Below are 71,430 nucleotides of genomic sequence, written 5' to 3' on the forward strand. Positions count from 1 at the left end.
TCCTTAATCACACTTGGTGGCCTAGATGTGGCCTAGATGTTGGGCTTGAAAAGTGGACCTAACCAATGGACCTTGTGGCATTGACCCAGGCACACTACTTAGTCCTGCAACATTGGTTGGTGTGGCTGGGATCTGAGATTTAGACCCAGCATCATGCCTGACAACCCTAGGTTGAGCAGGGGGTGGTGGTGCAGCTGCAATATTTTATGTGGAAGTGGGAGGTGTTGTTGAGCTTGGTCTTGTTCCTCTTCGAGTGGTCCTGCCCCTGCTTCTTGTTGGTGGTATTGGTGGTGTTGGTGCTATTGGCCTTTCTGCTACTGGAGGTGCTGGTTCTGAGCTGGTTGCTGGTGTAGTGGCTGCATTAGGGGGTGCAGCAGTTGTTGTAGTAGACACATCAAGCTTAGTGTTCTGTATCAGTAGGGTCATTAGTTTAAAAAAAAGGACTTTCTCAGCTCCAGGTGCAACATTTTGGAAAGAATAAGGTTTGATAAAATACAATTGTTTACCTCATTAGGCTGACTTTCTGGTGGTTTTGAATGAGGTTTTCCTCATCTGCAACATGTGCAGCATGTGCAGCCTCCATGGTCTCCTCCCAGTTAGCTTCTTGCTCTCTAGCTTCATCCTCATCAATTCCTTCTTCTTGAGCTGCTGCTCCAGTTGATCTCTCAGGACAAGTTCTACTATTATGTCCAACCTTGCAGACAGGCAATAAATAACTTAAATCAGCATTCATTAAGTTTATATATGATTGAATGATATATGTAAGTAGATAATAGAGAATAAATTTGTTTGACTTACTCTCTTGCAGGTTTGACATGTTATATGGCCATATCTTCTCTTGGCATTGTATTGGCTCCCAGAGTTTTGCTCGCTGCTGTCCTTCTTCCTTTTCTTTGAAGGTCTGCTAATAGGCCTCTTGTATGGAGGAGGCAGACAAGGCAACCCTTCATAGTGCTCCCAATACTCTTGACTTGATATGCTGTTAATGTGAAACTGGTAAGTCCTGTTGTATGTCTCAATGGTGATCCATTTATTGATCCGTTTCACATTAGCCATTGCATCCTTGAACTCTTAATCAGTAGTTGCTTTTGCACATTGCCAGAATTCTCCCTTAAGTTCCTTATCCTTCTATCGCTTGTTCAGATTTCTCCATATATGCATACAACAAAATCTGTGTTTCACACCTAGCATCACATCCTGTAATGCTGATATCAATCCCTGAATTCATAGGTATATTCAGCAGTTAACATTAATACATTTAAGTTACTCAAGTAAGAATATAAGAGCACCAATGATTCGAAAAACAAATATGTTCAAAAACTTGCTTAATGTCCTGAAATTTTTATGTCATTTCCCGTAGCCATTTGCATTTTTTTTGTTGGCTTTCAAGATCTCTTAGACTGTTCGGTGGTTTTCCTTTAACTCAACATACATCTTTTGTCCAAGATTTTCCAACTTACAAGTATGCCAAATGCAATAAGTGATTTGATGCGTAGACGAGAGACAGAGAGAATGCATTTTGTGAGGCAATCCGTGCTCTGGATGCTACAGGTTAGCTGATTTAGTTGATTATATATCAAGCTTGCATCTCCAAACATTTCTCAATGTATTTATGCTGTTTTAATGAATTCTTAATAGTCCAGTATTGAAGTTGCACATAATGACTAGCTAACCAATACTTGTTCTCTAATCTGTTATAGGCTTTGGAGTGTTTAATCTGTTGCATTACCATTTTTTACATTTCCATAAGTTAGGCAGAATGAGATGTGCTTGGAATGACCATGGTTTTTAGCAAAAGAATCCTTAACTCTTGTTGAACAGTGGCTAGGTTTTATGAAGAAGTGTGCTATTCAACTGTTGATAGTAAGACATTTGTTTGGTTAATTGTAGAAAATAGACAATATATCCCAAAAAAAATACAAAATAGAATCATGATGTTTATCTAGTCTCTCATTCTTTACATATCCTCACCAAAATTGTCCTAATCTTAATAATAATAATAGGAAAAAAAAAAGAGAATCTTTTCACACTACCAGTATTTAGCAATCTGAACTGCAACAATCTTATTGTGAACATTTCTAGTTTACAAGTTCTGATCTCTCAGACTTTATTTTGATGATGCTGAACATTTATTTCTTAATAGATTTCCCTGCAAATAGCATCCGGGACTACCTTTTGCCTGCTATACAGAACCTCTTGAAAGACGTGGAGGCACTGAATCCAGCCCACAAAGAAGCTCTTGAAATTATTATGAAGGAAAGATCAGGGGGAACCTTTTATTCCATCAATAAGGTGATGGCCGGCGCTCATCTTGCATTTCCGGCATCAGTCAACAACATCTTCGGTGAGGGTGGGTTGCTTGGAAAGAAAGATACCACTACTGATCGGTCATCAGAGGCTGCTTCGTCGCCAAATACGGGTGCACCTTCACCAGCAGAGGACACTAGATTCAGGCGCATCATGCTTGGAAACTCCGGTGACATGCTTCATGGCAAGGGAAAAAAGCCCAAGAGGATGGTCAAAAACAATAAGATGCATGTACTTCATCGTGATTCTCATACATCAGGTGAAGGTTGCTTTTGTTTAATTTATTAAGTATACAACCACCAAGACAAGCCCACTTGTTGGGTTCTAAAGTTTCTCATACAAATTAGACAGTTCTTTTAACTAAAATATTCATGTAGTTTTATCTATTAGTTTAAGATTTTGTATGATTTATATATCTTATCTTCTGTAGAGGAGACGGTAAGGGTTGTATTGTAACAATACAATCTAGATGATTATATTAAGTTTATTTAAAGAACATTTGTTTTTCATCATGATCATACATATGAAATTTAGAGGTTAATTAAATTTTCTCATTTCACCGTACAAATTAACCACTCTATCTTCTACTACTCCACCTAATCTTTTCTAAAATTTAGTATTAAATTTCAATTAACCTAATTCGCCAAGCTGGATTTCATAATACAAGCAACTCTTTAAGGTTATTTTATTATTATTATTATTATCATCATCACAAGACTATCACAAGAAAAAGATACAGACAGATGGCCAGGTAGATATGAGAAATTGAGAATGTGCAGAAAACAATGTATGTATGTAGGTATTATTATGTTTATTATTTCTTCATTGATTCATGGATCCTTGCTGAGTAATAATGTTTATTATTTCTTCATTGATGTCTTGTCAATTTCGATTCGATTCCAAAATATATAGAATTTGAAGTGTGTTTATGACTTTATGTACGTGTTTGCTAGCTTGCATGCTCCTTCAGCAACTCGAAAATAATGACACTTTTTTTTTTCAATATTCATTATGAATGATGCTAAATGACCAATAAAATTTATCTAAATTGGTACAAGTTTTTAAGACACTTTGCTTGAACCCTTTAAGTCTCTAAATAGTGTGTGGAAAGAAAGGTCAATTTATCATTTTTTTTCATATTTTTCACAGTGACTACACTTATAAAATATGGTGAAAATTCATATGCATTTGTTTTAACATAAAGTTAAAATTGAGAACTACTAAATAATAATTCAATTCAACTAGATATTTTTTAAAAATCGTATAATATTTAGTCTTTTATTACAATAATTAAAAAAATAAATACATCTAAAAATTGTGAACAGATTTAATATTCTTTTAAAATTAAATACATATTTAAAATACAAACTAAATTTTAAATTTTTGTTTCAAATTTAATATATTTAATTATTAATATATTATAATTTAAATACACATCTAAAAATCAAATTATTCAAAATTCAAAATTTTAATTTTAAAATTCTAAAATAAATCTTAAACCATATAATTATTAACTAAGCCCATTCAAAATCCTGTATAAGTAGAGAAGTCACATTTATCCCAAGTTCAAAATTCAGAGACTTACATCCAAAACTCAAAGGCACACTTTGAAAATCCAGAGGAGTCATCCTCCGTCGTGCCACCTTCCTCCTCCACGCCGTTTCTCAGTCGGGCCGCCTTCCTCCTCCACGCCGGAAACACTCATTGGGTATTTAGATGTGGCTGTGTTGATAGTTTTGTTTATTATTCTGCATATAATTTGTAGTGCTTTCTCTTCCCTATTTTGTTCTTTTTTTCTGTTAATAATTTCTGTTGACTTTTTGTTCTCGATTAATGAAAGACATCATAATTTTGGATGTGTTTATATTGTTTTTGTTTTTTTCTGATTAATTAAAGTATAATTTTGGATATGTTTATATTTTTTTTAATCTGGTATAATTTTAAATGTGTTTTACGTGTTTTAGATGTTTTTATATTATTGTTATTTTTTTTTAATTCTAGTTACTAAAAAGTTGCATAATTTTAAATGTGTTTAATTGGAGCCAGCTGAGCTTGAAGTAATCAAACTGTTTTGGATGTGTAGATAATTTTTATTCACTATTCTGCATTATTTGTAGTGATTTGTCTTTTTTTTTTCCTAATTAATGAAAGACAACATAATTTTAGATGTGTTTATATTATTTTTTATTTTTCTCTCGATTAATAAAAGGTAACATAATTTTGGATGTGTTTATGTTGTTCTTATTTTTTTTTCTGAATAATCAAAGGCAACACAATTTTGAATGTGTTTGTGTTTAATTGGACCGACCGAGTTTATAGTGATATTCTAATTTCGGATGTATAGATAAAATACTTACATGAATTTTTTTTATTTGAAGTAAAGAATTTTGCTATACGAGAGAATAAGATGGTTTCTACAAAAGAGAGATAAAGAGTGTGAAGGAGAAATTGGTGATGATGCTGTTAGAAGAGAGAGAGAAAATAAAAGAAATACTTTATTATAGTAATAAGAAGTTAGAGATTTTTTAGTTGATAAAGTTTAAAATAAGAGTGATTCCTTAAAAATAAGAAATATAATTAATTAAAAAATTAAAATAATAAAATATTAAATTTTAAAAATTGACCAAAAACTAATTTGTGTTGTATAAATAATATTTTTTATAATAATTTAGTCAAATCTCTTAAATATTTAACAATTTTTAATTATTAATTTTGTATGAAAATAGCTGCATGTGAATTTTTTTTAGAATAATCTAACTGACAAAATTCAACATTTATAGTCAAACTTTAAATCATTTAAATTGGAAAGGTGATCAATTCAGTCAAACTTTGGTAGTTAAACACTTAAATTTTGTAACTGGCCAATTAAGGATTAATCATTTAAAATTTAACAATACTACTAGTGCTGATTAAGCTTCTTTCCTTTAGCTGTTAATGCCACGTATACTCCTCTACAATCTCGAACATCCACAACTTGGAAACCTTTTCAATGTTGGAAGTTATGGCATAATAGTAATAGATAAGTGGCATAGAGCTTGACACATAATGCACAAAAAGGTAAAGGTTTTTGTCCATCCAAAACCAACCAATAAAAGCACCGGGAAGCACTATGGTTTTTGTCCTCTTATGTGTCCTTTTGTTAAAGTATATCCATTGGCCCATACTTCCAAGACACACACATTGGATGAGCTGCAAAGTACAAAAACTATACGCTATATGTGGTGCACATTAATCCTTATTCCACCATTTATACACTTTTTTCCATCAAACTGTTCCCATTGTTCTTTACCCTTTATTTTGAAGGATCTCAGTTAACATGGAAGCTAGTTTGCTCGCCAACAATTCCTTCACCAAATCCACAGAACAACTGATTCCCACAATCAGGGCCGGATCTTTAGCATTCTCCAAGCAATCTTCTCAACAACTCCGGTGCAGAAAAGTTAGAGTTCCTTATCATATATCATGTAAGTTCTTCACTTTCTACTAAAATCTACACTATGAAATATGTTTTTATATCTACCTTCTCGTACATGATTTTTTGTTAAAAAATTATTCAATGAATTAATATATGAAAGTACTTCAATCTTTGATGTGAAAATTTCTTTACTGTTTACACGCATATATTAGTTATTGTTAAAAAAACATATCTAGCACAAATGAGTTTAGAATTTAAGCATAGAGTATTCAGATTATACAATGTCATATATCATATATATGCTTAGCTTATTTTTAATAACTATTAGCAGATATTAAAAAATAAGTTTATAATAAAAATTTAACTAATATTAACTAGTTATAAATTAATTTTTAAATTTATATATAACTAGTGTTAAACCCGTGCGATGCACGGGATTATATTTTAATTTGATATGATAAATCGAAAATAATATTTTATAATTATAAATTTCTCAAGTTTAGTATAATACTATCATCGTCATTATATAATAAACGTATTTAATATGTTGTTTTATCTTTATTTAAGTAAAATGCAAATGAAACAGTTTGAAGTCTATAATATTTTTGAGCTGTAAAAAAAAAGACATGAAAAAATAAGAACATATATATAACTGTAATAGTAGAATGTCAATTTTACACAACTTTATATTATAAGGCTAATGAAAATTTATCGACAACCAAGTATTTTACTAACCTCATTAGAAAAATAATTGGTATATGATGTTATGCTCCATGTTACACATTTTATTTCAAATCTGAAAGTATAGTTAATAAATTAGTTATATCTACGATAAATATTTATACAAAAGTATAAATCATAATATGTTACTAAAATGAAAATACTATTTTTTTATTTAAATATTATTAAAAACTTCGTTAAATACGACATTTGTTGTTGATAAGTTTGGATTGTTGTCAGGGACGGACCCATTAGTTAAGAAGAGGGGGCACTTGCCCCCACAGTGTTTTTAATTTTTTTTTTAAAAAATATAGTTATATATAATATGCATCCACTTTAAATTTTAAATGACCCCACTATAAATAAATTAAACTCAATTAGCTAAAGTTCCAAATTCATTTTTTTTATTTCTCTATCATTTTGATTATTATTTAACCTAATCAAATTTAATTCTTGTGTCGTCACTCCTTTATTCCCTTAAACCTCTTTGTATTTTTATATTTTTTACCTTTTTTTCTATTCCTTATCTAGTGGTCATCTTCTCTTTATCAAAAAATAAATTTTAAATTTTTTATGTTTTTTATATAGTTTTCCATGACCCTATGTATCTTTTAATTCCATTATTTCTCTTTTTGATATTTTCAATTGCAAATTTTAATTCAAACAATTGTAGTTTAGGTATTAATCTAATATTTTATTTTCTTCGTGACTTTATATATTTTATTTTATTTTCGATTTATTCATTTTTATTACTTATTTTTTATCTTTTGTTCTATTATATGTACCTATGTTGCGTATAAAATTTTAAAATAAATTGATTAATTTACTAATTTAGAATATATTTTTTATTTTTAGAAATAGTAATAAAAAAATATTTTAATTACAATATATAATTAAACAGATATATAAAATCTTTCATCTAACATTATATCAAAATTAAATTAAAAAATATATAACAAATTTAATTATTTTAAAAAGAAAGAAAGAAAAAATAGTGAATTATGTTTCTATTATTTTATATAAACATACTTTTCGTATATAGATTTAATTTTTTAGTATTTATATATAATTCTAGTTTCAAATTATAAATATTAGTGTATCATTAGGTGCTAATATACCAATTAATTCAGTCTTTTATTATTAAATGTGTATACAAAATTAGTTAGGATAATAAGGTATTTATAATTTAATTAAAATATTTTAAGTTAAATTTTTAGAAATAAAAATTATTTTTTTATAAATTATATATAATGAATAGTATTTTAAGAATGAAAGTGTTCACTAACTCTTTAATTTTTATATCTCTATATAATTAATAATATTTAACAAAATTTATTTTAGTATATATATTTTTACCCTACTTTTAAAATTTTCTGGGTCCATCACTGATTGTTGTCTTCATCTAGAAGTAGAATATTTAGACTATTGCGACTCTTAACTCTTAACAAAGCAACATGAAGTTGCCCATTGGTAAACACTGATTTTAGCAAGTAAAGTCCTATATGCGATAATAATTTACCATATAGTGAAATACCTTGGTTTTCAATGTTTTTCTCCTCATATATAGTATCCCGTCAGCCAATAATATCTAAGTTGTATTCCAAATACGATATGGTTTGTTAACACTATTAGATATCAATAGCATCACAAACAATTTTCTCAATTGATGACCAAACCTTATTAATAGCTGCAATGAATTTTCTATCGTCAAGCAATAGTCCCATAAAATAGAAAATATCTTGGAAGCTAGGATATGTAATCCCATTAACTACATAATAGGCTCATATGTTGTGCAACGTTTTTGAATAATTACAAAATTCTCATATAGTATATATCACATGTACCCGATGGAATATAGTTTAATCTCCTAATAAAATATTCTCTCTTGCATGGATATCATTTCCTTTCTTCTATATTATAAACAAATTGATTTGAAAACTCAGCATACGTTAAAGTTTGACCTACTTCAAATTCTTTGTTGGTCTTCATCCATGCTAAGAACATTTTATCTTTCCCTTTATCTTAATCCATGATTTTCTCAAGATTGTCATCGTATTTAAAGATGATATTTTATTTTTCGGATAAATAAAAGACAAATAATTTGTTTGCCAAAGTTTTCCACGCAGCCTCCCGTGTAGACAAATACCCACAATCCTAAAATCATTTAATCTCATAATACATTTTTTTTAAGTATGCTTTATCTTTTATATTTTTAATACTAATATATTAATAATAATATTTTAAACAAAAATATAGAAAAATATTTATTCACCAAAAATAATTTTTTTCTCAATAAATTAAAATTCTTCAAGCACAAAAAATATAATATAACAAAAATATTTATAATAAAATAAAATTAAAATAATAATATAAATAGAAAATACTAAAATAAATAAATTTAAATTTATAGAATAAAATATTGAAACAAATCTAAATAAATAAATTTACATTGAAGTCAATATTAAAATTTTTAGATTTCATTTTACTCATCTAATATGTATAAGTGTTTATATTAAAAAAAACTAATTATAACTTAAAAAATAACAACAACAAAAATTGTACCAAATTATATACATATATGTTTTATATTTTAAAATTTAAAAATTAAAAAATTCATAAAATTTTAAACACACTTTATAAATTATTTTTTATTAAAGAAATAGTTACAATTTAAAAATTAATAATTAATTATTTATTTTATTTTATAAAGATAAAACCAAGTATTTTTTAAAAAATAACAACATCTTGATGATTGTCTCATGCAAGCTTTTGTCTCTCTCTCATTCTCAACTCCTTTCTTTCTTTCTTAAATCCTATTCGGTGAAATAAATGAATGAAGTCCAAAGAAGTGTTATATATATACGATAACTATAAGCTACGTTTGGCTTTTTTTTTTCACATTGATCTGTTTTAATTAATAATAATTTTTATTTTTTTATTTTTTTTAAATATCTCATTATAATAAAAATAGTTTAAAAATCTTAATGAATTTTAAACTTAAAGTATCATAAAATTTAATTTTAATTACTTTTAAAAAGATAATTTTTTTAATTAAAATTCTCAACAAATATAATAAATTTTGAATAACGCATTATTCAATTTTCAAAAACTCAAGTTGTTATAATATTCAATAACATCTAAAATGGATTAAAATAACAAAATATTGTTATCAATAAGTTTGTTAAGTAAAAAATACAACCGAAATTATCAATAAAATAAATAATTTTATCCATGAATTATACTTTTTCTAAAACAATAAACTTACCAACCAAATACGTATAATCGAACTCAAGAGTATTGAGAGTGTCAAAACTCACAAAATTAAATCCATCTCGTGGGATACTTGATAATTCTGAAAGTATGTGCACATCGGTATATTGGTTTAAATTAACCACATACTCATAATGTGTAATCATAAAGTTACCCACATTGAGTTCAAAGATAAAGATTTTTATATGAGCACCACGTTAGCATATAAGATTTTTATTTGTATTACTATAAAGATAAAGGTTCTCTATATTTGATTGGCTTTAATTTAAATTTGAATTAAATTTGTAGATAAAATAAATATTCAAAGTTTTAAATATATCGTTCAAATAAAAAAATCAACAGATTTTAAAAAATGTGTTTTCTTAACTATAACTAATACGTATTAAACATGGTAGAGATCTTATACGACAAAAGTTGTTATTTAATTTATAAATAAAATTTATCTTAGAAAAATTTAAATAATTAAATACTATCTTTATTTAATTTAATAAATTTAAATTAATTTTTTCAAAAATTTTAATTTATGAGCAAATAATTTAAAATTAAAAAGTAACAACTTAAGTAAATAATAATTTATGATTTAAAAGAGTAATATGTATATAACTTAAAATTTAAAAAATAAAAATCTAAATAAATAACTTAAAATTTAAAAAATAACTACCTAAGCAAAACAACCTAAAATTTTAAAAATAACAACCTAAGTAAAACAATCTAAGCAAATAATTTAAAATTTTTAAATAGAGTTTCTTAATTAGCTAGTACAAATTTTAAATTTTTAAATAAAATTTTATAAATTAATTCAATTTTATCAAAACTATATTAAAAACAGAATTAAATATAGAAGAATGTAAAATTAATTTTTTTTAAATAATATAAATAACCTCACATTTTAATAAAACTGATAATTCTATTTACTTTAATATAATCTTTTGTAATTAGTATAATAGCTTATAAATTATATAAAATTTTAAAAAATATTTTCAAACTCAATTGCTTACTTAAAATTAAAAAAAAAAGTTTATTTGAATTCAAATTTAAAATTTTAAACATAATACTTTAATTAAAAATTATAATTAGATTTTTTTAAATAAATACACATTAAAAATCAATAACTAACTTAATTGTATCAATAATAATTCATATGAGAAATTTATAACTTTATGACATTAAATACTAAATTAGAAATTAACAGAATATCAACAGTGTGAATAGAATTAAAAATAAAACCACAAGCAATAACCAAATAACTTCAATTTATATTTAAAAAAATTCTAAATTTCAAACGTATAATTTGAAAAAAACCAAAAGAAAAATAACAACTTAAGAAAAAATAATGTTTCTACCAAAACAAACATATACTTGAAATTATTCTATTAGATAGACTCTAGAAGGGATTCTAAAATACGTGCATCCAAATTCTCAAGTTTCATTCCCAATCTTGATCTTCTTGCAGATTGAGATATCTCCTTGCACCTTCGAATCTTCCGACTCCGAGGATAGTCGCTTGGCTGGTGTAATAGCATTTTTCAATACTTCGGATTCATCATTGTCCGCAACTTCATTGGAGAATTCAAGTAACAAATTCTGTACAAAATACTACGTTAAATTAAAGACTTCATTCTCACCTTTAATTTTATCTCAATAATATTTTTTTGAATAAAATAAAGATCTAACTTTGAGAAAATAAATAAAAAAAAGATTCATTTTTTGAACAAATACCTTAGCACCTTCTACTTTTTTTCCTTCAATGATTGAGGATGTATTTGAAATTGGAAGCAAACCATCGATGTAGTCAACATCCTAAAATTATAATTAGTTATTAATTATTATTTAAAAATTAGATACTACTAATGACCAAAGAAGAGAAAAATAAACTGATTTTTAATAGAAAGTGAAAAATATGGATTATCAGTCATCTTCTTAATTTTATAAGAAGGTGAAAAATATGGATAATCAGATATTTGAACTTCAACGATGAAGAGAAAGGTCTTGTCAATTAGGTTGAAAAAAAGTGTAGGTGTATCCCATAGATCTTCTTTCTGCAGGGTATTACATAATATATTAATAATAAATAATATAAAAATTACCATTAAAAATATCTTCACTAATATTTTTAGAAATAAATATTGGTTAGAACTTACCAATAGGAGTGGATCAAGTATCTCTACACAACTCTTTTCTAGAACTTGTTTTGCCTCCTTGTCAAAGACTACAGAACATGCAAAATAAAATAAAATAGAATTGATGAACAAAAATCAAAGAATGTTTAGATGAGAATAAACAAATAAATTTAAAATATAAATAATATAAATTTAAAATAAAATAGAAAAATATTAGTAGAAAACTCACTTTTTCATCAAGTCAAACCATCTCAATTGAGTATGGCAATGGAGAATTTTCGTAACTTGGTATTGTCCATAACCGTATCACTCGTATACGTACACACAAATTGTCGATGGTAGAATTGATGTCTGCAATTTTATGAATACCAGCCATTGGAATAAGTAGAGAGATTTTGAATATATGTAAAAAAATGGATTGATGTACTTTAAATTGTGGTGCTTTACATCTCTCATAACTTATACTTTTATAGTTGACTCATAACTAAAATTTTTTAAATTTGATTGACTTTAATTTAAATCAAATTTGAAATTTAAAAAATAACAACTTAAGTAAAACAATCCAAACAAATAAAATAATTTAAAATTTAAAAAATAACCACCTAAGTAAAACAACCCAAACTTAAAATTTGAAAATAACAACCTAAACAAATAATAATTTATAATTTATAAATATAAATTTAAAAATTTCTAGTGATGACACCTAAGCAAATAAACTCTCAGACTCAACGTATGACCGCCACGTCAGCAAATGAGCTCCCCATTTGTATTACTATAAAGATTATGATGTATCAAATTTTGAAATGAAATGGTTTTTGTAGGCTGCCAGTCATCATCATCACCATTAGATGATGACAAGCCTACACTGAGTGGTGACTGGAGGGCCTTCAGGGCAAAGCTTGTGGCTGGAGGAGTGCAATTGCTAAGGGCTGATGAAGCCTCTTCAATGGCTGATCCAGACACTGTTGTGGATCAGCCTCCACTAATAACCATTGGTGATAAATGGGCCCACAAAATCCATGAGCCTGAAAAAGGTTGCTTACTCATTGCCACTGAAAAGCTTGATGGGGTCCACATATTTGAACGGACGGTGATCCTTCTTTTGTCAACTGGGCCATTAGGCCCATCAGGGATCATACTCAACAGACCATCATTGATGTCCATCAAGGAGACAAGATCAACAGCTCTGGATGTAGAGGGCACATTTTCTAATAGTCCATTGTTTTTTGGAGGGCCCTTGGAGGAGGGGTTGTTTTTGGTGAGTCCAAAAGAGGGTAATAGTGATGAAAGTGATGATGGGGTGGGAAAGAGTGGGGTGTTTGAGGAAGTGATGAAGGGGTTGTATTATGGTGGAAAAGAGAGTGTGGGTTGTGCTGCTGAAATGGTGAAGAGGAATGTTGTTGGGCTTGGAGATTTTAGGTTCTTTGATGGGTATTGTGGTTGGGATAAAGAGCAATTGAAGGATGAGATTAGGGCTGGGTATTGGACTGTAGCTGCATGCAGCCCAAGTGTGGTTGGGTTGGCGAGTGTTGGAAGTATTGGGCTTTGGAATGAGGTCCTTGGACTTATGGGTAAAAGGAAGGTCAAATGAGTAACACGTGTCCCACGTGCCAAACAGATGGAAAAACTTTCAAGCAAGCGGTGTGTGATTCAACGACATTCATACAAAATGAAAAAGGCTTGTAAATTGAAATGTTGCTCCTTACTTTTGTACTTAGTTGGTTTACGAATTGAGAAATGATTTCAATCCAATGTTTAACTTCATTATTATATTAGGATTCTTTTGAAAATACAATGAATAATCATTTAAATATTTTTCCATTTAAAATTGTAACACTTTGTTGAGGCTTCAGAGTTGAGATAAGTAAAAATCGCAGCACAACACATCAACTTGTCTTCCTTCCTTCCATAACCCTGAGCCATGGAAGCAATGAATAAACCTCGATACGACGCCGTAATCCTAGGCGCCTCAGGATTTACAGGCAAATACGTAGTCCGTGAAGCCCTTAAGTTCCTCAACGTCCCATCCTCCCCACTCAAATCCATCGCACTTGCCGGACGAAACCCATCTAAACTCTCCCAGGCCCTCCAATGGGCCATCGGGCCCAACAAAGGTCCACCTCCCGATATCCCCATCCTAACCGCCGACACCTCCGACCCCTCCTCCCTCGCCGCAATCTGCTCCCAAACCTCCATCCTCCTCAACTGCGTTGGCCCCTTCCGCCTCCACGGCGACCCCGTCGTCGCTGCCTGCGCCGCCGCTGGATGTGACTATTTGGACATCTCCGGCGAGCCGGAGTTCATGGAGCGGATGGAGGCGAAGTACCACGACAGGGCTGCAGAATCGGGGGCGCTGGTGGTGTCGGCGTGCGGGTTCGATTCGGTGCCGGCGGAGCTAGGGTTGATGTTCAATTCGAGACAGTGGGTGGCGCCGGCGGTGGTGAACAGCGTGGAGGCGTACGTGAGCTTGGAATCGGAGAAGAGGATCGTCGGGAACTTCGCCACGTACGAGTCGGCGGTTCTCGGTGTTGCGAACGCGAAGCAGTTGCAGCAGCTGAGGAGGTCAAGGCCAAGAAGAGCTAGGCCTGAGGTAAGTCCAAGCTTGCATTTCAATTCTCTTGAGCTTTTCTTGCTCTGTATTTTTTTATTGTCATTATAAAAATAAATATATGAAGAAAGTTACTATTGTAATAGTAGATAGGGTTGAAGTGAGTCAAATACTCAAATTAGCTCATGTGCTGGTTCAGACATGGTTGATTATAAGGTTGATAACTTGAGCTTGACCCAAGGATTCTAAGCTTCTAGCTCTCTGAGTTTTGTTATATTCAATTCATTAGTTTCATTAGCTGATTGATATTTCATATCTTATCCAGAAAAACAAGGTACACTAATATTAGAGAAGATAACTGTAATTTCTTATAGAAGATAACTGTAATTTCTTATAGTGGATCAAGCTAGAAATAGGTTCGTTAGGTATGCCAGATTGTCTCCTCATGATAGTGAGAAAATTGCTCATATGAGTTTTGTGTTTGCTTTTACAAATAAACAAGTGTTGTGTGCAATCCTTCTCTGCCACTTTTGCATAGGTTTTGTTAGTGTCTTTTTTTTTTGTGTGTCAAGCTGCATTTTCATGCTTGTAGATTGCTGGCCCTCCTCCTTCCAAAGGATCAACTATAGAACACCAGAAGAAAGTTGGCCTTTGGGCAGTAAAGCTACCTTCGGCAGATGCAATAGTTGTCCGAAGAACTCTGTCCACTCTAACAGAAAACCCCGGTGGTCTCCAGGGCATGAACGAGAGCGCCGATGCGGTCGCAAAAAGGGAAGCCTTCTGGTCATGCGTGAAGCCAGCTCACTTTGGTGTGAAGATAGGCTCAAAATCTCTATTGGGCATACTCCGGATCATCATGGTGGGCATATTCATTGGCCTCTTAGGTAACACTGGTTTCGGAAGGTGGCTTCTCTTGACGTTTCCCTCGGTCTTCTCTCTCGGTTGGTTCCGCAAGAAGGGTCCCTCAGAAGAGGAGGTGGAAAGTGCATCATTCAAGATGTGGTTTGTTGGAAAAGGTTTCAGCAATGAGAGTAATGCTTCACAGGGAAACACAAAACCAGACATGGAGGTAATAACAAGAGTATCTGGACCTGAGATTGGGTACGTAACCACACCAATAATTCTTGTTCAGTGTGCTCTCATAGTTCTCAGCCAAAGGAACAACCTACCAAAAGGAGGAGTCTATCCTCCAGGGATTGTGTTTGGTCCAACTGATCTTCAAGAAAAACTTGAGAAAAATGGAATGTCTTTTGATGTCATCTCAAAAAGCAGCATGTCTTCCTGACTTTTTTAGTTTCATAGTTTGCTCTTAATATGGAGAAATAAAATGTGCATAATACCGTTGTTTTACCAAGTTCTGCTTTAGATGTTTTATATTTTAGCAACTTAATACAAGACTAATTCCTGTGGCTAATTTTTGTCTGTGGGAGTGAGATGAGTCATATACTCAAACATTGTAATTTTTGATGTTTTTTAAAATTGTGGAAGGTACACAAGCCAGAGAGAGGCCGATTTCTGTATTTCAAAATTCTTAATCTTTTTGAAATTGACGGTCCAATCAACTTTACAATCTTAAAAATGATTACAAATATTTAGAGAATTAATGAAGTAAGAAAATATAGAAATAGAGAGAACTTTTGAGCTTTCAAGTTTTTTATGTCTTAGAATAAATGGGACCTTTGGTATTTATACACCCCAAATGATTACTATTTGGTTACTATTTGCCGACAATATTATTTGCTTTTCCTGTTTACCGATATTTACTGTTTGTTTTTGCTATTTACTGTTTGCTATTTACAAGTTCATCTCTGTAAGCTTACTATAATTATAAGAAAAGAAAGAATAAGATGATTACAAATATTTGGAGATGAACTTTTACTATTATTGCTTGTAAAGTTGATACAATCTTGAAGATGATTACAAATATTTGGAGAATTTATGAAGTAAGAAGATATAGAAGTAGAGAGAGCTTTTGAGCTTTTAAGTATTTGATGCCTTGGAATGAATGAGGCCTTTGGTATTTATAGACCCTAAATGATTACTATTTGGTTACTATTTGCCGACAGTACTGTTTGCTTTTACTGTTTGCCGACATTTACTGTTTGCTTTTATTGTTTGCCGACATTTACTGTTTGCCTTTTTTTTACAGAAATCATTTTTTTAACTGATTTTTTACCTTGAGCTCATATACTTGTTCTTATTGTTATTATATTTCAAAAGGGTCTTGAGAATCTTGAAAATAATGATTTTTAAGATAAAAAAAATCCAGTTAAAAAAATGATTTATGTAAAAAAAGAAAAAGAAAAAGAGACAAACAATAAATATCTGCAAAACAGTAAATATCGGCAAACAGTACTGTGGACAAATATTAACCAAATAGTAATCATTTGGGGTCTATAAATATCAAAGATCTCATTTATTTTAAGACATCAAAAACTTGAAAGCTCAAAAACTCTCTCTACTTTTATTATATCTTCTTACTTTATAAATTTTTTAAATATTTGTAATCACTTTCAAAATTGTATTGCAATATATATTATTGTTATTAGATGTGTTTATTCAACTCTATTATTAGTTTATTGAAGAGTACACAATTAGAGTGTATATACATCTTATAAAGTAACGCTGGTTGACACAAAAAGGAAAGAAATGAACCCAAATATCCATCACCATGTTAATATTGAGTCATCAACACCCGTATATATCATATCACAGTGCTCTTGAACGAGGTGCAATTTTCAATCCTGAATAATGCTTTTGTCAATCAGAGTATTGCTATTTAAGCTCTAAATGCAAAACAAGTTTTTCATCCAAAAAATGTTTTTCTATTTAATTTATTAACTATTTAGATGAAAGTTTCATTATTTCTTTAAGGAAAAAACGAAAAAAAAAAGAAGATAAAAAATAAAAAAATAGGGGGAAAAATGGTATTAAAGGGTCAACACTAAAAGCTGTAGTATTCAGTATTTACAATGGTAAAATGTGGAGATAAATATTTAGAGCTTGGTACTTCTTTCTTGGCTGGTTTTTATGATTTTCCATTTCATCTTATTGCTCTCAGAATTCCCCCACTTTTATCACTATTAACCCGTGTAGTTTTAGTATTCTTTGACTTATCACCACGATCAAGTGCTTCATTCTCAAAAAGCTTATTAAGCTTTGGATCTTGCAAACATCCTTTTGAAATCATCTCCTCATAGAAATCCCTGGCCTTGATGAACCACCTACACTTTACAAGCCCCTCTACCATTGTTCTGTAATGCATACAATTTGGCACCACACCATATGCCACCATTTCCATCCATATTTTCAGCGCATTTACCGGTTGCTTCAACTTGAAGAACTTTGCCAGAATTAAAAGAAAGGAATCCTCATTTGGACTCAATCCAGAACCTTTCATCCTGCTCAGAAATTCTAATGTTCCTTGATAATCTGTTCCCTCAAAAAATGCATGGTAGGTCTCAATGGTTGGACTGACATTCTCTTTTGCCATTTCGTTTAATATAATTCTTGCCTCTGCTAACTTTCCAGCTTCACATAGAGGTTGTATCATGGAATTAAAGGTGGCAGAATTTGGTTGCAAACCTTCTTCTTTCAACCTATCTACAAACTTTACAGCTTCTTTCAGGCAATTTTCGTGAGTTAAAACATATACCAATGAATTGTAAACCATTATCCCAGGCATCCACCCCCTCTTCTTCATCTGATCATAGAGCCTAAGAGAGTCAAAAAGATTCCCAGTTTTTGAAAAGCAGGAAATCATGTGGCTATATGAAACACCATCTGGAGTAATGCAGTAGTTTGACATTTCTCTCCAAACTCTTTTTGCTTCAAAAACATCACATGTTATGTTACACCATCCATTAAGAATAATGTTAAAGCTCTCAGTTTCAAGTGGGAAGAGTTTCTTATTTACAAGCATAAACTCTTCAGCCTCTTCAACATTCCCATGTCTGCAAAGAGCATTCAAGAGAGAATGGAATCCTTCCTGGTCAGGAGTCAATCTGAATTTCTCCATAAAGTTGAATGTTTGAATGGCCTTGGCTGAGTTATTAGCAGCTGCATATCTGATTGGAAATAAAACAACCCAAAATTGAAAAAGCCTCAGCTACAAGCTAATCAAATCATTAAGAAGATGAATTAACATTACATCTATACCTGTCAATCATAATAAGCATAGCAAGACGTGTGGAGAGAGAAGATCGTTGCATATCTCGAATGATGCACCAAGCAGTGGAGAATTTTGAATGAGTTCCCAGAACCCATATCATCAAGTTGCAAACTTTCTCATCAAAGCAATGAAATTTGCCGCCCCAATTGAAGGCAACAAGTGCAGGCTTCCATTGTTCCCTCAACGCCCAAATTGCACAGCATATCAAATCCTTACTTGCTTCGAAACCTGAGTGGTCGAGATGGGTGGCTGCCTCTGCTTGCGACGAAAAGGTGGCGACCTTTTTGAGCAACTCGAGGAATTGAGGCGGAGGTGGATGTTGTGGGCCATCGAAGTGGAAGCTGAATGGCACGGGAGGTGGAGGAAGAGGAGGAGCGGGGCATTGAGAATGAGAGAGGGAGGGCGATGAAAGTGTTTGATGAAATGCCTGAGAGACTAACACGTTATTTGCCATTCGCTTTAATTGGGAAGCTTTTAGACGCAGAGCCATATTGCGGATCCGAGTTGGTAAAGAGTTTTTTTAAAACTTGAGGGGTCAGGCTTCAATTTTTTTTAACAGTGAGCATGCTAAATCTGACTGTTTCACAAAATTCATCTAAATATACCAAATTTTGATGTAAAATAATGAGAGAAGAAAAGTAGATATAAAATTATAGACAGATGGAGAATTCTATTATTGATATTCTTTTATATGTGTATTTAATTATATTTAAGATTTTATATGGTTATATAACATTTGTAATATCACTCAGAACAATACATATTAACGCTTTCATTTGATAGAGTTTTGTGTTTGCTAGTAATGACTATTTATAAGACTTTTATGGTTGTGTACATTGAAAATTTAAGCATGGTTTGGTGATGACTCGAACATGATTTTCAATAACGAAAAGTTTCAGTGATCAACAATTTTAATCAAATTTAGTGATTATTCAGTCAGTAAGTATTATTTATTCTCAAATGTCTCGAGCAAGTATGATAAAATTTTATCTTTGTTATTTATTTCTTTTCAAATGCTGGTTGTTTATTGGCCCAAAATTTGAAAAAGTGCCACTCCTAATATTGTTGTTCCAATAATTGGTGAATCTAGTTATTTATGACACTTTGTGAATGTTTGTTAGGGATATATATTTTTTCAAAATTTTACAAGAAAAAAAAATCTTATAGTAAAAAAATTATACAATCCATTTCTCAAATATAAAAAATTATCTATTTTCATATAAGTAAATTTTTTTCATAAAATAATTTTTAAATTCATCATATTTTTGTTTTCCTTCTTATCCTTTCTTTCGGGCCCTTGGATCTCTACATTTACTAAAAACGGTATATTTTTGTTACGGTAGGTAACCGGAGATTAATACGACGAATGGCGTTTGGCGGCCCAAGCGTGTGATGGAGGAGAACTCCGGATATGTCCGCAACTCGGGAGGCTCCGTCCGACTTGTGCTCGCGTGGGAATGGGGGGTGGTACCTGCAAAGACACTCCGATGCCTAAGTTAGCAAGAGTGTAAGCAGGTCTTAGAGAGTATTGGACTTGGAGATACCTGAGGGGGTGTCAGTGTATTTATAGAGGAGAGCCAATAACCACCGTTGGTGTAGTGCCGTATCTTTAGGGTGGTAACCGTCCCTATTATCTTGGGGAGGTTAAGATACGGCTTTATGAGGCGGTTAGAGAGATTTTAGGGGCGGTTACTCATTTGAATGAGTGTTTATCTGCCAACTAATCTCGCATCCGACCTCTTCTGACCAAGTCGTGGTTGATACCGACTTCTTATATGAAGGCCGGTACTTAGCTAGGCTCTAATCCTTTAGATTAGGCCTTTTAGTTGGACCTGGGCCTTAGTATTGGGCCAGGGTATGAACAGTGCCCCTACTTGAGCCCAAATTTTCTTTAAAGTTTGGGTTCAAGTATTCAACTCGGGTGCGTAGTCGACTTGTTTGAAAGAACACGGATCTTGGGAACCGACGTGATTTTCGCGACTTTTGGTTTCTGACAGTTACGTCAATTCAAGCGTCGTGTCCGTTGAGGGATCGTTTAGGGATTAAGGGCCTTGGTAACGGTGCAATCTCATTAATGACTGCCTCGCTTTTCACCATTATGCCCCTTAGCCTTTCTTATAAATACTTTCCCTCTCTTTCCATTTTCCGTTTCTGCAATCTTTCAAACTTTTTCCTTATCTTGTTCGTATTGCATCCTTGCGTTCGAAGACTTCTGTTCTTCTCCAACCTCCATTTTCGGATAAAGGTCAGTTTTGCTTCTTCCATGTCATGCTTTATGTTTGCATGTTTTGTTTTGCGAGTAGATAGGTTGACCTGTAGATTCTAGTTTCGAATCTCTCTTCTTTAGTGGCCATATTTTTTGATTTTCTTTTTCTTTTCCCTTTTTGTAGGTTTTCTGCCACTTTCTTCTTTATATAAAAAATGGCTTCTGTAGACATTCTTTCTCAGTGGGTTGACGATACGGTCCTTGGGGAGGAACCGTTGGTTGACGCTGAGTTCATCACCCACCTCCGTACTCATCACAGGCTCTGTACTTCGGATGAGGACGAGCCCAAATATGAACTGACAATCCCGGGTCCTGAAGACCGGGTCTGTTTTGGGAGAGTTGATGAGGCGGCCCCTCACTTTTTCTTTATGTATGAATGCATGATCACCCGTTTGGGTGTTTTTCTTCCTTTTTCTGACTTCGAGATATCCGTTTTGCACCACTGTAAGGTTGCCCCTACTCAACTTCACCCCAATTCTTGGGGTTTTTTGAAGATTTATCAGTTTATAAGCCATGCTCTGGATTTTCCGACCTCCTTGAGGATTTTTTTCTTTCTCTTTCATATGACTAAGCCCTTCAGTGGGCTAAACAACAAACAACAATGGGTATCCTTCCGGGCCATTCAAGGTCGGAGGATTTTCACCCTTTTTGACGAATCTTTCCACGACTTTAAAAACTTCTTTTTCAAAGTTCAAGCCGTAGAGGGTCACCACCCCTTTTTCCTGGATGAGCATTCCTCCCCCCGCTTTCCTCTTTATTGGTTGCCGGCCTCCCCTTGCGAAAAGATTGGTCCAGATGATTTGGACGAGGTGGAGGCTGCAATTGTGGGGTTTTTCCGAGAAGCATGGGGGAGGGCCCCATATTTGGATACGAGGAAAATCCTTCAGGGGACGCCGACTTTTGTTCAATCTTGCATAGGTAGCACATGCATTTCTTATTGCCGAGTTGTTTTTTGCCGACTTGTATTTTACCGATTTGTAACTTGATTGTTTCTTTGTAGATATGGCAAAAAAGAATGCTCAGGAGGCCTACCAAAGGGTCCGGGAGGCCAAGGCGAAGTCCCGGGCTAGGTCCGGGGCGATCACCTCTCCTCCTCCTCCACCTCCTCCTCCTAAGAACGCTGGCACTCCTTCTCAACCCATTGTCATTTCTTCCTCGAGTTTGCCCCGACCACCCCCTTCTGCCCAAACTCTCTCCGAGCCCGAGAAGAAGAAGCGCAAGACTTCAGAGTCTGGCTCTTCTTCTTTTGATGGTGGGGTTAAGGCGGATGCTTTGGCATTCGTCCGAAAGAACATCTATCCTTTTATAAGTATGGATGATGTTTCTGTTCGGAACCACCTTACTGCCATGGCTGAGGAGAGTTTTAGGACAGCGGGTGTTTGTAGCAAACTTTTGGATATTTTTGATAAGGCTCCCCTCAGCTCTTTGGGGGCGTCCTCGAGGGTTGAGGAGCTAGAGGGGAGGCTTCTTATTTATGAAAAACATGAAAAAGAGTTGAAGGAGGAGAGGGATAGATTGAGGAAGGAGAGGGATCACCTTAAGGAGGAGGAGAGTAAGCTGCGGGCTCAATGCACCTTGGAGGCAAATTTGAGGAAAACGGCGCAAGACAGCTACCACAGTTTGTTTAAAGATATAGTGGAGGTGAGGAAGGATTTGTTGAACTCTCGGAATGCTTATACCGAGTTGGAGGACTCTATAGCTGAGGGCGCCGAGGAGTCTTGGAGAATTTTCCTGGAACAGGTCAGGGTTATAGCCCCCGACTTGGATCTTTCTCCATTACATCCTGACAAAGTGGTTATCGATGGCGCCATTGTTGATCCTCCTGCCCCCGAGGTCCTTTCCGAGTCCGACCTAAAGACTCGGGGGCAGAGGATTGTAGAGTCTCCTCCCCGTCCCCAAGATGCTCCGGGTTCTTCAATCCTTACTCCGACTTCCTCTTTGGCTCCTCCTCCCGGTCCTGGTGGTGTTCCTCCTGGTGGTGATTCCTCTGCTCCATCCCAGAAATGACTTTTTTATTTTTGTGGCTATATGGGGCCCGGCCTGTGGGTCCCCCCTTTTTTAAACTCTATTTATTTGTTGTGGTGGTTGTGAACAATTTTCTTCCGGCCTTTTAAGGCCGTAAACAAAATATTCTGTTTTGGTGCCCTTTTTGGATAAGGGTTTTAAACAAAATAAATGCCCCTTTTTTGAATAAGGGTTTTTTAATCGAAGTAGGTGCCCTTTTTTGGATAAGGGTTTAAGTTACTCTACGCGTGCACATGCTTTTTCTGTTTTGAGTATGTTTGATCTTTTCGGAAAAGCCCTTTGTTAGTTTGCATTGTTTTCTCGAGCCTTTTTCGTGCAAAGGCTTGTATGCAAACTTTAAACTTTTCAGGTTTTCATATCTCTTTTGTTATCCTTTGTACTCAACTTCGCTTTAGTGAGTTTCTGTGACTTAGGTTATTTTTGCGATGCGTTTTTCGTCTACTCGGAGCTCGGTTTCTTTTACTCGGAGCTCTTTCGAGTTTGCTTTACTCGGATTTCCTTTCGACTTAAGAATCGGATAGTTTCCGAGTTTGATACGATCAACTCCTATAACCTCTTTACACCGACTTGTACCTCGTCGTTTTATCCTGACGACCATGTTAGGTCGGTTCATGGGATTTTCACGCTTTGTCGAGCTTAAGTCGGCGCGTTTCGTAGAAAGACTTATAAAAATAAAGGAGGATATTTAAGAGAGACATAGCTATGAGAAAAGATCTTTATTAATTGGGAAGGTACCTTTTTGCTACTAAGGGTCTTGAAAGCATGTTTTCCCTTAGTCTCTACTATGATGCCTCGTTAAAAACCCCTCTCCAGAAAAAACCCTTTTTTGGGGAAAAAATCATGGAGCTGGGAAAAGAGTACATCAGGGAGTAGAGTTCGCTTCTAACTGTAGTACCTTTTCATATTACAAGCATGCCACGACCTTGGTAACTCAGTGCCATCCAGGTCGGTTACTTTATAATAACCTTTCCCTAACACTTCCTTGATTTTGTATGGCCCTTTCCAATTTGCGACGAGCTTTCCATCTCCTGACTTGTTGACTCCAATGTCGTTTCTGATTAGGACCAAGTCATTTACGGCGAATGTTCTTCGAATGACTTTCTTGTTGTATCTGGTAGTCATCCTTTGCTTTAATGCCGCTTCTCTTATCTGGGCGCTCTCTCGGACTTCGGGGAGCAAGTCGAGCTCCTCTTTGTGCCCCTGTACATTTCCGACTTCATCATGGAGAATTACCCTTGGGCTTTGCTCACTGATTTCTATAGGAATCATGGCTTCTACGCCGTATACTAGTCGGAAGGGTGTTTCTCCTGTGGCGGATTAGGGGGTTGTCCTATAAGCCCATAACACTTGAGGGAGCTCTTCAGCCCAAGCTCCCTTTGCTTCCTGTAGTCTCTTCTTCAAACCTGCCAGTATGATTTTGTTAGCCGCCTCGGCTTGCCCATTGGCTTGTGGGTGTTCTACCGAGGTGAATTGATGTTTGATTTTCATACTGGCTACCAGGCTTCTAAAGGTGGCGTCGGTGAATTGGGTTCCATTATCTGTGGTTATGGAATAAGGTATTCCATACCTTGTGATGATGTTTTTGTAGAGGAACCTGCGACTTCTCTGAGCGGTGATAGTGGCTAATGGTTCTGCTTCTATCCACTTTGTGAAGTAATCTATTCCCACGATTAAGTACTTAACTTGCCCTGGTGCTTGGGGAAAAGGACCTAACAGATCCATTCCCCATTTTGCGAAAGGCCAGGGGGAAGTTATGCTAATGAGCTCTTCTGGTGGAGCCACGTGGAAGTTTGCATGCATTTGGCATGGCTGACATTTTTTCACAAAGTCTGTGGCATCTTTCTGCAAGGTCGGCCAATAGAATCCTGCTCGGATCACTTTTCTGGCCAGCGACCTTGCTCCGAGATGGTTTCTGCAGATCCCACTGTGTACTTCCTCCAACACCTCGGCGGTTCTTGAGGTCGGTACGCACTTTAGCAATGGTGTTGATATCCCTCTTCTGTAAAGGACATTTCTCACCAATGTATAATGTTGTGCCTCCCTTCGGATCTTTTTGGCTTCCTTCTCCTCTTTGGGGAGGATGTCGAATTTCAGGTATTCGACTAAGGGATTCATCCATCCGAGGTTTAGGCCGACTACCTCAAGTACCTCTTGTTCCTCTTCTGCTTTTGATACCGAGGGCTTTTGGAGGGTTTCTTGAATCAGGCTTCTGTTGTTCCCTCCGGGTTTGGTACTTGCTAACTTGGATAGGGCGTCAGCTCTGCTATTTAGATCCCGAGTTATATGTTTGACCTCGGTTTCCGCAAAGTGCCCTAGGTGTTCCAAGGTTTTTTCCAAGTATTTCTTCATATTGGGGTCCTTTGCCTGATATTCCCCACTTATTTGGGACGTCACCACTTGTGAGTCGCTGTAGATTGTCACCTTTGTGGCGCCAACTTCTTCTGCTAACTTTAATCCTGCAATCAAGGCTTCATATTCTGCCTGATTGTTTGAAGCCGGAAATTCAAATTTTAAGGAGACCTCTATCTGGGTTCCTTTTTCATCTACCAATATTATGCCTGCGCCACTCCGTGTTTTGTTGGAGGATCCGTCTACATAGAGTTCCCACGTAGTCGGTTTTTCCTCTTGTTCACCTGCGTATTCTGCAATGAAGTCGGCGAGGCACTGGGCTTTAATTGCAGTCCGAGTTTCGTATCTCAAATCGAACTCGGAGAGCTCTATTGCCCATTGAACCATTCTCCCTGCAACATCCGTCTTTTGAAGGATTTGCTTCATGGGCTGGTTCGTTCGGACTTTTATTGTGTGAGCCTGGAAGTAAGGTCGTAGCCTTCTTGAGGCTATCACTAAGGAGTAAGCAAACTTCTCTAGTTTGTGGTACCTTAGCTCAGGACCTTGTAGAACCTTACTGGTGAAATAGACCGGGTGTTGCCCGACCTCGTCTTCTCTGATCAGGGCTGATGAGACAGCCCTGTTTGCGACGGATAGGTATAGGATGAGGTCTTTTCCCGGTACTGGTCGGGTTAGGATAGGAGGTTGGCTTAAGAATTTTTTGAACTCTTGGAACGCCTCCTCACATTCCGGAGTCCATTTAAACTGGCATCCCTTCCTTAACAGGGAGAATAATGGAAGGGATTTTAGTGCCGATCCTGCCAAGAATCTGGAGAGGGCTGCAAGTCGGCCATTGAGCTGTTGAACCTCTCTCAAACAAGTCGGACTTTTCATTTCTAGGATGGCTCTACATTTGTCGGGATTGGCTTCGATCCCTCTTTGTGTCAGCATGAACCCTAGAAATTTTCCTGCTTCTACTGCGAAGGCGCATTTTGCGGGATTTAGTCTCATCCCATGCAACCTTATAGTGTCGAAGACTTGTGAGAGGTCGGTTAAGAGGTCGACTTCTTGCTTAGTTTTTACTAACATGTCGTCGACGTATACCTCCATTAGGCTCCCTAGATGGGGGGAAAACACTTTGTTCATCAGCCTCTGGTACGTGGCTCCTGCATTCTTCAGACCGAATGGCATGACCACGTAGCAGTAGTTGGCTTTTGGTGTGATAAACGATGTTTTCTCCTGGTCAGGTTCATGCATCGGGATTTGGTTATATCCCGAGTAGGCGTCCATGAATGATAGGTATTGGTACCCTGAGCTGGAGTCCACCAGGGTATCAATACTCGGTAGAGGATAAGGGTCCTTAGGACATGCCTTATTCAGGTCGGTATAGTCGACGCACATTCTCCATTTGCCATTTTGTTTTTTGACTAACACTACATTGGCTAGCCATGTTGGGTATTTGACCTCTCTGATAAAGCCGGCCTCCAGGAGCGCCTGTACTTGCTCTTCTACTATGGATGCCCTCTCTGGGCCGAGCTTGCGTCTTCTTTGCTGTACAGGTCGGGATCCAGGGTAAACCGAGAGCCTATGGGACATGAGCTCGGGATCAATCCCGGGCATGTCGGAAGCCTTCCAGGCGAAGAGGTCGGAATTAGCTCTTAGGAGTTCACCCAACCTTTGTTTCAGGGTTTCCCCTAGGTTGGCTCCTATGTAAGTGTTTTTTCCTTCCTCCTCACCGACTTGTATCTCCTCGGTTTTTCCTCCCGGCTGAGGTCGTAGCTCTTCTCGGGTTCTTGCACCACCTAATTCTATGGTGTGGACTTCTTTGCCCTTCCCTCTCAGATTCAGGCTTTCGTTATAGCACTTCCTTGCCAATTTTTGATCTCCCCTCACCGTTGCTATTCCTCCTGGAGTCGGGAATTTCATGCAGAGGTGAGGAGTTGATACCACGGCTCCGAGTCGATTAAGGGTAGTTCTGCCAATTAAGGCATTGTAAGCTGACCCTTCGTCGATGACTATGAAGTCTATACTCAGAGTCCTTGATTTTTCCCCTTTTCCGAAAGTTGTGTGAAGGGGCAAAAATCCCAGCGGTTTTATTGGCGTATCCCCTAATCCATATAGGGTGTCGGGGTAGGCTCTCAATTCTTTCTCATCCAACCCTAATTTGTCGAAGGCGGGCTTGAAAAGGATGTCCGCCGAGCTTCCTTGATCTACTAGGGTTCTGTGGAGATGGGCATTGGCCAGGATCATGGTTATCACCACGGGATCATCGTGTCCGGGGATTACTCCTTGCCCATCTTCTTTTGTGAATGATATAGTGGGGAGGTCGGGTGTCTCATCCCCGACCTGGTAGACTCTTTTGAGATGTCTTTTGCGAGAAGATTTGGTGATTCCACCTCCCGCAAATCCTCCTGAGATCATGTGGATATGTCTTTCAGGAGTCTGTGGCGGTGGATCTCTTCTGTCCATATCGTCTCGCTTTCTTTTTCCATGGGTGTCCGACCTCTCCATGAGATATCTGTCAAGCCGACCTTCTCTAGCCAGCTTTTCTATCACATTTTTGAGGTCGTAACAGTCGTTGGTGGAGTGACCATATATTTTATGGTACTCGCAATATTCACCGCGGCTTCCCCCTTTTTTATTTTTAATAGGTCTTGGGGGTGGCAGCCTTTCAGTGTTGCAAATTTCTCTGTATACATCCACTATAGAAGTCTTTAGAGGAGTATAGGAGTGATATTTTCTGGGCCTTTCGAGACCGGGTTCTTCCTTCTTCCTGACTTCCCTTTCCCTCTCCCTAGAGGAGGAAGTAGGTCCAGGTCGTGAATTCGGGTCTCTTAGCTTTGCATTCTCTTCCATGTTGATGTACTTTTCAGCCCTTTCTTGTACATCACTTAGAGAAACGGGGTGTCTTTTAGATATGGACTGTGAGAAGGGGCCTTCTCTAAGTCCATTGACTAACCCCATTATTACTGCCTCTGTGGGCAGGTCTTGGATCTCTAAACATGCCTTATTGAACCTTTCCATATAGGCTCGTAAAGACTCTCCGACCTCCTGTTTTATTCCCAGGAGGCTCGGTGCATGTTTTACTTTATCTTTTTGAATTGAGAACCTCATCAAGAATTTCCTCGAGAGGTCTTCAAAACTAGTGATGGATCTCGGGGGGAGGCTATCGAACCACTTCATCGCTGCTTTTGATAAAGTGGTTGGGAAAGCCTTGCATCTCGTAGCGTCGGAGGTATCAGCTAGATACATCCGACTTTTGAAGTTGCTAAGATGATGCTTTGGATCCGTAGTTCCATCATAGAGGTCCATATCGGGGCTTTTGAAGTTCCTTGGAACTTTTGCCCTCATTATGTCCTCGTTGAAAGGATCTTCTCCGCCCGGGAGTTGGTCCTCTCCTTCATCGCGGGAGTTCTTGAGGGAGGATTCTAGCTGCAAGAGTTTTCTTTCTAACTCTTTCCGCCGTTCCATCTCCTCTTTAAGGTACCTTTCGGTTTCCTTTTGCCTCTCCCGCTCTTGTTCTAATTGTTCCAGGCGGCTATGAACCAATCCCATTAGTTCAGTTATGTGGGATGGTCCGCCCTTTTCGGACTCACGTCCATCTGAGGAGTTTACCTTCGGATTCTTCATTCCGGAGGTACCCTCTCGGTGCTGGTCGTTGTCTTGTTGTTGGGCTGCATCTTCATTGTCATTACCCATGTCCAGATTCTCTTGTTCGGAATCTGTTTCCACATGACCCTCTTCGTGGGATCTATCCGCCATCGTTGAGTGATCTCTCGGGTCCCCGGCAACGGCGCCAATGTTACGGTAGGTAACCGGAGATTAATACGACGAATGGCGTTTGGCGGCCCAAGCGTGTGATGGAGGAGAACTCCGGATATGTCCGCAACTCGGGAGGCTCCGTCCGACTTGTGCTCGCGTGGGAATGGGGGGTGGTACCTGCAAAGACACTCCGATGCCTAAGTTAGCAAGAGTGTAAGCAGGTCTTAGAGAGTATTGGACTTGGAGATACCTGAGGGGGTGTCAGTGTATTTATAGAGGAGAGCCAATAACCACCGTTGGTGTAGTGCCGTATCTTTAGGGTGGTAACCGTCCCTATTATCTTGGGGAGGTTAAGATACGGCTTTATGAGGCGGTTAGAGAGATTTTAGGGGCGGTTACTCATTTGAATGAGTGTTTATCTGCCAACTAATCTCGCATCCGACCTCTTCTGACCAAGTCGTGGTTGATACCGACTTCTTATATGAAGGCCGGTACTTAGCTAGGCTCTAATCCTTTAGATTAGGCCTTTTAGTTGGACCTGGGCCTTAGTATTGAGCCAGGGTATGAACAATTTTAAAGGCTTAAAATATTATAGGCCCAAATTAAAATATTTAAAAGGTGGTATAGTAGTTAGTTTATTAATCCCTCTGCCTGTCTGAGTAAATATTTTTTAAATTTATTAATTAACCATAAATTTTGAATTGATCCGCCGGATTAGTCATTTGTGCTGTCGAACCGAGAATAAAAAATATGAGAAACAAAAAAGTCCAAAAATGCTTTATCCTCACTCTAACCGAAGACTAGAACTGGAGTCTGGAACTGAGCAGCATCTCTGCAGAAACATAAACACAAACACGTTGTGTGCAGCCAAAAATCAAAACGCAAATGAGTGTTTGCAACTGCAAAACCCTTCTTCTGTGTTCCTCTCTCTCTTCCTTCAAATCCCAACACACCACTCTTTCTCTCTCTTCTTCCCTCACCCGAAGATGCTTCGCTTCACTCCAAACCGCTCCTTCCATTGCAGATGACACTGTCAAACAACTCCTAACCAACCACGATGGTGTCTCCAGGCTCATGAAGATGGAGCGCAAGCCACTCCTCTTCCAACCCCAACCTCACGCTCGCTGGTTCCCTTACGTCGATAGGTACCTACAAATGCAACTAATATCAAGACTTTGTTATTCAATTTGTTAGTTACAGTTAGTTATGCTGTAGTAGTGTAGTTAGTTAGAATCTGTTACGTGAATGAATAACAAGTTGTTTAGTGGATTAGTTACAAGTTATAAACAGATTTACCATTGATGCTATGCTGCCAGCAGTAGATTAGATTTGTTGTGCTCTCTATATATGAAGAATGAAGAAATTACAAGATACAATACCGTTTTAGTATAACACAAAATGTAGTAAAATAATTAACATATAACATAGAATACTGATCTCAGATCTTATATAAGTTATTGCAAAAGCTGTAGAATGTAGTCATATGGTTGATTAATATAGAAATTTTGCTTATCGAGCTATTAAGATTCCGGAGATTAGTGGACCATAATAATATAATTAGAAGTATCTAGCATCAGACTTATTTGCGACTAGTTTGAAGTATTTGTGCATCGTAGTTCTCTAGGATGGTTATGGAGTAGGAAGTTTCATTTACTTCCATTTGGCGAGTAATGCTTTTGAGTCTGTAACAGGTTCAGCTGTGAAAATGGTTATGTGATAAGCAGTGGTGAGATCATTGATGCTGTTAGTCCGGTGATGTCGGAAGAGAGGAGGGAGAGGTTCAAGAATGTGGTTCAGAACAGGAGCTACTCAGTTTGTTTGGTGGTGGAAGGGCTCTGCGACTTTGGGAATGTTTCCGCTGCATTTCGGTCTGCGGATGCACTTGGGGTGCAGTCTGTTCATGTGGTGTCTTGTGATGCCAACAAAAGGTGTTTGAGACTTATAAGAATGTGTTGAGGTGAAAAGGAAGAAAATGAGCTTGGTTTTTGTTTCTTGAATTTCACTATCATGCCTTGTTTTGAATTAATGCTGGTTTGAATTTTTTCATGATGGTTTTGTTATCCAAAAGAAAAAAAAGAAAAGAGCTCAGATCATTCCGTCCCTTTTACTTGATTTTAGTTATTGAGACTGTTGATATGAAATGAATTTGAACTTGTTTTTGTTATTTCATATAGTGGCATTGCCCTACTTTTGTTATTTGTGCAGTGACAGGTATATGAAAAGTAGAAAAAAAATTTCACTGGTTTCAGCCAGTTCTACATTGAACTTACAAAACAGTTTGAGATAAAGACAGACCATGAATCATTATAGATGAAGTCTCAATTTGAAATATCTTGCCTGCTTAAGCCTTTACACTTGTTTCAGGTATAGAGATAATCGTCATGTGAGCATGGGTGCAGAAAAGTGGTTGGACATTGAATTGTGGGACTCTACCACGGAGTGCTTTAAGATGTTAAAATCACGTGGTTATCGAATCGCCACAACCCATTTAGGAATGGATACGGTATTGCTCAACTCTTCCTTTTCTGTTACTTGTATATTTGTTTCACTTGCATTTTGTAAGTGCTATTTTTCGGGGGACTTTACACTATCATTTGGGTCTTATTACTTTACATTCTGAACCAAAATTGTTCAGGATCTTCAGATGATTCACTGACATTTCTTGCTATATATAGGTTTCTATATATGACATGGACTGGTCCTGCCCAACTGCAATTGTAGTTGGGAATGAGAATAGGTAATTTCCTTCCTTTTTTTCTCTTGTTTTTTTAACTGACAGATGCCTTGTTAATGGAGTTGGTTGTGTTCAATTTGATGCTCAGCGCTTTTATAGATATGCCATTGAACAAAAAAACTCCATAGTATTCTCTGAATGATGGAAAATCAACAAAAGATGCAACCATGAGTTTAATGTAGCTGTCATTTGTTCTAGATTACTAACTGAGTAATTAGGGAATCTCTGCTAATGTTCACACTGATTTTAAGTGTTAAATAGTTGTTTTCTTCCTTGTGGCCACATTTTGTGCATACTCAACATTAGCTATGTTCTTATCATTATAGGGGCATTAGCGAGGAGGCTTTGGAGTTGTCGGATTTGCATTGCAGTATTCCGATGAACGGAATGGTAGACTCTTTTAATGTTTCGGTTGCTGCCGGAATCCTCATGCACCATGCCGTGTGTGATAGAATATCACGAATGGTATGATTTTAGTTATGTACTTTGTGTCTTATGTGGCACAAAACAATGAACTAATTGATCTGACATGTGTTATCTTTCTTTCTACCTAGATATTTAGTAAACCATTATGATTGATCTTATATCCTTTCCTCCCTTTATCTATAGAACAAAGATCAGCAATAATTTTACCAATTGAATTGGAAACTGTTGTATACGGGAAAAAAAAAAGATGGAAACTGTTGTTTGGTGTTCTGCTCTTCAATTTTGATAATTAAACTTGCAATCTTAGATAATTTGGTTCAAATTTATCATAGAATTGTTACTCACATGACAGTAACTGAAGGATGGTTTTGGTAAATCATCTGTGATTGTGCATCATTAAGATTTGTTATGGTTTGCCAGATCACGGTTGAGTACGTGTAGCACAAATCTAAATCCTTCATGATACTCGCAGGGCCATCATGGTGATCTGACAGAAGAAGAAAGACAAATTCTACTTGCAGAGTTTTCACTGCGCCATAGCAACAGTGCAATAAGCATCGTTCAAGATTATGCAAAGCGCAAGGTGGCAACATCGACCTAAAAGAAAAGGCAAAATTCTTCTGATTTTCATGTTTTCCCACCGAGACAGGCACATCCATGAAGCTAAACTGATCCTTCCTGAATATGACTGATTCCCACAAACTAGAGTAACAGAAGCAAGAAATTGCATTAGCTGATGAAGCATGATGCACAAGGCTGATTGAATAACATTTTAACAACATGGATCTTCATCAAGGCTTCTGTATGAACTATAAAATCTGTGCTCAATGATGTGCTTAGGAATGAAATTATTGAATGAAACGTGCAAGTGCAACTAATTGTAATATCTTCAGTTTTGGGGCATTATTACTGAGTCTAAAATACAAACTTTGACAGTTAATTCATTTCCTCAACTAAATTGTTGTCTTTTGTAAGAAAAATCATCCAATTAGTCCACCATTACAGCATTTACTCGTTAAATGTTTGGTAAATATTTGTAATAATAAGAATCTTTTTAACTTATCTGAAGTTATATCTAAACGGTAATGCATTAAAATATGTAATATATATTTTTTTAGGATTTAACTAGTTAAAGACACTAGTTAAAGTGTGGAATGTAAAAATTTTGTATTGGAAGGTTAAAATTTTCAAAATGTTTATTGTAGAAATATTGAAAGTTAAATAAACATTTTAAAATAGATAATCTTAATTGGGTAATGTTATATGTATACCAAAGTTAGCCACCAGTATAAAATACATATTGGAATACAAATACATATTAAAAATAAATTAAATCATACATGTATTTATACACAAATACATTGGTAACTGATTTTAGTGACTGATTTTAGTGTACAAATAGTATTTTTTATTTTAATGAGTGTTTGAGAAGTGATAGAAAGCGAAGCAATCAGATAAAAAGAAAACTTAGATGATTACTTACTTTAATCTCTTTAAGATAATGAAATAGTTTAATTTATTACATTAGTGAAAGGTAGGGAAAAAAATATTCATGAGAGTAAAAAAGATGGAATTCTTACCCGTTTAACTGAGTCGGGTTTAACCCGAAATATACTTACTACACCCATAACACACCACAAGTACACATGATGATACATACACACATACATACATACATACATGTTACGACTTACGAGACATACATACATACATCATCATCACCTTAGCTTCCCTGAGACAGACACTCACCACCTTAAAGCGTTAGTCTTTTGGGGAAAAGAAAATGGCAGCCAGCACTACTTTCTCTCTCTGTTTTGCTGCTGCGTCTTCTTCTTCTTCTTGTAATCATAATTCTAATTCTTTAACGCAATTGAATCAGAAACCGAGGCCTTTGGGAATAGCGAATCGTTTCGTTTCGTCTTCGGTGGCTGCGCCTTTGTCTTCTCTGTGCTTCGGTGCTTCTGCTTCTGTATTCAGCTCCAAAGCTAGGATTTTCACGGCGTTAGCAGCGGTCGTCGATGAAGAGACGGCGGTTGCGGAACGGGAGCGTGGTTTGGCGGAAAATGATGGCGGTTCCGACGAGGAAGAGCAGTGGAAGATGCCGAGAGCGACGGAGGTTTACGTCTGCAACCTTCCAAGGAGCTGTGACACCGAACAGCTACGTCAGATGTTCGAGCCTCACGGAACTATTCTATCCGCTGAGGTACCTTCATTGCTCAATTATTATTCATGTATTGTTTAATTTTCTTGTTCAACATTCTTTAATCCTAATTGAACTTTACTGTGCTGTCATGGAAGCGAAACCCTTTGATAATTGTTTCTCTGATTTATGCACATGCTTTCTCACTATCAAGTTAACTAGTAAAATATCTGGAAATGTTGTCCTGAAAGCCCAAAACTTTTATTTTACTATATATTTGTGTGTGTTTGAAGAATTTCATAGCTTCTTCACTTTACTTGTTTCCAATCCATCATGAAATTAGCTACGTCCCTGTATACAAATTGTATGTAAAGCGTTGATTATGCTGCACAGAGCCACAGATATAAATACGAGTATTGAATACCACAAAATATGATACGTGAATGAGTATAAAGCAATGTAGATTAAGTATAAGGTCACTTTCTCATATATAAAGCTATTGTTTAAACTTCTACAAAACATTTATAAGCAGCAGTATTTGATATCTATATGTGAGCAAAATTGAAGTATTTGTGCATAATAGGATTTTATCATTCATTGTATGTCCAAAAGTGGCACTATGCCTTGTTCTCTTAGTTAATCAGTCTGCTGCAGGTTTGCCGGAATGCTGATACTGGTGAGAGTAGAGGATGTGCTTATGTGACATTGTCATCTGTTGCCTCAGCAAGAAATGCAGTCACTGCCTTGGATGGATCGGTTAGTTTGAAACTGCCTTCACAGTCTATTTCATTTTCATCATTGTGCCATGCCTATAACATCTGAAGTCTTGTTTCTCATTCATTTTGGGCTACTCAAGGATGTTGGTGGACGGGAGATGCGGGTTAGATTCTCAGTTGAGATGAATCCCCAGAGGAGGAACCTTGAGACTGCGAATGCTTCACCAAAGAGAGTTGTATACTATGAAGCTCCTCATAAGTTGTACGTTGGGAATCTTGCTAGGGCAGTTAGACCTGAAGAGTTGAGACATCTTTTTAGCAAATTTGGCAATGTGGCTAGTGTAAGATTGTTGAAAGATCAGAAACAAGGGCGAACCCGAGTTTATGCATTTCTCTCTTTCCTATCGGAGAAAGAACGTGATGCTGCATTGACCCTGAATGGAACGGTAGGATATAGTTCTATCAACTTCTCAATATTTTGTTTCCGATTTCACTTATTTGTATTGCCTATAATGTATGGTGTTTCTTGCAGGAACTTTGTGGTCGTACGTTGGTGGTTAGAGTGGGTATAGACAAGGGTGAAGCTTAACAGGAGGATCAGAATCTGCATAGAGATGGTTGCAATTTATCTGTTTATCGGTAACTATAATTACTTTTCTGTTTTCTTTGCACAATGTATTGAATCATTTTTTCCCCCTCTATAACTATTACATATAAAGTTTATGAATGGGTGATGTATTGAAAAAAGTTTTATGGCATGAGGTAACAGAACATCCCATTTAGATGTATGCTCTTTGCAAAATCGTCAAGTTTACTAATACTCCTTAGATGTTGAACACAACAAGATTGGATTTTATGCTAAAATTTGGTTTGATGATTACTTGAACAGATCAAGAAAAAAGATAGCACACACCCCCTTGGTCTATATATTAGTTTAAGCCGATACATGTTGATAGGGTGACTTTAAAGCAGCTTTTTTCTTTTTTAATTTTGTTTGGGATTTCCTTCCTTTACTGCTTGATTTTTGTTTCCAATCTGAATAAAGTTTTTTTTTTCTCCCTTCTTTCTTTTTCCTTCTACAATGTGTAATAACTATATTATCTCTATCTGAAATAATGAATCGTGCAGAGTACTACCCAAAATAAATAAATAAAAATTGAATAGTGCAGAGTAATAATGATTTACGTACTTTAGAAACATCTAAAAACTTTTCATCTCACACTTGCTAAACACAATTGTATTAACTAAAAAAGACACAAGAGTAACTTGAAAGTATAACAACAACAACAACAACAACAACAAAGCCTTGTCCCACTAAGTGGGGTCGGCTACATGAATCAAGCGACGCCATTGTGCTCTGTCATGTATCATGTCTACAGAAAGACCGTTTACATGTAGATCTCGTTTGACCACCTCATGGATAGTCTTCTTAGGTCTTCCTCTGCCTTTCGCCCTTTGTCCATCTTCCATCTCATCCACCCTCCTGACTGGATGTTCTATCGGTCTTCTTCTCACATGTCCAAACCACCTGAGACGCGATTCAACCATCTTTTCCACAATGGGTGCTACTCCAACTCTCTCCTGTATATCTTCATTCCTTATTTTATCCAATCGCGTATGACCACTCATCCATCTAAACATCTTCATCTCTGCCACACTCAGCTTATGTTCGTGCTCCCCTTTAGCCGCCCAACACTCCGTACCATACAGCATAGCCGGTCTTATAGCGGTGCGATAGAATTTACCTTTAAGTTTTAAAGGCACTTTTTTATCGCATATAAAACCAGATGCACTCCGCCATTTTGACCAACCTGTTTGGATCCTATGATTTACATCCTGTTCAATCTCTCCATTATTCAGTATGATGCACCCAAGATACTTAGAACTTTTAACTTTTTCTAGGATGTTTTCTCTAATCTTCACTTCTATATTTGGATTTTCCCTTCTCAGACTGAACTTACATTCCATATATTCCGTCTTGTTACGGCTTATGCGCAGACCATACACTTCTAAAGCTTCTCTCCATAACTCCAACTTCTTATTTAGGTCTTCCTTTGACTCTTCCATAAGGACGATATCATCGGCAAAAAGCATGCACCATGGCACAGGCTCTTGGATGTGCTCTGTGAGTACTTCCAGGACTAATGTGAAAAGGTATGGACTTAAGGATGATCTCTGGTATAATCCTATACCAATAGGGAATTCTTCCGTCACACCACCTTGAGTCTTCACACTAGTTGTGGCCCTATCATACATGTCTTTAATTGTCCGAATATATGCGATCCTTACTCTCCTCTTTTCTAAAACCTTCCATAAGACCTCCCTTAGTACTCTATCATACGCTTTTTCCAAATCAATAAACACCATATGTAGGTCCCTTTTACTACTACGATACCTCTCCATCATTCTTCTTAATAGGTATATCGCTTCAGTGGTAGATCTTTTTAGCATAAATCCAAATTGATTCTCTGTTACTTGTGTCTCTTTTCTCAACATCCGTTATATCACTCTTTCCCATAACTTCATAGTATGACTCATAAGGTTAATCCCTCTATAATTTTCGCAACTTTGTATATCCCCTTTATTCTTGTAGATAGGTACCAATGTGCTCTTTCTCCACTCATCAGGCATCTTCTTTGACCTTAAAATCTCATTAAAAAGCTTGGTTAACCAGTTGATGCCTTTTTCTTCAAGACCTTTCCAAACCTCAATCGGGATATTATCAAGTCCTACTGTCTTGCCATTTTTCATCTGCTTTAAAGCCTCTTTTACCTCGAAGTCTCAAATCCTTCGATAGTAGTCAAAGTTTTGATCTTCTTCCCTTGTGCATAATCGACCAAGGCTCGGAAAAGTCTTCTGTCCCTCATTAAATAACTCGTAGAAGTAACTCTTCCACCTTTCATTAATCTTCTCCTCTTGAGCCAACACCTCTCCATCCTTATCCTTTATGCACTTAACTTGATTCAAATCTCTCGTTCTTCTTTTCCGACTCTTTGCGATTCTATATATACCTTTTTCTCCTTCTTTCGTGCCCAAAGACTGGTAGAGACCCTCATATGCTCTTGTTTTTGTTTCACTTACAGCCACTTTTGTCTCTTTCTTAGCCGCCTTATATTTTTTCCAATTATCTGTATTGCGGCATAAAGACCACTCTTTAAAGCATTCCCTTTTTATCTTTATCTTTTCTTGTATACTCGCATTCCACCACCAAGACTCCTTGTCTCTTGGTCCTATTCCTTTAGATTCACCAAAACTTTCTTTTGCTGTTTTTCTAATAACTTCTGCCATCTCCCTCCACATCTCTTCCGCGCTTCCGTTCCCATCCCACTTTGCCTCTTCTCCTACCCGTCTTAGGAAGTTTCTTTGTTCCTCACCTTTCATCCGCCACCACCTCGTCCTTGGGTTCTTCGTATAATGTCTTTTCCTCAACTTTTGCTCAACGCAAAAATCCATGACGAGCACCCTATGTTGTGTTGTCAAACTCTCTCCCGGAATAATTTTACAGTTAATGCAAAATTTCCGGTCGACTCTCCTCAACAAGAAGAAGTCGATTTGAGAGCTTGTCATGCCACTCTTATAGGTTATAAAATGTTCGTCTCTCTTTTTAAAACATGTATTTGCGATGAGAAGATCAAAGGTTGAAGAAAAGTCCAAAATAGTAACTTGAAAGTATAAACGTAAAGGAAATTGAGTTCATACTCTTATTAACTATAAGCTCTAGTTTCTAGATTTTAGACAACAAACAGTACTCTTCATCCATCCAACTATGCCTGCACTAACACCAATGCATGGTAGGAATTCCTGTTTCTTGATTTTGACTCAAAACACCCTCTTCAAGCACATAAATATGTCTTGGTTGAAAGCACTTCCCAATGCTAGCCCAGCAACAAGTCCACCACCATAGCCAATCAAAATTATTTTCCAGTTGAAGAAAGATTCTGATTCGGAGTCTTGATCACCATCAAATGTAACTGGTGGAGGCTTAGCATGATCACATTTTCTGGACACCTGCATCCCACAAAGGCCTCGGTTTCCCATGAACGAATTGTTTTCAAATGTGTTGAATTGCTTACTTTCTGGTATTGGACCTGAGAGATTGTTGAAGGACACGTTAAAGAACTCCAGAAATGTGAGTTCTGTTAACTGTTGAGGAATTTGTCCTGAGAGGCGATTGCGAGAAAGATCCAATGCTTCAAGATTAGAAAGCTTTCCAAAGGATGATGGAATGTTGCCAGAAAGCATGTTATTTGACAAGTTGAGCAAAACAAGACGTGTCAAATCCCCCATGACATTTGGAATTTCTCCAAAGAGTTTGTTGCTTGAAAGATCAATGGCTATCATAAAATAGAAGTCCTGTTGAAGCTCCTGATAATCCATAACAACCCCTTTGTTAGACATTGTGAATGAATAGGAAATGTCTCTAAACCAATACTGATTTGGAAATTGAATAGTGCTGTCCTCATATTGTAGTTGACTTATGTTGGAAGCTGTCATGGATTTCCAATTCTTAATTATTTCTGGAGCCAGATTTCCAGAGAATTCATTGTGAGAAAGATCAATGATATGAAGCTTGGGAAATGTGCATCTTGTCGGGCACATTATAGCTCCATGAAATTCATTAGATCGTAAAGCAATAACTTTCAACTCTGGAAGAGTGCTCAGCCAATAAGGAAAGCAATCATTGATTCGGTTATGGCTCACATCGAGAAATTCTAGCCTTTTACAATTGACCAAAGCTCTTGGTAGCTTACCTTTCAAGGTATTATTGCTGAAATCAATCATCTTCAGGTTACTCCCAGCCATATATGTTTGAGGAATGGGGCCAACCAATTTGTTTCCTTGGAGCATCAAAGCTTGAAGAGATTGGCTAAAGCTTCCCAAGCATGAAGGAATCACACCACTTAAGTTATTATAGGAAAAATCAAGAATCACAAGTGATTTCAAATTGCAAATCAATGGGGATATTCTTCCTGTCAATGAATTGCCAGAAGCAAACAAACTCTGGAGATTTCTTTTTCTCCACATCCAACTGGGTATTGATTTTATATCATTCTTTTCCACATCAACACTTCCCAACTGATCCAGTTCTTGAATAAAAGGGGGGAACTCCACCAAATTGCATGAAGCTAAGGATAAAGCTTCTAATGGAGGAAGGGTTACATTCTTAGAACCTTTTCCAGGGAACAGAGTGAGTTTGTTGAATGACAACCCAAGATAAGTAAGCATTTTGAGCTTCAAAAACATATCAAGGTCTAACTCTCCTTCCAACACATTGTTGTCTAAAGAAAGAAATGTAAGATTCTCTAGTGTAAAAAGAGAGTGGGGAATTTCACCTCGAAGGTTGTTTTGTTGAAGATTGAGTTCATGTAAACCAGTTAGGTTCATTATCCAAGATGGAAGTTCCCCGCTTAAATTGCATGAAATCAAATATAACTCCTGAAGTGGAGGAATGGTTACATTGGAATAAGAACCTTTTTTATTGAGTAAGGTCAATTTGTTGAGAGACAAATCAAGACTAGTAAGCCTTTTCAACTTCAGAAACATGTCAAGTTCTATCTGTCCTTGAAATAAATTGAAGCTTAAAGAAAGAATTTCAAGATCGGCTAGTCTAAAAAGAGAGTGAGGAATTTGGCCTTGAAGATTATTATAGTCAAGGTCTAAGTATGCCAAATTGGTTAGGTTCATTATCCAAGAGGGAATTTCGCCATGCAAATTACATGATCTCAATCCCAATGCTTGAATTGGAGGAAGAGTTTCATTGGACAAACTTATCCCTGGGAGCAAAGATAATTTGTTTCCGGATAAGCCAAGAACGTTTAGCTTTTTTAGCTTGAAAAACTTGTGGATTGCGAATTCACCATGTAGCTCACATCCTAAAAGCTCAAGTTTTCGCAAAGATGTAAGATTTGTGAGCATATCAGGTATAGAAGATGAAATGGTCACAAAATTAAGACGGAGAACTTCAAGACTAGTTGCATTTTGAATCAAGCTTTTTAGAGTGGATATCTTGAGTTGCAACTTGTTGATTGGAGTTGGAGGAATATACTCAAAATAACTACGCAAATCAAGAATCAACAGGTTGCGCAAATGCGAAACTTGAGGTGGGACTTCACCAAAGAATGTGTTTTCACCGGGTTGTGCAAGATTTAGATATGTTAGTTGCGAAAACTCACCTATCCTTGATGGAATCTGAGAGTGATTGAAATCATTGTCAGAAAGATCAAGATGTTGAAGGTGCACAAGTGAAAAAAGACTACTATTGGCATCCAAGGAACCATAGAGTTGGCTGCTGCTAAGATCAATGGCAATTACATGACCTGTCAGCTCGTCGCATTCGATGCCATGCCACGAGCAGCAATCTGTGGTTGGAATCCAAGAAGTTGTTTTGGGATGACTCAGAGGATTGTAAGAAGCATACTCAGTAATCACAAAGCTTTGCTTAAATTGCAACAAGGTACGGCTTTCATCTTCATGACATGCATGATGATGATGAAGGGAAGGTGAACAATTTGCAATAATGGTCAATGAGAAGAGCGAATAAAGAAGAAGAGGAAGAAATTTTGTTGACAAAGCAAGAGACAACAAGAACAACCCCATTTTTATATATTTGTTTAAAGGTTTTTCACGGAAAATATGGCACACACACCAGTGTTTATACTAAAGGACTTGGCTATATAAGAAGAAATAATATTGGTATATGAGTATTTATACTCTAAAATATGGAAATATTATTTCTTCGTGCATCTTGGGCAAGAAAAATTAACTTTCTTATCCCTTACGGTGGGTTGTGCGAATATTTCAAACTATGGGAAGCAAACAGAATAGAATTTTGAAGTCGAAGTTGACATATCGTGCATTTTGGGCAAAAACTAGTGACATTTATCTCCACTAATTTTATGTCAATTTTCTGATCTGTACATAATCAGTTTTTATGGTGTTGGTGCACTTAATTAAATTTGCGTTGTAAGTTCAAGTCAATAAGCTCAAGTCTTCTCTAAGTTTGTAGTCAACACGAATAGACGTTCATACAAGTTCTCTCAACAAATTGGAGAAAATATTATATTTGTAATTCTAACAGCTTAGCTTAGTGCTGATAGTAATAGTATAATATTTTTAAAGTTGTTGCTATAAGTGTCTTAAAAATATATTTAATAAGAAATATAAAACAAATATTTATTTTTTGAATTTTTTATATATTCAATGAATTGAAAAAAATCAAATGTTTTATCATCTATTCTCTTTAAATAATCTTCCTTCTTGCTGCCTACGATATTCTTTAATCAAATTTAGGGGGGTGACAACGAAATCCGTAGGGACAGATTTTTGACCCTCTCTCCTATAAATATATAATAGTTCATATAGAATTTGTCCTTTTTCTAGTCGCAGGTAGTAAAAACTAAAAACCTATATCATCAGTGGCGGAACCAGAAATTTCATAAAAGGGGGCCAATTAAATATAAAATATAATAAAAAATTAACAAAATATGATTTGTAGTATATATATCAAAAAAGTAATTATATTATATAAAAATCAATGTTCAACTACATACTTTAAGATTTTGATATTTTTAAACTTGCTCGACGATACTTCATGGAACTAAAATTATCAATTATCATCTCTGAAGTAAATTTTAAAGCAATTTCCTTTTCAATATATACAATCATACAATCTGCTAAAAATTCATCTTCCATCTTGTTTTGAAGCCTTGTTTTAATAATCTTCATAGCTGAAAAAGCCTGTTCAGTTGTTGCTATTGTCACAGGAAGAGTCAAAACAAGACGAATTAATCTATCAATTAAAGGATATATATTTGATTTTCCTGTCTCTGTCAATTTTTGACACAATTCAGCAAGAGTAGACAAATTCTGAAAATCTGGAGTTTTAACCACATCAAGTTCATAATGTTGTAACTCATAATCCAATTGAATCTTTTCTTGCTCAGAAAAATCTAAAGAATAGAAATTCTTTGCAAGATTGCATATATTGCAAACACTGAATAACTTGAAAGCATCTTTAGGATCTAAAGATGTACTCAATATGAGGAGCTCGGTTGCTTGCTCACTAAATCTACTATTTAGCTCTTTCAATTGAAAATCAATCACGCTAGTAAAAATGTCAACACGATAGTGGTGTTCAACAGTGACAACATCCTTTTTACGACGAGACCGAATTATGTCACTAAAAGAAGCACCCATATCAGGTATCTGAATAGCATGATCATTGCAGAAAGAACTAACTTTCTCCAAAAGTGCTCCCTAACTACTATCTCTTAACTGTTGAATCAATGACTTTGTACTAGAAACCAGATGCATAGCATTCATAATGTCTTGAGATTTTTGTTGCAATGTTTGACAAAGTTTATCAGTGATTCTCATGATTTCTTTCATCATATGCAAAATGAAAATAAAATCAAATGATAATAAAGATTTAAGAGTATAAGTAGCATCACCACGTTGAGAATATGTAGATCTATTAGTAGCCAAATCTTCCAGAACTGAAGTTGTTGCTCCAAACATACGTAAAAGGCTACAAATTGAGTTGAAGTGAGAACTCCACCTAGTATCTCCTGATCTTTTTAATGTGCCAATTTGATTTGCTCCCATTCCTGTTTCAATTTGATTAGTTGCAACTAGTAGATTTAGTGAGCAAGCAACCGAGCTCCTCATATTGAGTACATCTTTAGATCCTAAAGATGCTTTCAAGTTATTCAGTGTTTGCAATATATGCAATCTTGCAAAGAATTTCTATTCTTTAGATTTTTCTGAGCAAGAAAAGATTCAATTGGATTATGAGTTACAACATTATGAACTTGATGTGGTTAAAACTCCAGATTTTCAGAATTTGTCTACTCTTGCTGAATTGTGTCAAAAATTGACAGAGACATGAAAATCAAATATATATCCTTTAATTGATAGATTAATTCGTCTTGTTTTGACTCTTCCTGTGACAACAGCAACAACTGAACGGGCCTTTTCAGCTATGAAGATTATTAAAACAAGGCTTTGAACAAGATGGAAGATGAATTTTTAGCAGATTGTATGATTGTATATATTGAAAAGGAAATTGCTTCAAAATTCACTTCAGATATGATAATTGATGATTTTAGTTCCATGAAGTATCGTCGAGCAAGTTTAAGAATATCAAAATCTTAAAGTATATAGTTGAACATTGACTTTTATATAATATAATTACTTTTTTGATATATATGCTACAAATCATATTTTGTTAATTTTTTGTTATATTTTATATTTAATTAGCCCCCTCTTATGAAATTTCTGGTTCCGCCACTGTTTTGAACATTACTCAAAGAATCTGAAGCTGAATTTTGTTCATCATATATTCTCTCTTTTCTCTTGAAAAATGAGTGAATTGTTTTCATCTTTGACATTTTTAACTTAACTTGAACTATCTAACAAAAAAAAATAAAAATAATTGCATATATATTATTTTCTTTAAAAAAAATATTAAACCTATTGAGCAATAACAAATAATTTTAAAAACACAAATATATAATAACCAAAAATAAAGTTATTGATTTACCTGATTATTTTTTTGTTCCAAGTCTCACCCAAAAATAATTCTATTGAGTTTTGCCCTCACTTCAATCTTTGAACATTGTCCATTATAAAAAAAAATTAATTATTTTAAATAAATAATATAAATAATACTTGACATTGTTATTAACTTAAAAAAAATTGAAATATACCTCTTTGAATCTTTGTTGTGCATTTAATGGTTAATATTTTGCTGTTCACTTCTCTTAAATGGTTTTTCTTCATATGTCTTGTTTTGGTATGGAAAGAAAATTAGAATGAGAAGAGTAGAAGACCAAAAGCTTGGAAACCACTAAAAGAGAGAGAAAAGTGACGCTAATGCCTCTGATGGTTTGAAACAAATATTTGAAAAATGTACTAGTATTACTTTAATTAATAGTATAGGCTTGGACTAGTATAATAGAACTATTTTTATTAATTATTAGAATGAACTATTTGTTAACAAGAGCAATAATAATTCAAATATCATAGTGCAATTTTTAATTATTTTAATTTATAAAATTTTGTAACTTATATTTTTTTAATATTATATATAAAAATAAATTTAATATTATTAATTATTACTATTTACTATTTTTTTTTAAATTTTGGGGATCATGGCCACCTTAGACCCCGTAGATCCGCCACTGTATATCATAATCCGCTTTTACTAATTATAATTATATACATAATATAAGAAAAAGTATTGAGAACTAAGTTTAAGTTAGCTAACATTAGTTAATTTTATGATTCAGGTTTATCATTAGTATTTAGGGTTAAAATTTTATGATTTAAAGTCTATAATTTAAGATAAACAAAATAATTTTAAAAAAATTAATTGATATTAGCTGAAAAAAATTAATTTTCTAATATTCTTAGAAAATTACATGGAAAAAGACACTAAAAAAGCACTCCCAAAGCAAAAACATGAATAATATTTTATTGATAGCACTAAGTCACGTAGAAATAAAATATACAAAACTAAGCTTCACACTCATATAATATCCAATTCAGAAAATATATAGAAGAATAAAGTATCCATTTTGTCCCCAATGTTTGGGGTAAGTTTTAAAGTTGTCTCTAATATTTCAATTGTCCTATTTAAGTCTCTAACATTTTAAATTTGGCTCAATCTTATCCTGCCGTTAGGGATCCATTAACAGAATTGACGGTGGGACAAAATTGAGACGATTTTGAAACGTTAGGAACTTAAATAGAACGAAAACATTGGGGACAAAAATGATATATAGAAATAAATTTTAATTTTATCCTTTAATAATATCAATTTTTTACTGTATATAATATTCAATTATTTTTTAATCACATCTAAGTAAATTACACTTAATCACACTACTGTCATTCTAAATAATTTTTTTATATTTTTATATTAACTTATAACTTTAAGTGTAAAATTTATCGGGAATGGATCCTCTCAATTTTTTATTAACAATTGAGGGAATAAAGTGTGATCTCATACAATTAATTTTATAAGTATAACAAAAAATAAATATAAAAGAGAGAACAATAAAATATTAGAGATCACACTTTACACTCTCAATTTTTTTTAACAATAAAAAAATCCATTCCCACATCTAATCACTATTTTATTTGATTGTATACTCACAAAAAGTAAATGAGGACAGGAAATTCGACAAAGACATTCAAACCAAAGATATATAACTTGTCAAGTGTGGCCCAAATGCTTCTACTCACTCAACGTAGTCTATACTCATATGACTCATGACTTGAACTATTGACTTAACAACTCAACTTATTATGTTCATCACACTATTGAATTATTTATTCTTAATTTTTAAAAAAGTATTTATTATGAATAAAAAATTAATAATACTATGTGAAGATAAGAATTTCGCTGGCATACAACTCCAACTTCAAATTCGAGTGGCTTAATTTAATTGCTTAAATTAAAGAAATCCACGGATGGAATAAAATGTCAAAACAGAAAAAGCATGTGATTTTAAAATAAAAGAAGAACAACCCCATTTTTATACATTTGTTTAAAGGTTTTTCATGGAAAGTATGCCACACACCAAACCGTTTTATACTAAAGGACTCGAAGGCGATAACTTAAATATATAAGAAGAAATTAAGAGAATGTAAGTCTTTTTTGTTACACATCTGATCACCCTTTTATTTGTATGTATTATGTAGATCTACCATGTTACTATAGCAAATTAGCTGTTGGAATGCACTTGTATCATGGTAACTCTAGGAAAAATTTTATTAGAATTTGCTATTACATTGAAATATTTATATGATTTTATAGTTTATTTATTATTTTTATTTATAATATTTAAAAATAAACAAAAATAATAGAATAAATGATTATAAATATTTTTAAAATATCATTTATATTTATGCTCTAAAATAATAAATATTGTTTTTTCGTGCATTTTGGGCAAGAAAAATTGGCTTCCTTATCCCTTATATTGGGTTATGCGAATATTTCAGCATATAAATGAGAGAATTTTGTAGTTGAAGTTGACACTGTTTGTTCATTTTGGACAAAAACTAATGACATTATCTCCACTTTGTGTCAATTTTCTCCTGTACATGGTCAATTTTTATGGTGCTGGTGCACTTAATTAAATTTGGATTGGAAGTTCAAGTCCATAAGCTCAAGTCTTCTCTAATTCCGTAGTCAACACGAATTCATGTTCATATAAGTTCTATCAACAATTTGGACTAATAACTAGTAAGTGCCTTAAAAATATTACTTAAAGATATTACAGAAAAATAAAGAAAATATAAGACAAATATTAATTTTTTTAAATTCTTTTTATACATTCAATGCATTAAAAATTAAATATTTTTTTGTTTATTCTCTTTAAACAATATTCTTATTCTTTAATCAAATCCTATTTAAAGTATTTTTCTCTCGATAAATTCATCTTTAAAAGAGTTATTTATATGGTTTTATAATAAATTGGACTCACAATATTAACCTTATTCACGAGCATCCAATCCAACCCAATTTGTTCGGATAGGGTTGGTAATCTGACCTATAAAGATCTAGTTAAGAATGGAATGGATTGAGGTGCGAGTAAGGTCGGATGCAAGTTTAAATCTAATCCTATTCAACCAATTTGTACTTCTAATATAATATAGTATTTATTAAAAATTATTATACATGTATAATGAAGTTGATAGAGATCGAACTTAACTCACGTCTTCTCCCTTTTATAATTTTAACATGAGTTTTATTATAAATTTTTTTATTTTAATATGAACTTAATTTGATATCTTTTAATTAATATATTTACGAAATATGAAATGATTAAATATTGTGTGTTATTGAAAAAAAATTAATTTATTGCATATAGGATTGAATAGAGTTGAATGTAAAACTTTAAGATATGAATAGAGTTAGAGTTGAAGATTTTCAATTTGCGAATAAGATAAGGTTGAATTAAAAAAAAAAAAATTAAACTTGCAAATAGAATTAGAGTAGAATCTAAATCTTACTCGTAATCGGCCCTACTAATAATTTTAAACTTTCAACTTTTAAGTAGACTAAGTATAGCTCATTATAAAATAAACATCGTAACTAAGCCTGATAGATTTGGTAAGCAGAAATTAAAGAAAAGCAGAACTACCATAAGTCCACAAGCACTTCCATAATAACTAACACTTAATATTGTCCCCGAAAATAAATTACAGCAATAAAACAAGGCTAAGTTTGACAATCACAGTCATATAACAAATAGTATACAGTATAGGTGAAATGTGAAAAAGCATCCTCTTCCACACTCCACCTTGCAGCTACAGCAGTAAACCTAAACAGGGATAAAATATGCAACCATAATACTTATTATATTAACAAACTCTTTTCGTATATTAACTGCATCACTAAATGTTATTGGTCTCCTTCCAAATGGATATACACATGCATGAAGATTCTGGCTGTATCACAAACAAAGCTCTATCTTTCACAAGATACTGTGTGCTTTTGCCTGAAACATATGACATCGTTACATGTTAGGTAATATTCAAAATATATAAAAGTGTTAAAGAGCAGAAATAAATATTTAAGTAACATAAAACCATATCCCATATACATATATTATTAACACAAGAACAGGTTCACATGATTAGAATTGTATATGTAAGAATGTATATATATAAAGCCTAAATATATAATAAATAAAAGGGCCGTGTGATGAACATGCATGTATAAAAAGTGAAAAACATAAAACAATATCTTATTCATGACACTAAGACACGCAGCATTTGCAGTAAAATTCACCATTTGCAGTAAAATTCACCATTTGCGGTAAAATTCGCGTTCAGTCATAAATAATTTTAATTAGTTGGAATTCATATTCAGTAAAATTCACCATTTGCAATAATGGCAACAGGTAGCACATATTCAGAGTAACAAAAACGCTAACCATATTATATACGTAAGCTACTGTTTTAGCTAGGAATTAATCAACTAAGCTATGTTTTAACCATTAAAAAACAATAATAAACTGTTTGGTGTGTCCAATTTAAAACAATAATAATAAAAACTAGAAGAAATGGAAACGGTGCATACCTTCATATTTGAGATATGATCCTTTTGAATTTGGCCACCTTGATCGCTGTAAATACATAGAGCTTGTCATAGACATCACTCAACAACTTGAAATAAGCATATCTCCAAGATTTCTTCAAAATCAATGAGAAGCAAAATCCCCAAAATGACATAACAAATCCAACAGCCATAGCAATGTAGAATCCCTCGCTTACAAATTGTTCATCATCACCATCAGCATCATGTTCACTGATCTGGTGACCATGTATGGGACAAGTTTTGTTGAGGGGAGCACCACAAAGTTTTGGATTTCCTTCATAAGCAGAAGCATCCCTGGTTTGAAGTTGCGTGCCAAGTGGGATTTCTCCGGATAAATCATTGTATGACAAGTCGAGAACACTGAGACGATCTATCTGAGCAAGTTGTGAAGGAATTGTTCCTGACAAATGATTTCTGGATAGATCAAGAAAATCTATTGATTTCAGTTGTCCAATAGTTGGAGGGATGTCTCCACTAAAAAAGTTTCTTGAAAGATTTAAAGAAACCAAGCCAATAAGACTCATCACCTCAGTTGGTATTTCCCCTGTCAACCTGTTGCTGGAGAAATCAATACTTCTCAACAATCCCAGAGTGCTTCCATATTTTGACATTTTTCCTTTCCATATCAATGATGTGCTATCATTATAACTTTGGTAAACATCATGTTCATATCGAGTACGGTCATGTATATTCATAAAAATAGCATAATAGTCATCTGTAATAGTTGCATTTGAATTTGCTAGAGTGGCCATAGCAGAAAGATTACTTATGCATTTAGGTATATTGCCAGAGAGAATATTGAGGGAGAGGTCCAAGACATGGAGTTCATGAAGATTGCACATGCTTAATGGAATGTTACCATGAAAATTATTGGAATGTAAGCTAAGTACAAGTAGCTTTGGAATATTATCTCCAATCCAGCTTGGTATTGTTCCTGACAACTTATTACCTGCAACATCAAAAACTCGTAGTTGTATGCAATTATGCAAGGATGATGGTATCTCTCCTGAAAAATTATTGCCTTCTAAGTGTATTGACTGGATATTTCTTAAAGACCCCAGAGATTTTGGCATATTTCCATAAATTTGATTATTGGATAAATCTAGGACGACCAAAAACTTAAAACCCTTCCAACAATCCGAAAGTTCTCCTCTAAGGCTGTTGTTTGACAAATCCATAAATCTTGTGGGTTTGGTCGAGTTTGCACATAAAAGACGATTTGCAATTGAAAATCTGTTATTGGACAAAAATAGATGTGAAGCAGCTGCAAGGAATGCTGGAATTGGGCCTTCAAATAAATTGAAGCTCAAATCAACTGAAATATCTAGGTCAACAACAATAGCTGGTAGAATTGGGCCTTCAATTTTTCCTCGAAAACGGTTGTGAGAAATATTAAAATTCAACATCCGAGGAAGGTGTTCCCAAAACCAATTAGGAACAGTGCTAGAAATTCCAGCATTGGAAATATCCAAATCCCCAATATTCACCTGGGTGTCAAGCCATTTTGGAAAGTTAGGCCCCAAATTGCAAGAAGCCAAGTTAACTTCACTTAAATTGAAAGGGGGAACCCATTCCTCGCTAACATTAAAAACGAATGCATTATGAGACAAATCCAAAGAGTCAAGATTGGAAAGTCTTGAAAAATGAGCTTCAGTAATCAAACCTTTCATGAAGTTATTTCCAAGTCTTAAGTCAACTAAGTTGGATAGTTGTCCAATACCTTCATGTATGGTTCCACTTAACCTGTTGTTATCAAGTCGTAACACTTTCAAAGTTGAAGAAAACTGTGAGAGGTCAGGCAGCATCCCTGTAAACATGTTTTCAGATAGATCTAGTTCTGTCAAGTTGCCAACATGAAACAAGGATAGAGGTATTTGGCCTTTGAGCTCGTTATTTGCAAGATTTAACTCCTCAAGGGAGCTCAAGTTGTTCCCGAATGTTTCTGGAATGGTTCCTGTTAAACCATTACCATTCATTCTCAGAGTAACAAGGCTACTAGTGAAATTCATTAACCATGGGAATATGAAGGATGCATCCCTTAAAGAGTTGAGAGAGATGTCCACATATGAGAGAGAAGTGGATGCAAGTGATGAAGTGAGCACGGAATCAACAAGATTGCAACCATTCAAGTCTAAATATTGAAGATGAGAAAGGTTACTCACTTGTCGTTGCCAATTGCTGGCACCACTGAGATTCACCCTAGGAAGCGAAAGATAACTCAGGATTGGAAGTTGAGATAGCCATTGTAAATCAGAACTTAATGACCTGGTTTTGTCAAAGGAATAATAATAAGGTTGGAGGAGGTCAAGATACTGTACACGAGAAAGGTTTTGGAGTTGACTAGGAATGGTTCCGGTGAATGCATTTCCACTGAGATCAAGATGTTCCAAGGATAAGAGATTTCCAAGTTGAGGAGGCATTGTTCCGTTAAGGCCATTATTACCAAGATCCAAATATGTCAAGGATGACATATTTGTGAGTTGAAGAGGAAATCCTCCAACCAGATAATTGAAACTAAGATCAAGATACACTACATGGGAGAGATTTGAGAACTGAGAAGGAATTTGTTGCGAATTATTAAAATCATTCCATGAAAGATCAAGATATTCGAGGAAGTGCAGATTTCCCAATTGAGGGGGTATGTTTCCAGTGAAGGAACAAAAAGAGAGATTGAGGTGTGTCAAAAAGGTTAAAGAGCCAATGAAAGGAGGGATGGATGACGCGAGAGGAAAGTGAATATCACTAAAGTCCAAATAGTTCAAATGATGTAACTCAGCCAGTGATGGGCTTATGGAGCCAGCAATGTGATAACCATGGAGATCAAGCATGATAACATGGCCAGTTACATTGCTGCACTTGACGCCTTCCCAGTTGCAACACTCCTTCTGCTGCTCCCCATCTCCCCATGAAGACAGCCAACCAGCATCCGTGGCATTGAAGCCACGTTTGAGAGAAAGCAGAGCTTGCCTTTCACTCTCAATGCACTTCACGCTTGGCACCACCGCTGCACTGCTCGTCCATGCAAGTACTTGCACCATCAACACCGCATAAACTACACCATTCATCATCATCACTGGGAGCATAAAATGTTTCAAGTTAAGTTGTTGTATCATATCATGTGTTCTCAACAACCTAAGGGGCATATTTCCAATTTATAACGCGTACGTAGGTTATTCAAACCAAAGGGGCATATTTCCACAAAGACTAATTCAAACCAAAAATACATAATAAATCCAATATAAATAACTTGTCAAGTGTGGTCCAAATGCTTCCACTCACTCAACGTACTCTATACTCTCATGACTCATGAGTCATGACTTGAACTATTGACTTAACAAGTCAAACTTATTGTATTCATTACACTACGAATTATTTATTGTTAGTTTTGTTTTAAATATTTATTATGAACAAAAAAATTAATAATATTACGTGATAGTATATAAAAAGAATAAAGCTCTACGTATAAGTAAAATACTTAACCAAGTTGTTACAACTGCTTTTTAAATTACAGTATTACAACTGCTTTAAATATGTTTTTACTATTTTATAAATTTTTTATTATATTATTATAAACAAATTTAATTATTTTTTATTGATTATTTTATTAGAAAAAAATGTGAAAATCAATATATATAAATATATAAAAATATATAGTAGCTAATTTAATGACTAACATTTAATAAATATAAAATATTTTATTATAAAAATATAACACAAATATTAACTTTTTAAATTTTTTTATACATTTAATGCATTGAAAAAATCAAATATTCTTTCAAACTCATCTTTAAGAGTCACCAAAAAAAAAAGACTCATCTTTAAGAGCAATGCTACAAAGACCAATACATTTTATTATTTTTGATCTATAATTAATTAACAATATTTAAAAGTGAACTAATGGACTAAACATATTAGATTATTAGCTAAAAGTATTAATTAATATAAATTAAAATTACTCTTTAAACGCCCTTTATTAAATAAAGAGTGTTACATTCGTTATCAATTAAACAAATCTTAACTTTTTATTTATTATATTTTATAATATAATAGTTTAGATTTAGAATTTATTTAAAATTTACAGATTTAAATTTTAAAGATTTAAAATTTAGAATACATGTAAATTTTAGAATTTAGGATATATAATTTCAAATTTAAGATTTAGAGCTTAATATTTAGATTGTAAAATTTAAAAAGCGATACATTTCTATTTTTTCGGAGTGTATTAGCATCTGTCATTTTTTCATCTATTTCTTTAAACAATGCAAAACACACTTTAATCAAACCCCATCTAAAATTTCTTTTCAATAAATTCACCTTCAGGCTTCAGCCGCGGGTATTTATATGGCTTCATCATGATAAACAATAGAATTACTCAACAGTCAACACTGTTGTAATAGCTTATTGGTCTATCTTTACTTATTTGGTATTTAAGTGATAGTGAAGTTAATAAAGATAACAAGCTTTATTTTATTCTACAATATAATGCAAATGTTACCTTAATTATACAAATGGTACTTCTTAGTTCTTACATGTTTTCATTATCAAATTCTTTTTACTTTTATTTTTATATTTTAACATAATTGGATGACATAGAACACAAATGGATGATTATGGTGCATAGCAACTTTAATTGAAACTAAATTCTATGTGAAAGCATAGCAACTTTTGCATTATAATGTGCTTTGAAACCCCATCTTCTCGAAATGCTACTCAAACATCAAAACAATACAACATTTGCACTTTCTCCTAATGTCTTGTGCCAATAAAAAAATTAGACAGCAAGACTATTGAAAGAATGAATGCAACACTACACAACAAAACATTGATGGACTCATTTATGATTGGATATAATTTTCTGCTGTTTTTTTTTTTTTTTTTTTTGCAGCACACGTTAGTGTAATGTAAAATTGAACATGACCTTTGATATTATCTGTTGCATAAATATTATGATCACAAGGAAACAATACTAGCATTGTCACTATTGGATACACTTGATGAATTGGCAGGACCAGACAGTAATTCCAAGCTAAAATCACTTCCACATATTGATCTTCCTTTCTTCCCAACTTTGTACAAATCCTGTATTCCCAGCTACAAAATAACAAAAGGAAATAAAGTCACATTTTTAATGTAAATAGAGATAACAATCATATTGGTCTTTTAGTTTTCACCTAATGATGATATTAGTCTCTCGATTTTCACCGAACAATATAATCAACGCGTACGTAGGTTATACTCACAAAAAATACATAATGAGGACAGGAAATTCCATAAAGACTAATTCAAACCAAAGATATATAGTAAATCCAATATAAATAACTTGTCAAGTGTGGCCCAAATGCTTCCACTCACTCAACGTACTTGTCATGACATGACTTGAACTATTGACTTAACAAGTTTGATGTACGTTGCATTATATGAGTCAACACCAAACATATATTCCTAGAGTAATGTTTGGGTAAGCGTACAAGTGAATAATAATAAATAATATTTTTAAAATACCATTTATATTTATATACATACTCTCAAATATATAAATATTATTCTTTAAAAATAATATTCGCAAACCAAAATCAGTTATTGATGTATTTGTATATAAATACATGTGTGATTGAATTTATTTTTAATGTATATTTATACTGATAATTGACTTTAATAATTAATTTTAGTATACACATAGCATAGTGAATTATTCTTTCCTACATTTTGGGCAAGAAAAATTGGCTTTTTTATCCCTTTCCGTGGGTTGTGCACTTTCGTAGATATTTTAAATTAAGATAGTAAATAAATAAGAAAAATTGAGAAATAGATTCTCTCAATTTTTTTTAATAATTTAAAAAATAAAATATAATTTATAAATTTTTAATATTTTTTTATATTTTTTATCTCATTTATAAAATTAATCGTGAGATATTACACTTTACTGCTTTAATAGTTAGAAAAGATGAAGGAGACTATTTCCAAAAATTTGTAATTGAAGTTGACACAATGATCCTACATTTTGGACAAACACTCCGACATTCATCTCCCATAATTTTATGTCAATTTTCTCATTTATGCATAAGCTCAAGACTTCTCTAATGGTGTGTTTGTTTGAGGTGAAAATGGGAGGAAGGAAAAAGAAAAAAAAATTGGAAGGAAAATAGTTATTTTTCTTTATTTGGTTAAGGGAAAAATGAGAGAGGAAAGAAAATGGGATAGAAAAATATTGGTAGGACCCACCCATTTTCTTTTCCTCTAACAATGGAAAGAAAATGGAGAGAAAACTAACTCTCTCTCTCTACTTTCAATATTACCTTTTTACTTTTTTTAATATATTTTATAACATAAGGGTAAAATTGTCTTTTTATACTATTTCTTTCCTTCTTATTTTCCTTTCATGCAAACACATCTAAAGAAAATAAAAATCCACTCAATTTCTTTCATTTTCTTTCTTTCCTTTCTATTTCTTTCCTCTATATTTTGATAAAATTTTTATTTTTTAAAAATAGTTTATAAAAATTATATTTAGTAAATCAAATTAAAATTTATTTTAATAAATATAAATATAATAATTACGTTTAATAAATTAATTTTTAAAAATTAAAAATATTATACTAGATATAAATATAAAAATTAATTTTAAAAATTAATTTATATTAATTATATTAGACTTTTTAATTTTAATAAATATAGATCAATTTTTAAAAACTTCACCTTAGATATTTTTTAAAGTATTTTTATCTTTTAAAAATTGTAAATACAAATGCATATTTTTTTATTTATCAAATAAAAAATAAGATACTGATGCTATATATAGAAAACTACAAACTCTTTCTCAAAAAATTTAACAAATAAACCAAAAAAATTTAACAAATAAACCAAACCTAATTCCGTAGTCAACACAAATATACCTTCATATAAGTTCTCTCAACAAATTAGAGAAAATAATATCCTTAGAATTCTAACAATTTAGTGCTAACATTATTGCTACCAAGTGTTCTAAAAATAATCGTTGAGTTTGAAAAATTTATATTTAATTAAATGATGATCAAAATATTATTAAAATGTAAATTAAAAAATTATTAAAATTATTATTAAGTGTCTTATTTAATAACTTCTAATGGGTTGTTTAATATTTTTGTTAGTGTGCAGGAAGAAAAAAAATTGTTATCTTGACTCAAGTGATGAAAGTCCAGTTTGATTACTAAACATGCTTAGCCCAATAATAGTTGTTCTCTTCAAGTGGCTGAATATTAAAAGAGAAAGGAAACCAAAGGAGTCCAAGTCTCTGAAAGCCCAATATTAATTATTCACTTCAAGTGGTTTAAAGGCAACAAAACTCAAAGTGGCCCAAGGATTTCAAAAGCATGCTTCGTTGCTCCATGCCTTAGTTATTTTCAACTCAATTAACTTTATTCTTTGGTAACCAAAAGTCTGACACATGACTTTATGCCTATGTAACCAAAAATCAATTCAATTCAATTTATTTGTATTGAAAGCTCCACGGTCACCTACTTTCCATTGTGGAATGGAATTCAAAATTCAAATGGATTAATTGCTTGCATAGGTAACTGAAACATAAAATTAAATTGAATTAATTTTACATTGAATGCTTTGTTTCTTCTCTCTCTTCTCTCTCTTTGTTGTTTCGACTGTCACTTAACTCAGGAAAGAAGAGTGAACAAGTTATCAGAGAAAAGAGAAGTATAGAGAAAATAGTGAAGCTATGAAGAAGAAAAAGGCTACGTTGATGATGGCCTTTGCAAAAGAAAGATCTGAAGCATGGTGTGACTAAGATCTTTGCCATTGATGGCAAGATTTCAAGAAGAAGCTTCAAAATCTTCATGCCAAGAATAGAAGCAATCCATCTCGGTCAGAGAAGAAGATCTCAGTGGTAAAGCTCATTTCTATTTTTGTTCATCTAAGACAGAAGGTAGCTACTGGAGCTACGTGGAGGAAGAAGCAAATATGGAAAGGAATGAGCTATCAAGGATCAGAGATTTATCAAGGGTCAGAATTCTTTCTTGGAGCCAAAGTCAAGATCAAGGGCTCAGAGTGAAGGAGCTTGATGAAAATGGTTGAGAGAGGTACATGCATGTTGGTTTGCTTTAAGTTTTCCCTCTTTCTTCTCTCTGTCCGAACCGCTGCTGTGTGTTGGAGAAGATGTTGGTGGCTTGGTTGAACCAGTTTCAACCTTGGAAGCTTCCCCTTCTATAATAAGGGTGAACAACCAAGGGTTTAGACAAAGAGCGAAAGCACAGAGTTCTCATAGCAACCCTAAGCTTACAGAGTTCTTCTCCTTCAATGGGTTTTATTTTGTATTTTTTTCTTTAGTTTTGTCTGTCTGAGTCTCATGGTAAAAGGCAAACAGAGTGAGGTTTGTAAGAAAAAGCCAGTGAGACGAAAAAGGCAGAGAGAGCAAAATTAAAGAAAAAGTCATAGATGTCTAAGAGTTCCTTTGTACATATGTATGTTGTGTTTTATGATCCTGTGGGGATTCCCTTGCAAGTTGGGTTAGCACATTGCGGTTGAAAGCTTGGCGGGTGTCCAAGTCAAGTTCAGATTTTGGGATAGAATCTGGATTTGTCCCAGATAGGAATGGGTAGTTCCTAGGAAAGAATTGGTGTATGTAATATGTTGATTATAGTGAAATTCCATCACAATTGTGATGGAGACTGGATGTAGGTTGCATTGCACTTAGCAGCTAAACTAGGATACTTCTGGATGTGATTCTCTCTTTCTCTTCTACTCATATTCTGTTTCTGTTGCGTTGGAGACAAAATTGAAAAATATCTCCTAACCGGTTACGAGACAAAAAGAAAATGTCTCTTGACTTGTTATAAGACAAAAAGTAGAAATATCTCCTGAAGCTCTCTTAAAAGGCAAAAAGTAATACTCAACAAAAGGGGCTAAGATTCAACCCCCCATTCTCTTAGCCACTAATTACCATCAATTGGTATCAGAGCTTGGTCTCAAAGAGATCAAACTTTGTAGCTTGGAAAAAATATCCTGATGACGGCTAACAGTGGCTCAAATTTGGTTGCCTATACTCTGACAGAAGGGTAGTGAAGCAACAGACCTCCATTCTTCAATGGAAAGAACTACAGTTACTGGAAAGAAAGAATGAAGATATTTGTTCAATCTGTAGACTACAGACTTTGGAAGATAATCTTAGAAGGTCCACAATTTCCAACCACTACAGGAGATGATGGTGTGGTTACACTCAAAGGTGAAGCCAATTGGAATGAGGAAGACCGAAAGAAAGTAGAGCTCAACACTAAAGCAGTCAACTTGCTCAATTGTGCGGTCAGCTTCGAGGAATACCAATGGGTATCAAGATGCACAACAGCAAAGAAAATCTGGGACAAACTTCAAATCACTTATGAAGGCACAAACCAAGTGAAGAGGTCCAGAATAGATATGCTGAATAGAGAATATAAAATGTTCTCAATGAAGGACGGAGAAACGATAGATGAATTGTTTGAAAGATTCAACGTCATCGTCACTGGCTCGGATGCTTTGGGGATCACATATTTTGAATCTATGCTTGTGAGGAAAATATTGAGAAGTCTCACAAAAGAGTGAGAAACCAAAGTAATAGTGATAGCTGAGAGTAGTAACATTGACACTATGACCTATGATGATTTGAGAGAAAATTTACTTGCTTTTGAAAACATATATTTGAAAAAATGATACAAAAAAGAAAGAAATTGCTTTCAAATCTGTTACTGAACCTCTGGATGATGAATCCAGTGATAACTCATCTAAAAATGAATTTGTTTTATTTGCTAAGAAATTCAGGAAAATGGTGAAGTTGAAGGAACGAAACAAAGGAGGCAGCTCAAGGAAGCCAAAGAGGGATCTCAGTAAAGTGATCTGTTACAACTGTAAAGAAGCTGGGCACTTCAAGTCTGATTGTCTAAAACTGAAGAAGGAGGACAAGCCGAAAAAAGGAAAGAAGAAATGTCTCATGTCATTTTGGGAAGACTTGAAAAATGACTTTGATGAAGATGAAGAATCAGAAACCAAGTCTCAAACCTGTCTCATGGTTGATCACATAGAGCAGGTAGTATTTCTTGATCCTTCCACTAAAGACCTTCATCTCATGATTGACCATCTTTCTGAAAAGATTAAATGCTTCTTAAAAGAAAACCAAAATCTTGAGTCTCAAATAGAAGTACTAAAAGCTGAAAATGGTTTTCTTAAAGAAAAGTTGAGAGAGGCTGAAACCGCTGTTGATCTTGTTGAAGAAAACAAGCGGTTGAAAGCTGAAATAAAAGGTTGTGAAAAACAGCATTCTGTGGTTGCATATCTTAACTATTTTGAAGAAAATGAGAAGCTGCTCAAAGAGGTAAAAAGACTTAAAGAGGACTTAGCCACCTTTGCTCAAAGTTCTGAAAATTTAAATCAACTCTTGGCTAGCCAAAAATCTCTTTATGATAAAGCTGGGTTGGGTTTTCACAAATTTAAAAAATTTATTAAGAAATCTTCTTTTACCAACTTGGCATCCACCTCGGATGACATAAAGTTTCAAAACCCAACAAGCTTTAGAAAAATAGCAACTCATAAATTTTGTAAATTATGCAATCGGAATGGACATTTTTCCATTCAATATTTCATAAGAGAAAGGATGATTGGAGATAAAGTTTACAAAATTGTTTGTGATTATAAAGGCTTGGGACAAAGAAGATTGATTGACATTAAAGGATCCAAAAAGATTTGGATACCTAAGGTCACTTAAGCTTGTTTTGTAGGTTTGCCTAACATCCAAGAGAAAAGACAACATGTGGTATATGGATAGTGGGTGCTCTAGGCATATGACCGAAAAGTCACTATTCTTCATCAAGCTTGATGAGTATGATGGAGGCTTTGTTACTTTCGGTGACAATGGAAAAGGAAAAATAGTGGCCATAGGTAAAGTGGGTAAGAATTTCTCTTCTTTCATAAATGATGTTTTGCTTATTGATGGATTAAAACACAATTTACTAAGTATTAGCCAATTGTATGATCTTAGTTATGAGGTTATTTTTAGAAAATTAGATTGCTTGGTTATTTGTGAAAAATCTGGTGAAGTTTTGTTTGAAGCAAAAAGATGTAATAATGTGTATGGATTAATTCTAGAGGATTTAAAAGATAAAAAAAAACATGTTTTACTTCTCTTGAATCTGAAAAATGGCTTTGGCATAAGAAATTAGGTCATGCAAGCATGTACCAAATTTCTAAGCTTGTTAAAAAGAATTTAGTTAGAGGAATTCCAAATATTAAATTTGATAAAGATATTACTTGTGATGCTTGTCAACTAGGCAAACAAGTAAGATAATCTTTTAAACCCAATGATGGAATTTCTAGTAAAAGGCCATTGGAAATGTTACATATTGATCTTTTTGGTCCTACTAGAATACAAAGTTTGGGAGGAAAACATTATGGTTTGGTAGTGGTGGATGATTACCCTAGATTTGGTTGGATTTTTTTCTTAACTCACAAAAATGATGCGTTCTATGCTTTCTCCTCTCTTTGCAAAAAGATCTAAAATGAAAAAGATTTAAAAATTGCCCACTTGAGAAGTGATCATGAAAAAGAGTTTTTGAAAATCAAGATTTTGAAAATTTTTGTGATGAATTTGGAATAGCACATAACTTTTCATGCCCAAGAACACCTCAACAAAATGGGGTTGTTGAAAGAAGGAATAGAAGCCTTCAAGAAATGACTAGGGCAATACTTTGTGAAAATGATATTCCAAAGTTTTTGTGGGCTGAAGCTGTAAACACAGCTTGTTATATTCTAAATAGAACAATCATTAGAATAGGTTTAAAGAAAACTCTATATGAACTTTGGAAAGGAACCCTCCCCAATCTTAAGTATTTCCATATTTTTGGATGCAAATGTTTTATACTTAACAATAAAGAAAATCTTGAAAAATTTGTTCTAAAATCTTATGAAGGAATGTTTGTTGGATACTCCACCACTAGCAAAACATTTAGGGTTTACCTTAAAGAATATAGAACAATTGAGGAATCCATACATGTGTCTTTTTGTGATTCTAACTCTATTCCAAGTGCTGTGTTAGATGATGATGCAGGTTGTGAAACTGATGTGAACCAAGAAGCCAGTCAAGAAAATCCCAAATCTATTCCAGTTGTTGAATCTTTCTGTCCAGAAACATCTCTTCAGAATGAAGGAAACATTTCTGTTTTGTTTCCTGAGCAAGTCAGAGAATCCAGAACAGAGTTGAGTACTGAAACTCATCAAGGCAGATCCTTTCCTCAAAGACCACGAGAATGAAAGTTTTTGAAGGGTTACCCTCATGAATTCATCATTGATGATCCTTCTCAAGGCATAACCACTAGATCATCAAGCAAGAAGCAAGTGAAACCAAGCAATGTTGCCTTCTTGTCCTAATTGGAACCTCACAATATGAAGCAAGCTCTTGAAGACCCCTCATGGGTTAAAGCCATGGAGGAAGAGCTAACTCAATTTGAAAAGAATAAAGTTTGGACTCTTGTACCAAATCCATATGGTAAAAAGGTAACCGGTACAAAATGGATTTTCAAAAATATAATAAATTGGGTGAGGATAGTAGTGCTGTTCGTAACAAGGCTAGATTAGTGGCCCAAAGTTACGATCAAGAAGAAGTTATTGATTTTGATGAGTCATTTGTTCCGATAGCAAGAATAGAAGCAATTAGGTTGTTTCTTGCCTATGCTGCCCACAAGGGTTTTAAAATGTTTCAAATGGATGTCAAATGTGCTTTTCTTAATGATTTTAAAAATAGGAAAGTATTTGTGACTCAACCCCTCGGTTTTGAAAGCAAAGAGTTTCCAAATCATGTTTTTAAACTCTCAAAGGCTCTTTGTGGCCTTAGACAAGCTCCAAGAGCTTAGTATGAAAGGTTTAGTACCTTCTTGTTAGAAAACAAATTTCAAAGGGGTACCACACATACTACTTTGTTTATAAAAGAATCTAATGATGATATCTTGCTTGTTCAAGTTTATGTGGATGACATTGTGTTTGGTTCGGCCAATGAAGTCTTGTGTGAAGAGTTTGGGAAACTTATGACTAGTGAGTTTGAAATGAGTTTAATAGGTGAATTAACCTTCTTTCTTGGTGTTCAAATTAAACAAACTCCTAGTGATATTTTTATTCACCAAGGTAAATATGCCAAAGAATTAATCAAGAAATTTGGTCTTGAAAATTTCAAACCAATGGGAACTCTCATGCATCCAAACACAAAACTTGACAAGGATGAAAATGAAAAAGATGTTGATGAAACAAAGTATAGAGGAATGATAGGATCCCTCATGTATCTTACATCCTCTAGGCCAGATATTGTTCAAAGTGTGGGTGTGTGCTCAAGGTTTCAATCTCACCCAAAAGAATCCCATCTTTCGGCTGTTAAAGGAATCATTAGATACATTAAGGGCACATGTGATCTTGGCTTATGGTATCCAAAATCTAATGAATTTTGTGCAGTAGGTTTTTGTGATACAGATTATGCAGGTGACCGAGTGGATAGAAGAAACACTTCCGAAATGTGTTACTTTCTTTGAAACTCACTCAACATGTGGTCAAACAAGAAACAAGCCACAGTCGCTTTATCCACTGCTGAAGCCGAATATATCTCTGCGGCAGCTTATTGTTCTCAACTTTTATGGCTTAAAACTCAATTAGAGGATTACAAATTGAAAATCAATAGTATACCTTTGTTTTGTAATAATATGAGTGCTATAAACATTTCTAAGAATTCTGTACTGCACTCTAGAACTAAGCACATTGAAGTAAGATATCATTTTATTAGGGAACATGTACAAAAGGGTACTATTGATATCCAATTTGTGAAATCCGAAGAGAAACTTGCTGACATCTTCACTAAACCTCTGTGTGAAGATAGATTTTGTTCATCAAAGAACAGTTTGGGAATGATGGATTTGAGTTTTATTGAAAAAATGTGATTTTCATGCTTCTGTTTGTTTTTGTCTCGTAGACAGCAGGGAGACAAATATGGGCAAGTGATGAACTCTTCAAAGAAAGACTTGTATAAAGCCCAGAAAATTTGTGGATTAAAAATGAAGAACTGTGCACTATTGCTTAGCATGCTGTAACCACCTTTTGGGCCTATGTAAGACAAACTTTGTTCACATGATATAGGCTCATTATCTTTAAATCATAAAACTGTTTTAATTTTTTAAATTAAGTTTTCAACATGCCATCACTTTACTCCATTTCAAGTCATGTCAGTTTTAATCTTTTGTCATTCCTCATGACTTGTATTTTCAATTTTCATATTTAAAAAAAATTCAAATTAATTTTTGAAAACCGTTCTCATTAATGATTTTGCTTTAAAAGAGAAGGTTTGTTCCTAACATTAATGACAGTTCTTTTACACCTAAAAAGCAGATCATATCGGAGGGTAGCTGTTTGTGACACCTTTGTTCTTTATGCTGTTTTGAACTCCATTTCCATATCTTTAGCTTACTTTATGATTTATTATATGCGGGACTGTGTGAAAAGTGATAAAAGAAGTAACTTGTCATATGATATGTTTTTGACTTGTTTGATTGAGCATTTTAATATTGATTTGAGTAATGAGCCTGTTGAAAACAAAGTATCCACAATCAAAGGTGGTGGTGTACCGCAACATGATAAAGATAAAGATGTTCTCTTGGAGTTTGCTACCATGACTAAGCAAATAGTAAAATCCAGCAAAGAAGCTAAAAAACTTGAATTACAAAATGAAAAGGCTTGGCTAAAATCTCATGAAAGGGTAAACTTGCTCTTAAAGCATTTGGATTCAGTTGATGAGGGCATGGCTTCTTTCGAGAAAGAAGATGATGTTCTGGAATCTAATGAAGAAAATTCTGATGCCTAAGTTTTCTCCTTGTTGCTACTGCTGCTGAATGCTCTGTTATTTTGCTCTCTGTGTATTTGACTCAGTAAAACTATTTTCATTTGTCTTGGATGACTGTATCAAACTTAACTTTGATGCTGTTTTGTTTTATGCTTGAATTATTATGGACTTCATTACTTTTATCCATTTTTTTGCAGGACCCCTCCTTGATGACAAAAGGGGGAGAAAAAGATTAAAAAAGGGCTGAATTGAAATTGAAATTGGGGCTGCTGGTTGCTCTGATTTAGCTCTGATTTATTTTATGTTCTGTTTCATTATTTTTGAGCTAAGCTCTGTTTATGCTCTGCTCTATTTTCATGCTCTGATTTATTGTGTTAAGCATTTTATATTAGTGGATTAATTCCCATATGAGCTTTGAATATAGTAATCTGCTCAAGTAAATGTGTGATGGATTATGGATTTATATTAAGATGTTTTGATAATCCTTTTCACTTGTGAAAATCTGGCTCTGTTTTAAAAGTTTTATTTTTTTGAAAATTCTTTTTGAAACTCTTTTGAGCATGGATACAGGTGTTGCTTCCTTGATTATCTTGTTATATTAGGTACACATTAAAGGGGAATTCACCGAAAGGGGGAGAGATTTTGAAATTCTTTAAAGGAAAGTTTTCTAACCATAATCCTTTCAATTCAGTTTTAATAATGTTTGTCATTAAGGGGGAGATTGTTGAGTTTGGAAAACTTATATTTAATTAAATGATGATCAAATATTATTAAAATATAAATTAGAAAATTATTAAAATTATTATTAAATGTCTTATTTAATAACTTCCAATGGGTTGTTTGATATTTTTGTTAGTGTGCAGGAAGAAAAATAAAATTGTTATCTTAGCCTAAGTGATGAAAGCCCAGTTTAGTTACTAAAGATGCTTAACCCAATAATAGTTGTTCTCTTCAAGTAGCTGAATATTAAAAGAGAAGGGAAACCAAAGGAGCCCAAGTCTCTCAAAGTTCAATATTAATTGTTCACTTCATGTGGCTAAAAGGCAAAGAAACTCAAAGTGGCCCAAGGATTTCAAAAGCATGCTTCGTTGCTCCATGCCTTGGTCATTTTCAACTCAATTAACTTTATTCCTTGGTAACCAAAAGTCTGACACGTGACTTTATGCCTTGGTAACCAAAAATCAATTCAATTCAATTTATTTGTATTAAAAGCTCCATGGTCACCTACTCCCCACTATGGAATGGAATTCAAAATTCAAATGGATTAATTGCTTGCATAGGTAACTGAAACATAAAATTAAATTGAGTTAATTTTACATTGAATGCTTTGTTTCTTCTCTCTCCTCTCTCTTTGTTGTTTCAGCTGTCACTTCACTCAGGAAAGAAGAGTGAACAAGTTATTAGAGAAAAGAGAAGTATAGAGAAAACAGTGAAGCTATGAAGAAGAAAAAGGCTAAGTTGATGATGGCCTTTGCAAAAGAAAGATCTGAAGCATGGTGTGGCTAAGATCTTTGTCATTGAAGGCAAGATTTCAAGAAGAAGCTTCAAGATCTTCATGCCAAGAATAGAAGCAATCCATCTCGGTCAGAGAAGAAGATCTCAGTGGTAAAGCTCATTTCTATTTTTGTTCATCCAAGATAGAAGATAACTACTGGAGCTACGTGGAGGAAGAAGCAAATATGGAAAGGAAGTAGTTGTCAAGGATCAGAGATTCATCAAGGGTCAGAATTCTTTCTTGGAGCCAAAGTCAAGATCAAGGACTTAGAGTGAAGGAGTTTGATGAAAAGGGTTGAGAGAGGTATATACATGTTGGTTTGCTTTCGATTTTTTCTCTCTCTTCTCTCTGTCTGAACCGCTGCTGTGTGTTAGAAAAGATGTTGGTGGCTTGGTTGAACCGATTTCAACCTTAGAAGCTTTCCCTTCTATAATAAGGGTGAATGGCCAAAGGTTGAGACAAGGAGAGAAAGCACAAAGTTCTCATAGCTACCCTAAGCTTACAGAGTTCTTCTCCTTCAATGGGTTTTATTTTGTATTCTTTTCTTTAGTTTTGTCTGTCTGAGTCTCATGGTAAAAGGCAAACAGAGTGAGGTTTGTAAGAAAAAGCCAGTGAGAGGAAAAAGGCAGAGAGAGCAAAATTAAAGAAAAAGCCATAGATGTCTAAGAGTTCCTTTGTACATCTGTATATTGTGTTTTATGATCCTGTGAGAATTTTCTTACAAGTTAGGTTAGAACTTTGTGGTTGAAAGCTTGGCAGGTGTCTAAGTCAAGTTCAGATTTGGGGATAGAATCTGAATTTGTTCCAAATAGGAATGGGTAGTTCCTAAGGAAGAATTGGTGTATGTAATCTATTGATTATAGTGAAATTCCGTCACAGTTGTGATGGAGACTGGATGTAGGCTGCATTGCACTTAGCAGCTGAACCAGGATACTTTTGGGTGTGATTCTCTCTTTCTCTTCTACTCCTATTTTGTTTCTGTTGCGTTGGAGACAAAATTGAAAAATATCTCCTAACCGGTTATGAGACAAAAAGAAAATGTCTCTTGACTTGTTATGAGACAAAAAACAGAAATATCTCCTAAAGCTCTCTTAAAAGGCAGAAAGTAATACTCAGCAAAAAAGGGTTAAGATTCAACCATCCTTTCTCTTAGCCACTAATTACCATCAATAATTATTAAAGATATTGAATTTTTTTTTTTTTGTGAAATCAATCATACTATGCAATGTACATTAAAAATCAAATACTAATAATAAGTTATTGCTATATAGAAATATGTTTTTACTATTTTATAAAAAATTTTATTATACTATTGTAAACAAATTTAATTATTTTGTTTATTGATTATTTTATTAAAAAATATGTGAATCAATATATATAAATATACAAAAATATATAATAACTAATTTAATGACTAATATTTTATAAATATAAAATATTTTATTATGAAAATATAGCACAAATATTAACTTTTTAATTTTTTTTATAATTTAATGCATTAGAAAAATCAAATATTCTTTTAGACTCATATTTAAGAGCAATGCTAAAAAGACCAACACATTTTATTATTTTTGATCTACAATTAGTCAATAATATTTAAAAGTGTTAGCAAAAAATATGGTAACGGACTAATGAACTAAAAATATTACATTATTAGCTAAAAGTGTTAATTAATATAAATTAAAATTACTGTTCTTTAAACTTTTTCCATTTTTAAACGCTCTTTACTAAATAGTGTTACATTCTCTTTAAACAATGCAAAACACACTTTAATCAAACCCCATCTAAAATTTCTTTCCAATAAATTCACCTTCAGGCTTCAGCGGGTATTTATATGGCTTCATGATGATAAACAATAAAATTGCTCAACAGTCAACACTGTTGTAATAGCTTATTGGTCTATCTTTGCTTATTTGGTATTTAAGTGATAGTGAAGTTAATAAAGATAACAAGCTTTATTTTATTCTACAATATAATGCAAATGTTACCTTGATTATAGAAATGGTACTTCTTAGTTCTTACATACATGTTTTCATTACCAAATTCTTTTTACTTTTATTTTTATATTTCAACACACAATTGGATGACATGGAAGACAATTGGATGATTATGGTGCATAACAACTTTAATTGAAATTAAATTCTATGTGAAAACATAGCAATTTTTGCATTATAATGTGCTTTGAAACCCCATCTTCTCGAAATGCTACTCAAACATCAAACAATACAACATTTGCACTTTCTCCTAATGTCTTGTGCCAATAAAAAAAATTACATAGCAAGACTATTGAAGGAATGAATGCAACACTACACAACAAAACATTGATGGACTCATTTATGATTGGATATAATTTTCTGCTGTTTTTTTTTTTTTTTTTTTTATGCAGCACATGTTAGTGTAATGTAAAATTGGACATGACCTTTCATATTATATGTTGCATAAATATTATGATCACAATGAAACATTACTAGCATTGTCAGTATTGGATACACTTGATGAATTGGCAGGATAGACCAAACAGTAATTCCAAGCTAAAATCACTTCCACATACTGTTCTTAGTTGCCTCATATACACACAATAAATATGTTGAAACTTGAAAGCTATAGGAATTTAATCAACAATGAGATAAACTTAATAAATGATTTTGGACTGAGATAAGCTGCAAAAACATTAAGGGTAAAAGAATAATTTAAGAAGGTATACTCGTCCCAAACATTTATCTCCGGTAGATAATATAATATTTTTTTTAATTTAATTTATTTAATTAAATGCCTATTTTAAAATTTTTCAGCGACTTTAAAATTCTCAGATATTAATTTGATTAATCATTCTTTAAAATGTTTATTTAATTTATTTGTCAATATAAAAAAAATCTATACATATATTCAATGCATAATTGTTGATGTTTATGAGTGGCTAAGAGAAGGGGGTTGAATCTTAGCCCCCTTTTTCGCTTGACAATACTTGCTGTCATTTGAAACCACTTTTGGAAGCTTTTTGTCTTTTTATCTCATAACCACCCACGAGACTTTTTTTTTGTCTCGTCAGTCAGCACGAGATAATTTTGATTTTATCTTCTGAGCAGCAGAAACAGAAATGGAGTAGAAGAGAGAGAAAATTACACCCGAATATATCCTGATTCAGCTGCTAAGTGCAGTGCAGCCTACATCCAGTCTCCATCACAACAATGATGGAATTTCACTATAATCCTTCTTGATTACAAATACCAATTTTTCCTAGGAACTACCCTTCCTTTATGGGACAAGTCCAAAATCTAATCCCAAACTGAACTTGACTTGGTCACTGCCAAGCTTTCAACTGTAAAGTGCTAACCCAACTTACAAGGGATTCCCACAGAATCATGAACACAGATGTACAAAGGACATCTAAGGACATCTATGACTTTTTCTTTTAATTTTGCACTCTTTGCCTTTTTCCGCTCTATGGCTTTTTCATACAAACCTCACTGTTTGCCTTTTTCCATGAGACTCAAGACATGACAAAATTAAACAGAAAAATTACAAAATGAAGAACATTGAAGGAAAAGAAATTCTGTTAGCTTGGGGAGCTATAGAAACTCTATGCTCACTCTTTTCTTTTCCTTGAATCAAAGCCTGACTGTTCACCCTTACTTATAGGAAGAAACCTCCAAGGTTGAAACTAAAATAAACAAGCTAATCTTCTTCTTCTTCAACTAGAACCGGTTCGGCCAGAGAGAGAGGAGATAACTCATGCAAAACCCAACATGCAATTATCTCTAGTCCTTCCTTGGTCACCAATCTTCATCAATCCGAGCCCTCCATCCTTGCTTGCTCTCCAAGATGGACTCCTGGCCCTTGATGTTTCATGATGATGAAAGCTTCATCTGCTCCTATCTTTGTCTCTTCCATGACGTAGCCACTGTAGCTACCTCCTGTGGTGGTTGAACAAGATCATAGACAAGCCATCCTTCCAAGGATCTTCTCCTTGCTGGCCGAGATCTTCTTCTTTCTTTTTGGGTATGAAGAGCTCGAAATTACCTCACAAAATCTTACCATTCTTGGTGAGAATCTCAGTCACCACATACTTTTAGTTTGCTTTTTCTTGCCATCATTGTGATGGTCTTGTTGCTTGTTTCTCCCTCTTTTCGGTGTCTAGGCATAGCCTCCATGCTTTCTCTGTAATGATATGACCGAAGGTAGAAGAGAGATGAGAGAGAAGATAGAGCTAGAAGAAAAGCAACTAGATGTAATTGAACAAATTAATTAAATGGGATTGCTTTTACTTCCCTGAGCAGCGTGTAGCATTAAAACCATACATCAAATCAATAACAGTTTCTCTCTCATAGTTCCCATGTATTACCTTTACTTTAATGAAATTTGAATTCCACCACATGGTAAAAATTGAGATCCGTTGGAGGCAAAATATTTGCTTTCCCTCAATAAATTTCGGACCAAGCATTGGATCTTTGATTTAATATGGACTTAATGACGATGTTAATAGAAAATGGCCCAATTAAACAATTCAGCCAACATTTATTTTATATAAGGCTGAATTTTGATTTCATATTGGGGCTTTGATTTTTCTTTTCTATTCAGCCCAAGAAACAAAAAATTTATTTTAGCCTTGGTCACATCAAATTAATACTAAGGCTGAAAATTGGCCCAATACAAACCTGCATTGCAAAATTATTTTAATCAACATATAAAAATTAAATTTAAAATAATAATCTTGCAATTAATCACATTTATAATGTTTGATCATCACTTAAATTAAAATTAGAGTTTTTCAAACTCATCAATTGTTATATTAACAAATATAAGCAAATAATTACTTTTCAAACTTTACTTAAATAGTATCTAAAGTCATAATTATAATTGAATGGATTTATACTATAAGTACACCAAAATTAGAGTTAATTTAAATAACAAATCCATTGGGCTTTTTAAATTCGTTTCCAAGGCTAATATTATTGATTTTTATTAATTGTAATTTTCAACTTCTGAGTTGAAAAACATATGACAAATTACATGATACATTATCACTCGGATTTTTAGACCAATGAATTCAATATCTAGTAACTTAATAGAAAACACAATTTCGGAGTTAATATTTAACGTGGTCCTGGAATTTGAGATTGGATTTAAATTAATCTTTAAAATTATAATTGAGTTAATTTGAACTCCAAAATTTATCATAATAACTTGTATTAGCCCTAAATTGATTTTTATGAACGACATGCTGATTTTACACATTAACTTATTAAGATTTGGACTCCTCACTCACATTTTCACCCACATTTTCTGTGATTAAAATTTACTAGACCTACTAAAAGTTTGACTGACTTTTTAATATTTCTCACAAAAACAACAATAACAAGTTTAATTTGAAAATTTTGGGGTTTTAGGAGTAGCAGTCAAACTTCTGGAAGCTCCAAATTACAATAAGTTAATGTACCAAATCAATACGCTACTTATGGAGATCAGCTCAAGGATTAATGTGAGTTAGGATTATAAATTTTGGGTGTCTAATTTGAGTATATTAAAATTTTAAGAATCAAATTAAGTCCAACTTCAAATTTCAGAAATTAAATTGAGTATTAACTCACTACTAACGCTTTCATAACAACACCTAAATCATCCATGAAAATAAATCACAGCAACAAAACAAGGCCAAGTTTCAAAGAATCCTCTTCCACACTCCATCCTGCAGCTACAACAGACAACCTAAACAGGGCTAAAATATGCAAACACAACACTATCACTTCATTTTGTTGATCTCCTTCCAAATAGGATACACAAGAAGATCTGGTTGTATCATAAGCAAACCTCTTTTTTTAACATATGATGTTGTCTACTCTTTTACCTAAAATATATAACAAAGTTACACATCAGGTAATATTCAAAATGTACACAAGTGACAAAAAGCAGAACATATTTAAGTAACATACAATGCAAACCATATCTGATATACATTATCTTTCAGTTTAACACAAGAACAACTTCACATTGTTATTACGATTTTATGGACGACCAACACTAATCCTAACTGAATCTACATTATCATAATT

General features: G+C 34.1%; 7 protein-coding genes across 9 annotated transcripts; 4 read left to right on the forward strand and 3 right to left on the reverse strand.

The window, feature by feature from the left end:
• Window positions 1-5,427: 5,427 nt before the first annotated feature.
• On the forward strand, window positions 5,428-13,602 carry LOC112797823 (uncharacterized). The gene is made up of 2 exons (XM_025840928.3): window positions 5,428-5,771; window positions 12,654-13,602. Exons 1-2 carry the CDS (start codon window positions 5,624-5,626, stop codon window positions 13,421-13,423), a joined length of 918 nt encoding a protein of 305 aa, XP_025696713.1. The 5' UTR covers window positions 5,428-5,623; the 3' UTR covers window positions 13,424-13,602.
• Window positions 13,603-13,753: 151 nt separating this feature from the next.
• On the forward strand, window positions 13,754-15,900 carry LOC112797822 (probable mitochondrial saccharopine dehydrogenase-like oxidoreductase At5g39410). Its single transcript, XM_029298015.2, has 2 exons — window positions 13,754-14,422; window positions 14,973-15,900. The coding sequence occupies exons 1-2, from the start codon at window positions 13,754-13,756 to the stop codon at window positions 15,663-15,665; spliced, it is 1,362 nt and encodes a 453-aa protein (XP_029153848.1). The 3' UTR covers window positions 15,666-15,900.
• Window positions 15,901-17,285: 1,385 nt separating this feature from the next.
• LOC112797824 (pentatricopeptide repeat-containing protein At1g80880, mitochondrial) lies at window positions 17,286-19,332 on the reverse strand. Its single transcript, XM_025840929.3, has 2 exons — window positions 18,539-19,332; window positions 17,286-18,447 (listed from the first exon to the last, which is right to left on the reverse strand). Exons 1-2 carry the CDS (start codon window positions 19,039-19,041, stop codon window positions 17,424-17,426), a joined length of 1,527 nt encoding a protein of 508 aa, XP_025696714.1. The 5' UTR covers window positions 19,042-19,332; the 3' UTR covers window positions 17,286-17,423.
• A 10,303-nt stretch (window positions 19,333-29,635) lies between these two features.
• LOC112797825 (uncharacterized) lies at window positions 29,636-33,072 on the forward strand. The gene is made up of 6 exons (XM_025840931.3): window positions 29,636-30,077; window positions 30,624-30,860; window positions 31,297-31,435; window positions 31,608-31,669; window positions 31,993-32,131; window positions 32,565-33,072. Exons 1-6 carry the CDS (start codon window positions 29,818-29,820, stop codon window positions 32,691-32,693), a joined length of 966 nt encoding a protein of 321 aa, XP_025696716.1. The 5' UTR covers window positions 29,636-29,817; the 3' UTR covers window positions 32,694-33,072.
• Window positions 33,073-33,734: 662 nt separating this feature from the next.
• Window positions 33,735-35,736, forward strand: LOC112797826 (28 kDa ribonucleoprotein, chloroplastic). The gene is made up of 4 exons (XM_025840932.2): window positions 33,735-34,295; window positions 34,887-34,988; window positions 35,089-35,394; window positions 35,481-35,736. Exons 1-4 carry the CDS (start codon window positions 33,876-33,878, stop codon window positions 35,535-35,537), a joined length of 885 nt encoding a protein of 294 aa, XP_025696717.1. The 5' UTR covers window positions 33,735-33,875; the 3' UTR covers window positions 35,538-35,736.
• A 2,890-nt stretch (window positions 35,737-38,626) lies between these two features.
• Window positions 38,627-41,712, reverse strand: LOC112797827 (receptor-like protein 6). Its single transcript, XM_025840933.3, has one exon. It carries the CDS (start codon window positions 41,543-41,545, stop codon window positions 38,768-38,770), a length of 2,778 nt encoding a protein of 925 aa, XP_025696718.1. The 5' UTR covers window positions 41,546-41,712; the 3' UTR covers window positions 38,627-38,767.
• Window positions 41,713-48,116: 6,404 nt separating this feature from the next.
• On the reverse strand, window positions 48,117-52,269 carry LOC112797828 (receptor-like protein EIX2). 3 transcript variants are annotated; one of them, XR_011881511.1, is made up of 3 exons: window positions 49,586-52,233; window positions 49,041-49,458; window positions 48,117-48,456 (listed from the first exon to the last, which is right to left on the reverse strand). XR_011881511.1 is itself a non-coding variant. In XM_025840934.3 (2 exons), exon 1 carries the CDS (start codon window positions 52,199-52,201, stop codon window positions 49,043-49,045), a length of 3,159 nt encoding a protein of 1,052 aa, XP_025696719.1. In that variant the 5' UTR covers window positions 52,202-52,269; the 3' UTR covers window positions 48,117-48,456; window positions 49,041-49,042. The 3 variants fall into 3 exon arrangements, 1 of the variants encoding a protein (XP_025696719.1); XR_011881510.1 differs by having other exon boundaries at window positions 49,041-49,472; window positions 49,586-52,232; XM_025840934.3 differs by having other exon boundaries at window positions 49,041-52,269.
• Window positions 52,270-71,430: the final 19,161 nt, after the last annotated feature.

Source organism: Arachis hypogaea, chromosome 4, assembly GCF_003086295.3.
Source record: "Arachis hypogaea cultivar Tifrunner chromosome 4, arahy.Tifrunner.gnm2.J5K5, whole genome shotgun sequence".
Taxonomy (NCBI): domain Eukaryota; kingdom Viridiplantae; phylum Streptophyta; class Magnoliopsida; order Fabales; family Fabaceae; genus Arachis; species Arachis hypogaea.

What these genes read in the sequence shown, in the direction of transcription:
- LOC112797826 (XM_025840932.2), top strand. Translation starts at nt 33,876, where the DNA reads ATGGCAGCCAGCACTACTTTCTCTCTCTGTTTTGCTGCTGCGTCTTCT. An exon ending in GAACTATTCTATCCGCTGAG is followed by an intron (nt 34,296 to 34,886) that starts GTACCTTCATTG and finishes AGTCTGCTGCAG; the next exon opens with GTTTGCCGGAATGCTGATAC. An exon ending in CATTGACCCTGAATGGAACG is followed by an intron (nt 35,395 to 35,480) that starts GTAGGATATAGT and finishes TGTTTCTTGCAG; the next exon opens with GAACTTTGTGGTCGTACGTT.
- LOC112797824 (XM_025840929.3), bottom strand. Translation starts at nt 19,041, where the DNA reads ATGGCTCTGCGTCTAAAAGCTTCCCAATTAAAGCGAATGGCAAATAAC. An exon ending in ATGCTTATTATGATTGACAG is followed by an intron (nt 18,448 to 18,538) that starts GTATAGATGTAA and finishes ATTTCCAATCAG; the next exon opens with ATATGCAGCTGCTAATAACT.
- LOC112797823 (XM_025840928.3), top strand. Translation starts at nt 5,624, where the DNA reads ATGGAAGCTAGTTTGCTCGCCAACAATTCCTTCACCAAATCCACAGAA. An exon ending in AGTTCCTTATCATATATCAT is followed by an intron (nt 5,772 to 12,653) that starts GTAAGTTCTTCA and finishes TGGTTTTTGTAG; the next exon opens with GCTGCCAGTCATCATCATCA.
- LOC112797822 (XM_029298015.2), top strand. Translation starts at nt 13,754, where the DNA reads ATGGAAGCAATGAATAAACCTCGATACGACGCCGTAATCCTAGGCGCC. An exon ending in CAAGAAGAGCTAGGCCTGAG is followed by an intron (nt 14,423 to 14,972) that starts GTAAGTCCAAGC and finishes TCATGCTTGTAG; the next exon opens with ATTGCTGGCCCTCCTCCTTC.
- LOC112797828 (XM_025840934.3), bottom strand. Translation starts at nt 52,201, where the DNA reads ATGCCCCTTAGGTTGTTGAGAACACATGATATGATACAACAACTTAAC.
- LOC112797827 (XM_025840933.3), bottom strand. Translation starts at nt 41,545, where the DNA reads ATGGGGTTGTTCTTGTTGTCTCTTGCTTTGTCAACAAAATTTCTTCCT.
- LOC112797825 (XM_025840931.3), top strand. Translation starts at nt 29,818, where the DNA reads ATGAGTGTTTGCAACTGCAAAACCCTTCTTCTGTGTTCCTCTCTCTCT. An exon ending in CCCATTTAGGAATGGATACG is followed by an intron (nt 31,436 to 31,607) that starts GTATTGCTCAAC and finishes TGCTATATATAG; the next exon opens with GTTTCTATATATGACATGGA. An exon ending in GTAGTTGGGAATGAGAATAG is followed by an intron (nt 31,670 to 31,992) that starts GTAATTTCCTTC and finishes TTATCATTATAG; the next exon opens with GGGCATTAGCGAGGAGGCTT.